The sequence below is a fragment of the Diachasma alloeum genome, unplaced genomic scaffold (assembly GCF_001412515.2).
Source record: "Diachasma alloeum isolate Michigan unplaced genomic scaffold, Dall2.0 Dall_scaffold_00180, whole genome shotgun sequence".
Lineage (NCBI taxonomy): Eukaryota > Metazoa > Arthropoda > Insecta > Hymenoptera > Braconidae > Diachasma > Diachasma alloeum.
This window is the reverse complement of record NW_021680346.1, coordinates 2,885,927-2,939,819: the sequence shown is the minus strand read 5'-3', so window position 1 is coordinate 2,939,819 and position 53,893 is coordinate 2,885,927. Positions and strand designations below refer to the sequence as shown.

The following is a 53,893-nucleotide window of genomic DNA, read 5'->3' as shown; positions in this document are numbered from 1 at the left end:
TGAAAAACACTTTTTTGCACTCGTTACGAAATATACCATTTAATTCGGTGTGGTCCTACGACAAAACAGTTATCGACGATGGAAAACAGTCCATTTTGCCGCACTCTCCTCTAATAATTCACTATAAACAAGCAATTACTGAACATTTATTACGAAACAAAAATTCCATGAATCATTCCACTGAAATTAAATCCCTTGATGTCGATGATTTCAGTGAATTCACTGATTTCCTCACAAACTGGCACCCGGATTCCAGGAGTTTGTGGCCCCTCGCAGAGAAAAGAATGATGAGGAAATGAAAAAACCCGGAGAGTGGTACAAGTAAATCAATGACGATCATAACGAGACCTGATCATCACTCGCCAACCGGTCGAGCCTCCCAGTCTCCTCTCGATATGGGTCACGAGTCACACGTACTCCAAGTCGCCTCTGTGATGATATAAATTCGTTATGTCTCATTCGCGTGGTATATCGGGGTACGTAAGTACAGTGTGCTCTCTAGCGCAAATGATTCTCTAACGACGCGTAGAGCTGGCAACAGTGCCGGTATGTCGGTGGCTCACCCGTCTTTTGATATGATGAAATGAAGCAACGATGATTCAAATACTCGTCGTCGCGACGGATACGTCATGCGGCGTCTGGGCGTCGTTGTAGTATCGTGCACAGGTATTAAGTAAATTCCTGTTCTTGTTTGGGGGGTGGGGAGGGGGTAGGTGCATGTGAGAATGCTTTTAATGCTGAGTGGATGTTGAGTTGATGATGATGAAGAATTTCTGGTGGAGCTAATTGAGGGTCATATTCTGCATTTCGGAAAAAATGGTGATTATGAGTGCAGTTGATGCACGGAGAAAGAAATTAATGAAAGTTATGGGGTAAAATACATTGTGTTTGTTTTATGAATTCACGTGTTTAAAGTTTTGATAGTTTTGACATGACGTCTCATGTCTGTGAGAGCACTCTCAAGCTGAGTTGAATTTGGAGTGAGAATTTCCGTGGTTCCCGGTAGCTTAGTTGGAAGAGTGCCCGACGCGTAACTGGGAGACCCGGGTTCGAATCCCGGCTGGGCGGATCGGAATTTTAAATAATTTTAAATTCAAAGTCAAAGCCACCACAGGAAAATATATTGCCACGTCCTCGTCGTAGATCCTGGGTAACGCCAAGAGCGTGCAATTTAATTGCCTTACCATTCTTTTTTAATTTAATTTTTTTTCACACCCCTGCACGGAAATTACTGATTACTCTCCGCCTAAGGGCGGAAAGGCAGTACTTTCCTCAGTCGGAAACAACTTTCCACCCTTAAGCCGAAAGTATTCACTTTCCTCCCGCTTATCAGAAAGCAAAATACAAACTTTTCTTTACAAGCGTGTTAAAAAACAGCGTGTGCACCTCGGGCGGGGAAAACATGACTGTCCGCCCTGGGTGGACAATATACTATTCAGCAGGTCCGAATTTGGGGTTCACAGGTTCGAATCACGGCTCCGCGGTACGGGATTTGTTCTCTCTAAATTCTAATTCTCTTTGAATTTATTTAATGCCTAGAGGTGGTTAGGTGGTGTTGTGAGGCGAATTTGGAGGGAGAATTTCCGTAGTTGCCGGTAGCTTAGTTGGGAGGTCCGGATTCGAATCCTGACTGGAATTATTTTGTAGGAAAAAATCAGTAGATTGTGATTTTTATGGGTGCTTTCCAAGCCGAATTGATTTCCAATTTTGAGAATTGTATTTCACGGTCTTGAAATCGTAATTCACGTTATTCTGACCGTAATTCACGATCTCAAAAGCGTAAGCTACTCGTTTGAGAAAACCGTAAATTACATTTTTGAAATGGGAATTACCGTTTTCAAAAACATATTTTACCTTCAGATTTTACTGTGTTCACATGTACTCCAATATTTGGATCTTCATTTATAATCCAGAATGAATTCCTGGAAAAAATTATGAGTACTGGATTTAGGTACTATTGCTACTCATATTGAATTCTGTTAGTTCTTTTGGAAAGAACCAGCCAGTTACTCAGTACAAGTACTTTTTTAATTGTCCCGAGTAACAAAAGTACTTGTGACAAGTACCGAGGTACTTCACACCAGTACCCAGGTACTTAACGCATGACAATTGCATCCGGTTTTTTTGTGACTTCGAGGAAGTACAAAATTTTCCTTTTCCCCAGAAACTCCTTGGTACTGGGTAGAAGTACTTTTTCTACTGATCAGAAGTAATTTGTTTTGATCAATGTCCGGTATCACCAATAATTGGTGATAGATTCCGAAAAAACCATGACATGTCCTCGAAACTCATTTTTTTTCCTCTGTGCTTCCGAGGGTCACGAGTAAAAATACCATGATGTCTGGACAACTCGCTAGACAGTAAGTCTCGAGCCCAGAGCAACTAAAAAGACCACCAAATACTACATATATGATGATTAAAGGTGGAGTTCGACGAACCATGCTCCGTGGATCCCGCCGTGAGTGTAACACCATAAACGACGAGCTTGGTCGGCATCAGCACACCAAGACGAACATCCTGAGAACCCCTGTAAGCAGAGTTCGAAGGCGATTACGTTGGGTTTTTAAGGTGACGTGAAACGATTCCCTTTTTTTCTTAAAAAAAAATCCCTCTCATCGTATTAACTGTCTCATACAGGCTACGGTGAGCACGTGCAGTTTATGAAGCCACTCCATTTTCGTGGAAACCGGATTTAATGATGCCAAAAACATGAGCCAGGCACGTATCACAGTCATTATGGGGGGGAAGACATCGAAAAAGTTGTAAATATGGTGCTTGATGGAGTTTAAGGGACCATCGGGTGTCAAAGGATGATTTAAAAATTCATCGCAGTCATTGCACGATTTTTTTTAGATTTTCGGGTGGTTATGCAATCGGGGATTTTAGTTTCTGTTGTGACGAGGAGTCATTTACTACATGATAGAGTGACACGATGAGTAGAATTGATATGGATTACCTAACATAGTGTCTAAAAAAAAGCATGGGCAATATCTCGCATCGAAAATGAGAACTCGAACATGACGGATATTTAGATCGAATGGAGAAAGCAAGGCGGTTTCCATGAGCACAATCGTCTTGCGTCGAATTTTCATGAAGCCCGTCTAACAAATAAAAGAGAATTGAATACCATTCTATGAAACATGAATAAACGAATCATAATTGTCCAAATCATTTAGGTCAGAGGAAAATAGAACAATTCTACTTTCTTAATATTGCGTTTACTAAGGTTTTCTTCGAAGAAAGTTGATTAGAATTAATAGCTAGAATTATGAGATTATCTCACATTTTTGACGTTAAGGATAGGAGAACCTGAATGCAATATTGTGAAAATGATGATCGATTTTTTCACTTTGAATAAATAATATTAATATTTAAATACAAAATTTCTGATGTGAATCAAAAGAAGCTGTGACTCAATGTTCCAAATGAAGTTTTAATTTTTAATTTGGTGCTGAATACACGAGATGACAATATTCTAAGTACGGAATTATATTGATGAGATGAACAACAGATAAATTGAATTACCGTGTGAACTAACTAAAAATTGATAACAGTGTGGCCACGCACTTTTACCAGAGTATCAACAACCATTGAATTCCAGAAATTCACACTCTAAAGTGTGTTTTAGAAGGAATTGAATTGTAATGATGATTAAAATCTTATTCAGTGAGCATAGGAATTAAAACATGAGGAAATTATTTATTGTAATATGGAAATTTAACAGCTGATAAATTGGGACATATGATTCTCATCGGTCGCATTGCTTTTTGCAATGAGAATGATTATAAATAAGTAATAAAACTGCAAAAAACTGCTGAAACCTCGATCACATTTTGATTCCTACAGCGAAGAAGTTTGCGATGTGTTAAAATGGGAATCAAAAGGCTATGCGAACCATAATCCAGAAGGAAAAACTCCGTAAATATTATGGATATGGGGTTTCATGTAGTTGAAGGGACAATAAAATGTCAAAGGATAATGCAAAAATTCACTCTACTCACGAAACGAATTTTCCGGATTTCACGTCGATTATGCAGTCTGCAATTTTAGTTTCTATTATGAGATCGGTTAATTTGTAACCACTTGATGAGTTTGTCTCATCGTTCCATTGCGCCGAGGGACTGTAAATCCTCAGGTTACCGCTGTGACTAGCCACAATAATTATATCACGTTTTTCCTCGCCAAAAAGAGGCACCACCAGCAGACTTTGGCCGTCGAATGTCTCTCCATTTCCACATTCTGTTCTCCACCATTCTTTTGTACGAAAGAGCGACATTATTGCGAATTTTCGGTAAAGTACTGGGTGGATACGGAGGAAAATTGTAGAGTAGTTGGTGGAGTTTCAGTGACGGTTTGTGGGGGAGTTGAGGAGGTGCGTTGTCATGACGATGAAATCAAAAACAATGAAGAATTGAAGAAAAACTTCTACTGTGAAATTACGTATAAATGAAAAACTATGATTTCATTTCACTGAACAGAATTATTATGTTCAATAAATTATTCTTTCTCATTAAGTTTTTTGTACTTTTAACTTGAAAAAATGTTCTGAATTCATTGAATGATTGCTTAAAAAATTTGTTTGGAGGCCCTTTTGACCGAGTTCGAAGATGAAGGCGATAGCAATAATCATTTTGATTTCTATAAAAAATTTTGTATTTTTTGAAAATCGGAATTCCGGGCATATCTTCAGATATCATGCTTCAAATGAATTCAATTATAGCTTAAAATGTTAGTTTCAATGCCACACAGTCGAAGTTGAACAATAATTACCATAGCTGTATCTGTTGATTTTATTTTTATGATGATTTTGGCAAATTTCGAATTTTCCATCATATATTAATAATAATCGACAATAACGGCCTAAACTGGGCTTATGTAGACGACAAACCTGTGGAATGTAAACCCGATGAAAAAGCCAATTTCAATAAGTAGCAAATCGTTGAACGAAAATATAAACGCCGAAACGTGAATAGGAAATGCAGCTCCTGAAATAATAAATGGCACGTAGTTAGGACAAGAATATTAGCGTGTGAAGCCACACAGGGGTGGCAAAAAACACAATCGGTTGTATAATTTATCAGCAAAAATGACTATACGATATGATGAGAAGGGCAATCTCACGTATTTTCTCACTTATTTTCCCGTGTATTTTTCATACATATTTTTTAAATATTTACACGGAGAGAAATGTACGAGAAAAATTACCGTGCTAGCACAGTAAAGTGGGTTCAGATGGTCTTTCCAGGAGAAATGTACCGCAAAGAGTAGGAAAAAGTACTGTTGCGCGAGTCATTTTTCGGATAAATGCGGGGAAAAATTCTTGTGCAGCACGGTAAAATCGAAGCGACAGTGAATTTTTACGAGAAATACGAGAAAAATTATGACACTGGCTGGCAAATTTTTCCGGTGCTCTACCAGAATCCTAGGACCCGATCGCGCATTGGTAAGATTTTGGTACTCTTCGTCCCCCCTCCGCAACCACGAACATCAACTCAACGTGACCAGATGATTTATTCCGTCGCCTCCTCTAGCCTCCCCTCTCACATATCTCCTTACTGAAACCCCAGGTTAATGTTTTTCATAATACCAATTCAGTGAAATATTAATTAATGTTGTGATAAAACGGTTAAGAAATAAAATAAGTGCCCTTTATTTTCTCTTCATGAGGTGCATAACGCTGTAGAGATACATTGGCCTGTCAAACGTTCCACATACGTTTGCCGCGCATTCCGCTTTTAATATGGGCGAGAGGATATGGAGGAGAGGTTAAAATAAAATTAATAGGATGATATGCTGAATGACAATGTTTACTCATTTTTAACTACTGAATGTAATTTATCATGTAATAGAAAACAGTCAGGGATCAAGCTTTTATTGTGCGGTACCGGAATTTTTACTATGCAGCACCGGAATCTTTCTGGTGCTAGACAATTGAACCCACTTTACCAGACGGCACGGTAATTTTTTCCTGGATTTCTCCTGAAAAATTCTGGAATTTTTTTCTCCGTGTACTTTTTATATTTATTTTTTCTTTAATGTTTATCATTTGAGATGATTATTATTACATTCTGGGCAAATGAATCATGATCAGCGAAGGATGACTGTAAATGTTTTGGGAGACTCTTAATGAATTCTTATTGGATAGAAAAAAATGCAAAAAGTTATGATGCCCCGTTAGTCGCATACCGGAGATTGATATTATGGAACAAGTTTAGTACTTTCTCTGTCAGGAGGTAGTGAGAAGGTCGTGTCCTGAATTATTCAGAATAATCCGTTTGAATTCGAATTTTTTAGAAGGTCGTCACGCGGGGCTCGAGGAAGATGGCAGCACAAGCTGGTGACGAGGGACAACCGGCTCTGGATTTGATTAACGTTATTTTTCAAAGACGGGAGTCATCGCGGGCACAATATTCATTCCCAAAAAATCTCCTTTCATTGCGTAAGTAGTCCTACCGCAATATTAACAGATAATTGATACGATTTGTCCTAGAAGAAAACATACAAGTCGAGAGAATTTTATCTGTAAAAGATGAAAGTTTCGTGAAGTTGTTTTATATCCACGTTTGTTTTTATTGTGTTAAAAATACATGTTATTAAATGATCATAACTTCTATGCCACCTGGGCCCTCAAAGTTTACATAACAAAGTCACAATCACAATTTTTGTCAGTCAGTAGATTATTCGCGTTCTATCTTTCCCACGATCACTACAACAAACAGCAGAAATTTAGAAACAATTGCAAAAATACTTGTCGAAATATATCGAAATTTTCTGACCATTAATTCTCAATTCTGTTAAAGTCAATTTAAAAACACACGGTATTTTTAAATTCCTCAAACTTACAAATTATTCTTTGGGCCATGATTGTCGATTTTCTCATGTTTATCATGCGTAAAATTTATTGATTCTCCCATCTATTGGAATTCCTTTCATTTTCCATTTTTCGCGGATGGCATGAATGTAATTCTCTTCCATTTTTCGACTTGGATATAGGTTCTAAATTCTAAAAAACAGAAAACTTCCAAGTTTCTTGAAAAATTCTAGGAAAATGTCCGGGTTTCTTCTCATTCGAGAAAGAAATAGAAAATTATTCAGTTTTCTAGAGAATTCTCGGATTGTTTTATTAATTCAAGAAAATTGCAACGCTTCCCTTATTGTTTTAAAAATTACTGGTATCGATCGGGTTATCTTTAATATGATTTCTGAGTGAAGAATTATTATTTCTCTAATTGTACAATGGAAATAGATGAATAATAGCGATTTTCGGTTATTTTCAATATTTGTCTCACCAAAAAAATTAATAATCCTCCAACTACGACGAAAGATAAACTCTAATTGATGCCAAAACTCTTGTCATTTTATTGTCAATTTTTGATGAACGTTTCAGATAAAAAAATAGGTCTGTGAATAATTAACGATTGAATATTAAATGAATCATTAATTCTGTGATTCAAATGCGACGTTCCCATCGAGAGCGCCAACTGGACTTCCGGTGGAAAAATGCGCAACGTCTACTGCGCCTGAAGTGGGGGAGGAAGAGATAGAGCAAGGCAGAACAGCTGATTCCATCGTACTCGGAATTACTGACAGGTGTTCGAATGTCAAATTCTCATTTTTTCCTCCCTCTCTTCTAAATCGGTTGATGGTGATTTAAATTCACTCACTGGAAGGGAAATGGAGCCCCAGGATATTTACTACAATAAAGCGGAGTACGTCGAGACGGTAATATTCTTCTCCAACGATAAAATCGTGTTTACGTGCCCCACGACATAACCTCCAATTGACTTTGTATTCTTCCTCAGGCCTCGGGAAATAAAGTCAGTAGACAAACTGTTCTCTGTGGATCTCAGAACATCGTTCTGCACGGGAAAGTCATTGTCCAGTCCGACGCGATTATCAGGGGGGATTTGGCGAACGTCAGGACTGGGCGGTACTGCATAATCAGTAAGAATGTTGTCATCAGACCTCCCTTCAAGAAATTCAGTAAAGGGTGAGTTGTTCGTTCTATTTCCTATTTAAAGATGTGCAAGTGCTTTGGCTATTTTTTCTCCAGGGAAAAGCTTTCATTTGGGACTCATTAGACTCATTTGATTATTTCAAGTTTGGAGGTCTGAATTTGAATCTCGATATTGAACCGTTTGAAAACGTTTTAAAAATCTGAGGAAAAATTAGGATGTTTACTTTTGGAGGATGATTCATGAAATAATTTCAACAAGCGGCCCATTGCGCAGGTCCAAATCAAGTAGTTATTTTGCTAAAAATTAGCAATTTGCAATGGATTAATGGAATTAAAACAAAAAAGTGCATATTCGGTTTTCTGTCATTAATTTCAGATTAGTAGGGATCCTTCCTGAAGTTTAACCTCAGGAAAATTCAATAGTTTTTTTAAAGACAATTTGAGAAAAAATTTTTTAGTGAACTGAATTTATTTTAAATTAGACAGATTGAGTGAAAACAAAATGAATGTAAAATTTGATATCACAAGAGTTCATGCTCCTGATACATCAATGTTGATGTTTACTCGGTCGTAAGTAAATTATTTAAATTTTATTTTTCTCCTGAATAGTTTTCATTAAACTGCACGTAAGACCAGTATAACTTTTTTGCTAATGAATTAGCAGTTTGCTTCGGAATGTTAAAGTGGGGAAGAAGATATTACAGCTACGAAACCTTAATATGATCCTAAATGTTCCAAATGTCTATCATGAGCTCCATATGCCCTGGTTAAACATCTACCAGACGCCGACTAATTTAAAATTAAACCGGTTTAAACTTCCACTGAACATTGATTAAACCTTGATGAAACCTGGGTTAAAACCTGATTAACCTCCAATTAAATCCTGGCTAAACCCTGACTAAACCTTGACTAAAATTCGACTAAATTCCCCGACTAAACACCCCAACTAAAACCTGACTAAATTCTGACTAAACTCCGACTAAACCCTGGCTAAACTCTGACTAAACCGTGATTAAACCCCGATTAAATGCTTTTTAAGATTCTAATTTAAAAGCAAATGATGCGATCGCCACGATCTTCGAACTCGACCGAGATAACATCCAAACGAATATTTTACGTCGTAATTGAAAAATTTTTGTCGATTATTTTTTAAATGATCGTCGAAAAACAAAATTTGAAAAAAACCTCACATACATATATACATACAGGCATGATCTAAAACAGCATATTCGAACTCCTGAGACCAAAATTCGTCATCATCACACAAACCAATGAAAATTTCACATTTGACGAATACAATGCTTCCATTCGGAAGCAAAATTCCAATTTTTGAAAATTACAAGCATTTACTACAAATAATTCATAAACAATCAATTTTTCACCCTAAAAATCATTCGTTTGAGGTGGTAACAAATTTATTAATTTTCAGAATTTTACCAGAAATGAATTTAATGCCTAAAAAAAGGTTTCCAAAAGTGAATCCATCTTATTCCTCCGAATAGCACCTTTGGCTTAAAAGTTCTTAATAATTTAAGAAGATTCATTTTCCCCCTTCCCATGAAGTATTAAATTGCAATAAATAATCACCTTATCCCACACATTTCTTGAAGAACAATAGAAATCTTAACGTTTCATGTGGAAAATACTACTGAAATTGCCAAGTTATATTGAGTTCTTGGAGAGGAGCCATGACCATGAAGTAAACTCCAGTCAGCTTCGAAGTTTGAAAAATAACACACGTTAAACATCGTTGATACATAAACTGAAGTATTTCCAGAAGTACAGACATTCTTCCAATTAGTTTCTCCACAATTTCTCTGCCAAGAGAAACATAAATATTACAGGATCGATTAAACTGAAGCGTAAAAGGAATTAATTGCAAATCCTTCGATGTCTCTTCGATTTTATCTCAAGTTCTCTTTATCACAAATAGTCTCTCATTTATTCACGTAACCAGGACGTTTTAGAAGACTTCAAATTAAGATTTCAGAGATAATTTTTTCAAATTTTTTCTCCAATAGCTTTTATTATTCACAATCAAACGCTGCAGATTAATATGTATTGATTTATTTATTATTTTGATAAATTTTGAGTTAAACTATGAGTTTATCTCCTTTTTCCCTATTTTCATCTTGAAAATAATTCCAGAGTGGCATTTTTTCCACTTCAAATGGGAGACCACGTGTTCGTCGGAGAACGAGCGGTAGTTAATGCAGCTGTTGTCGGATCATACGTCTACATCGGTAAAAATGCAGTAATTGTAAGTATTTTCACTTCAACCGAATAATTCAATGAAATATCATTGACTCATCGCAATGATTATTCATCTGAATATTGCAGGGAAGACGGTGTATTCTCAAAGACTGCTGCTACGTTGAAGACGGCGCTGTCGTCCCCCCAGAAACGATAGTCCCCTCGTTCACGAGATTCGCTGGTAATCCAGCAACGCCAGTGGACGACCTCCCTGAGTGCACGCTCGAGCTGATGGTCGACTTCACGAAGAATTATTATCAACATTTCCTACCAGCATCGAACTAGCCTTTGTTAACACCAAAGTATTATAATTTACCGTGATTTTTGTACTATGCCTAAATATTTATTTAATTGTCTTATAAATTTTAAAATTCTGAATTCCTTGTTCTCCCTTTTGATGAAGTAATGGAGCGGACAGTTTACTAATTATTAAAACTATGATACAGTGATTTCTGGATTAATCAATGAGAATAGAACGTCGACAGAGCCAGGTGATGGTCTCGTGTTTAGATAAGCGTCACAGGCATGCTTCAGACACTGCGAAAACTGTCTGAATTTCAGACACTTTTATAGACATTTTTCAAACACTTTTGGGACGATTTTGTAGACACTTTTGAGACGTTAAAATGTATCTGAATCAATGGAGGTATTTCAATTTCAGACACCAAGGTGTTTGAAATTTTCAGACATCAGTTAGATTTTCAGACACTTAAAGATTCAGACGTTTTTTGTCATCTGCCGTCTTAAATTCAGATGGTTGTCAGACTCCTAGTTTTTGCAGTGTATGAGTCAACTTTTCAGACGTGAGAAATATCTTAAAAATTAATGTTTGAATGGACTTTGCCGTCTGAATCAGGTGAGATATCTTAATAGTGAAATGTTCGAATCGCTCATAAATAACTGAATTTCAGACAGAAAATATCTGAAAATGAATACCTAAAATTTTTCAGACAAAAAATGTTTACCATCATTTTCAGACAGAAATGGTGGTTGAAATTTTCAAACACTTTTGAAAATTCAGACGTTTTTTATCATCTGACATCTTAAATTCAGATAGCTGTCAGACAATTTACAAAGGACCACAAGGATTAATACTCATATCGACTTGTTCTAGATGAAAAGACATAGGGAAAAGAAGGGTAATATGGACACTTTGTCTTATTTTGAACGAAGGAAAGTAGAACTATTGACTACAATATGGGACGAGAACGATTTTTGCCAATTTGGACGGGATGTAACCTCTGCAACACAGATCACTACTTATGGGAGGATGAACATGAAATCAAAGGAAGTAATTGAATCAGAGTAGAACAAAATTGATATTTATAAGAGAATGTTTTAATAAAATGCTATCAAAAATGAGCATTAAGAGTAAAAATAGTAGATTATGTCATCAGGCGATAAAAGTATTATCTGATTAGATCGGATTATAATCACATTCGCCAGATAATGCTTTTATCGCCGTATGACATATTGTATTTTATGTCGTTGGGCCCGAAAACCGCGATCTAACCGAACAAAGCGAGGTTAGAATCGCGGTTTATCGGGCCTAATGACATAAATGATTATTTGTAATTGAATTTTATAATTGAAATTTTTCATAATATTTTATGGAGAAAATATTATGTTTACGGACACTTTCAGAAAATTGTGTAGAGTGTGAAAAATCATATATATGCCTGTCGCAGGGACAGAAAATCGCCACGGATCCATTCGGAAGCTTACTACCAAGGGAATTGGTAGAAGAAAAAATAATAATTATAATAATAGCGTAAAAAGTAACGGTCAAATGTCTTCTGTCAAATAAGCTCGAACCCCTGCTTGTTTAAAATTTTAAGAATGAATGGAATTGTCGATGAAACGGGATTTTTTTCTTGTAAAATACAACTCTTTCTTGTTCTTATAAGGCTAGACTGGGCTCAACTGGTGAATTCATTAGTAAGTTATGAACAGTTTTAAAAAAAGTTAAAAGTGTCCATTTCCCCGCCTCAGCGTCCCTGAATTCGAGAGAATGATTCATAATTGGACAGCTCAGAACTTCAACTCAAATAGATCTAACTCAAAGTTGTGGTTCCAAAAGGGAATAACTCAATTCCTTCCTCAATAAAGAACTACCTCAGGGGAAATTTAGAAAGTCATAACTCAGGTAAATTCGTGCTAAATTCTGCTGCTCTAACATAACAGCAGCTGCCCATAATTAACTTTTCAGCTTCTTCCCTATTCATTTTGTTTTTACTTCACACTTGACATTTAATGGGCTATGAAACTTGAGTGTGTAAAATATTTCCCGATTACTCCTAAATAAATACAGGTATCAATAAATTCATTGAGCCTAGGAATTTATGCAGTACACAACAAAGTATTATTACTTCAACCATATTTAGGTATGTTATGTCAGGGGTGGCTAAACCTCAAGGAAATTTAGAAGTTAGGGCCTGGGTGTACTAACTTTCGAACGTTATCTCGATGTTTTTTTCATCTTTCGTAATCTGAAATTGTCCATTGAGTCCTGCATCATGCAGAAGTTTTGAAAAATTATGAAGGAATAGTAAAAATAAGTAGAAGAAATTCTTTATTTTTTCAAAAAACATTTTTAATTTATATTCAAAATAAGTTGAATAACAAGAAATTGAAAAATGTATCTGATTTACGGTGACAAATGGAGGCCTGTCACCCAATATCATGCAAGGGGAAGACTGATTTCGTAAATCTTTTCCCACACTGTACAGAGACATTTATTACGGAAAAGGTCCTTTGAAAAAGGTGTAATATTTTGAAGAATTTTTTAATCACACTTTTATCACATAAAAATGGCAGATGACTACATACCACTGTTTTGAAAATTGAGATACCTAGCTGTCACTTCCCATGAGGAGTTAGTGTTTTGTTCTCCACCATGGAAAATGACAGCTAATAGATCATATCACAGCGAATCAGATATTTGTAATTTCCACTTTTTTCAACTCATTCTGAATCTCAATCAAAAACGCTCTTTGAAAAAGTTCAGATTTTTTTCTATTTTTTAAAAATCATTCTATCATAATTTGTGGGAATTTCTACATGATGTACCACTCAATTGACAATTTTGGATTACGAAAGATAAAAAAAATCCAGATAACATTCGAAAGATAGTACACCCGGGCCTTAAATAAAAAAAATAATCACTTGTAATACCACAAGAGCTTCAAAATTATCGGGTTTTTTCCGATAGGTTCGTTTGTGTGCAAGGAACCTTGAGGAAAATGCCCGATTAATTTTGAAGCTCGTGTGGTATTCGGGGGATTATTTTTCCAATCCAAATGTCGGGCAATATAATTGGACCATGAGACGAAACTCACAATTGAGAAACGAAAATTGTATAATTAACACAACGACACAATTGAATTCAATCTGTCAGTTTGACGAGGGGTTATTTCGACTGCATGATGTTTTGTTTTTTATATAGCAACTACCAGAGAAAATTATCAAAAAATTATCAGTTGAAAACCCTGTAGCTTGTACCACGTGATGTCGAATGGGCCAATTATATTGCCCGATATTTGGGTTGGAAAAATAATCACTAACATAAGTTATTTCTTGTGGAATGAAATTAAGTGAATATAATTTTTAAGACTATCTCAAAATAACAATTCGTTAACTTATTTGGAATTCTCTTATTAGTTGCACAAGGAAGAATTGATGTTTGGGAGAAACAAGGTCAATAAGCGAAAAAAATAGAAAAATTGGAATTTTATTAAATTGACTCTTCGAGTCTCTATTTTAAAAAATACACCAAAAATAGAACAATACAAAAATGAATTTCTAACTTAAAAAATTTTGCTGGCTGCTTATCCTTACTGGTTGATTTCACAATATTTGGTTAATTTCACAAACTAATTCTACGTTAAAAAAATTATTTACTCTTATGAATGAACAATGTTAAAATTAATTTATGGAAAATAATTCTCAAATGACTTAATAGAAGAAAAACGGTATATTTCATTTATTTTTATTTATTTATTTCAATAAACTGCCTTTCAGGGACTGCGCCCTATGGCAGTGGAAAATATATAGATTTTGCGTTTTTTAAGTAAATTGACGTACGCATAATTACAATAGAAGTTGTGAGGATGCACTCAGTTTCAAAGCCTCGACACTTGAGGATGAATGGTGAAATTGCACTGCAGATCATGCTGTTCACCTTTTTTAAAAATAGATACTTTTTTTCCTTTTTATCCAACTAGAGATTACAAAAGTTCTTAAGTACTTAATTTTTCCCTTTATTTTCATTTTTGCTCAATTAATTATTTTACGTTATCATTACCAAAATTTACGCGTTACATAATTTTCATCCATTTCTATCACTAGCGATTGTGAGCTTCGCGATTTTCATAAAGAAATCTAGGTCTTTGAATAGTAATGGCTTTGAGCAAAATGGTTTATTTGAAATAAATGATCCATTTGATTAAAACAACATTTTCCCGCGTAACATTGAATTGAATGTATTTGAATTGGAATTCCAAGATAGAATTCTTTGGATCACTCCTCCGAATTATGCCTTCTCTTCTAGGACATGTGTATTCATCACAATTCAATGGAACAATGAACAATAAATCACATTCGAGGCATGAGTTTTTCTTCCATAAATAGACTTTTATATGCATTCTTCCAGCAATTTCATAAAATTTTCGACCTTGAAATATCAAACCACGATTCAAATATCAAAAAACCAGCCTCACTCCCCGACAGATGTTCAAGCTCCACAACAGAAGAATAATAAAACTTATAGCTCCATAATTACACAGTCTGCCTCTTAAACATTCGAGGAAGATACTCAACCAATTAGCATATTACACGAAGCTAGAGAAATTTTGCGTTCGAGACAGCGAGCACTTTGAAGAAACTTAACAAGCCACTGGCTATCAATAACTCCTTCCAGATGATCTAAACTTGGCGGAAAAAATCATCAAGGATTCGCGTAAATTCCGAGACTCACAGTTTTATGGCTCATGTTCCTCAGGTACAAGTTTTACATGATGATCCAAATTAATGCTAATTAATTAATTTTTCCGTGACTCGTTCTCTGTTCACTCGATTCTTCTCATTGGAATTTGCCAACTTTTTTTTGAGTTATTGCCATTTTCCGGGGATCGGTTGATCCCATCGTTGTGTATTGATTATCAATCATCCGATTTTAATTTTCGTCTTGAGTCTTCCTGGCTCGAGATTAAGGAACTTCCGCAGTAAATTTTGGGGCTATGGAGTGGGGGAAAAGATCAAAGGTTCCGACACTACGCTGCATCCTTTAAAAAAAAAATAATGAAATGACGAAAAGTTCACGGGTGTATTGAAAATTTGTCGTTTAGGTTTCTTTACACTTATTATTCATGATTAATCAATTCCAAATGATTTTTATTCCAAAATATTATTTATCCGAATTTTTTAACAAATGAAAATTTTCATGAGAGATTTGACAACCACGCATTTTTGTTCGCCGCAGTTGGTATTCCTGTGTCCCGATAAAATCCTATACTGTACTATAGAATTTATAGTATATGCTTTGGCTGAGTTCACACGATGGCCTCCGTCGCGCGAACTCAGACCTCCCTCAACGTTGCCATGTTCAGCCATCAGTTTACCCTAACGTAACTAAAATCCCAAACAATGCCATACATTTTCAATAAATTACAAATAATCCCTGTGGTAACGGCTAATGAAATTATCGGGATATGTTCCTAAAATATATACGGTTCTATTCGTGAAGCGTTTGGATTTTCATTCCATTGTCGATTATTTTTTTGTGATTTTTGAAAACGTGGTGCCATAGGACTCGGTGTTAATGACACATTTTTCATATTTCCTCCTCAACAATCTACGTGGTTCAGCGTTTTGGGACTTCGGGATGATATTTGCAATCATTCAAAGAATATATTCTCAAAATTTCAGCTCTGTAGTCCATTTTCTTCTACTCCCATATACTTACTGCGGAAGTTCCTTAATCAGATATAATCAGGAATCGAATTAATGATTGGACCCATCACCCCAAATTTCGTATCGGGACCCATTAACCCATTAATCCCGAATTGCCCAGAAGATCGTGATTCTCTCGTGGAGAATTCACTTCTCGATGCGACTCCTTCGACATCCGAGACTCAACTGAAGTTACAAAAAGGTGAATCGAACAGAAAAAAGGATTGTCAAAGGAGCTGATTGTCGGAGCCAATCTAGAATGCAGTCACGACATCCACGAAAGGCAGACAGACAATTTTCATAATCATAAGTTGGTATTCGGATACATCGTATGATTCAGGATAATGAGAGCTTCGTGATGTGCAAGCATCAATTTCGAGCTTTCTTTTTCGCCGTTCGTGTTTCCTACTGGGAGACTAAACAAGTGGGAAATTGTTAAATAAATTAACAATTTGGCTGCGAATGGAATTTCTATGAAGATGTATTTTAAATCGAATTCAATGATTTATTGAATTCAACATTTCCCCAATTGGCAGCCAATTTTATCCCAACATTGGTAGACAACATTGTCCCAACATTACCCCAACGTTTTTACCGTTCCCTAAATATTGATGCAACTATTATTGCAATGAATCTCATTGAACTCGGTGAAGATGACATGGGGAAGAATATTTTAAATCACAATTGGATTCACTTGAATAATTATTGTTAAATAATTATTGCTCACACACATATTCGGACATCGTCTAAATATCATCAAATTATTATCGGACGTGGTCTAATTATTATAAAATTATTGTTAAATAATTATTATTTTATTAAATAATTATTGTTCACACACACATTCGGACATAGCCTAAAAATAGCATTTTCGAACTCCTGAAGCCAAAACATTTTGTTGAAAACAAAAAGCCACTAGAATCGAAGAAACTGAACTAGTTATGAATAATTTCAGTTCGAATTCATTCAGATAAAAAAATAAAAGATCTTGCATTTCGCTGAGGAATCAATGCTTGTGGTATCGGGGATAATGTAAAATGTAAAAAGATGATAATTGTCTCTTTAATGTGACATATGTACGGAGTTTACGATCTGCGCCGCAAAAAATTGAAACGTCCAAATAAAATATTATACGAGGCCTTGAACGAGATGGAAATAGCACGGGTGTGAGATATGCGTCAAAAAATTCTGAAGTAATCATTCACGTATTCATATTTATTTACATAATTTATGTCGTTCTTACGCTATTCAATACAATTACATTAACATCTTCTCCAGTTATGAACGATAACGCAGAGTAATTTGATTAGCCATATGTACATTTGCAATATTCTCATGACCAATTAAATTGATTATCCGAAAAGTTCTTCAATTTGAAGACTTGTTGATGATTGTGTTGCGGACTTTTCGTCTCTCGTTAATGAAGATTCGGGAAGAGAAGTCTTCAATGGAGTGTTATCATGACTCCGACGTTCCCCAATACTGAGAAGAATACGCAAACATGAACAGAGAGAAAATAATATTGAAGGAAGTGAAAAAAACATCACTGACGTGTCACAGATCTTTAAGATCCACGTGAGAATATTTGATGAATTGGAAGGGATTTACTTGAGGGAAATGAACCAATTTAATCTATTGTAGGACAATCATTTGATCTGAGGGAACTCCATAGGTTTCTATCATAGAAAGAATACATTGACGAGGAAAGAATATTTTTTTCCCAAAAAAATTATCCCCTCGAAATTATTTAATTTTGCCAATAACACAGTTTTCGGCAAGAAAATAGTAGTTTCCTCTTGAAATTATCATTTGTTCCATGGAAATAATAAGTGTTTATTGGACAAAGATATACACTACTCAATAACATTCACTTGATAAAACCGGGGCCTCATATAATTCTCCGTAGAACGAATCTATTTACCCGAAAGACATATAAATGTCTCACGAGAACAATTACTACTACGGAAATTATCATGTTTTGGTGGAAACTTACTTTTTGTCCACAAGTAGATTGATTCAACACGACAAAAGATGTATTGACAGATCTTTTGTCGTGTTGAAATCTATATTTCACGGTAGTTCCTTACCATCTTCGCCACAGATTTTCCAGGAGGAGAATCCCAACGCTGATAGCACAGCCGTAGACGATGGCGAGCATGGCTACGTAGCAGTCAATGATTCCGACGCTCACGAAACTCGTGCTCCCAATGCAAGGTGGTTTCTGAGTGAAGAATTTCGAGGCGACACGAGGTTTCAGCCCTGTTTCAGCTATCCATAAGGCTCTATTGAAAGATCGATTAGTTTAATTGTAACAGAGGGCACTAATAGGGCAGTTTGCGCGCGTCGTTCCGTCGAATTATGCTAAATTGTACAATTTTATGGGGTTCCCTCCATGGATATATATACTTTCGTACCGTAAAATTTGCTACGATTTTCCAGTTAATTTTTATCCACACTTTCTCTCCGTGTAGTGTTTTCTTGCGGAAGGAACTGAATAAGAGCTTTTTAAACCATAAAATTAAGTTAGATCCATTTAAATTGGAATTCCAAGATAGACCTCTTTGAATCATTCCCTCGAGTTATGCTTTTTCGTCTAGATGTAGAGATACAGATGGAGAGTCGTTGGCGTTTGTATTCGGCTACTGCGCCACCTTGCGGTGGCGTCTCCACACTCAGGTTGTCATGACTTCCCTAATCGACATCTCATACCCAATAAATTTTCTTGAAATACAAAACTAGTGATGAGTGGATTTTAATATTATTGTAATCACGACTGAAAAATTCTCCTGACACTCTAAATAGTTGCAATTTCATCCCCTGAATCCCCCTGTCCAATGGCCTCAAACCCAGAACCTTCAGATGGAAAAAATACCCTACCGGTGTAGGAAATTTTACTGTATAGAACGATAATTTTTGCATCCATAGAGGTGTTTTTTTATCGAACAGATCGTAAAATATCCTCTATAAACAGGCATTTTTTCATTGAATTACATTGCGCTCCACGATTACCCTTCATACAGTAAATTTTCCACGATTTTCTAGATAATTTTTATTCAACTTTTCTCTCCCTGCAGACGGCACGAGTCCTTTCGCTCTTTCCGTTCGAAATTTTCTGTTCAAAGCCTGGACTAAAACCTATAAAACCTGTGTTTGGAATCAGAAACATCCCTTGAAAATCCCTGATTATTGTCGTCATTCCTCTTTACCGAAAGGCACATCTCGACACTAGCATTTCCAAAGAAACTTTTAAACATATTCCAAAAACCTACCCAACGCGTATAATTTCCCGGAAGGGCGACTGCCTCTCGATAACGAGCAACGGATCATAAACCTTCAAGTAATCAATCTCCTCGATCCCGCATTTTTCATCCTCCGCGTAGGTCTCCTGCATCATCTGATAACCGAACCCCAAATCCACGTGGAAAGCGAACAGTCCCTCTCTGACTTTCCGAATTCCTTCCTCGAGGGGCATCCAAACCGCCGGCTTATCTTTCACCAATCGCTCATAGAACTCCTTTCTCACGGGATCCTCAAACGCCTAGAATCATACTTTCATATATTCCGGTGTTACATATACTAGATGAAATCATCAGTATTGCACAGCAAAAACGAATGTCTGAATTTCACACACCTTTCGTACACGGAGAGAAATGTTCAGTAAAAACTACGGAACTCACAGTTCGCTCACCGATTATGGAATCGACTCAGAAAATTTAAGTGATGGTATCGGAATTTTTCACAGGAGATTCAGGTAAAAATGACGTGACAGTTCCGTGAAATTTCCTACACCCACATTTCGCTCCGCAATTACGGAAAAGACGTAATTTTTATTGATTATTTTTCCCAATCGGATTTCGACCAATCAGAGCGCAGTATTTGAGGCTAGCCGACAGTTTTATTTCGGATCTTTCCTCTTAGCTTTTGAATATTTCGCAGTAGTTCTTAATTTTTTTAGCTGAATATTTCACAGTGGCTCTTCATTTTTTCGGCTCATTTCAGATAGAATCTTATATTTGACAGTCTATGGAAAGCGGGTTATTCTATTAACATAATTTGTCCAAATCTTCCCCAATTCACCTCCTGATGTTGTCCACTGCAGTCTGCTTGGCCAAAATCCGATTGGGAAAACTAATCCGACAAATACCCCTCGAGATTCAAAATTAATCGGGTATTTCCCTCAAGCTCCCCTGCAAACAAAGCATCGTGCCAGGTCTTGCAGAACAATCCCTCGCTCAAGCGCTCGAAATTTTTTAACCTGCCAAACTTGACACCCTCATTTGTTTGCAACGAAGCTATCGGAAAATACCCGATAATTTTGAAGGTTTTGGGATATTACTACTAAATATTTCTCGCCGTGTAAACATATCTCAGACACTGAAAAACGTCTGAATAAAATGAAAATGTGTCTGAATTTCTGACGAACAGGTGCCCAAATATCGCAATTCATGTTTGAAATTCAGACAAATTTTCATTTTATCCAGAAATTTTCAAGTGTCCGAAAAATGTCTGCAAAAGGTGTGTGAACTTCAAACTTTCGTTTTTGCTGTGTGAGTACCCCGAAGTAGTATCTGTTGTAAACTATATCGAATATCCCGATTTTCAGAGGACTGTTCATCAGGTCGTCCAATGTTTTTATTGAGTCTGCAGTAGATTGGAGAAGTGCCACGATGTTCGCTGTGTAAGCAGCATATAAACTTAGAGCGATTAGCAGGACCATGAGAACGACGATTCGCGTCGAAATGGTTCGGGGCTCACAACTGAAACCTGCAAAATGACGGTGACATGTATGAAAAAATTCAATAGAAAAACTTAGCGAATTCGCTAGGGAATTGTATTGGTGGATGTATTGTTGAATTCATGGTGGCCCGTCGTAGAAAAATATATAAACAATTTCATTATATTAATCCGATAAAATTTTTCATTCCCGATTTTTATTCTTTGCTATTTTTTTATGTATTCTATCAAAATGTGAGGATAGAAATTGAATTGATGGGTATTCTTTCATTATTTGAAAAAATAGATCAATTTTAAAACTTTCCGGAGACATTGAAAAATCGAAATTTTTATTTTCTTGCTGATCATCTCTCCCTGCCTTTTTCTCATTTCCTCTCAATGAAATCAGATCATGAAAGCGAAATTTTTCGTTTTCATGATATGATTTTATTGAGAGCAATTATTATATTATACTGATATTATTTAACATAAATATCTCTTCATTTGAAAATGAGAAAACCTGTTCCCACAATTTGTATACTACAATGGGAATCCAATATCTAATAAATTTAATCCAATAAATTTAATTTAATCTAATTGCAAAGAAAAATTGTAAAGAAAATAAAATAAATTAATTTAAGATACTATAATCTAGCGTTCGCTAGTATACAATACAGGTCAATTTAATATATTCTTTGAATGTGTATAAGATTTATATAAAATATATGTGAACCATATATAAATTTATATTTTACTATTTTTATATTTTTACATTTTATATTTTTTCATTTCTTTCATTTTTATTTGTATTTCATATTTTATTTATATAAAATATATATGAAACATATATAAATTTATATTTATATATAAAATATATATGAAACATATATAAATTTATATTTTATATAACATTTACATGTAAATCAAGCCAATTCCATATATAAAATATATAATTTTCAGAATATCCATTTTTCCGTATGGGGTGTTGAATTTGCTGTGTGATGAATTTGTTTCGTGTTGAATATTCCTGAAACCCCCTGCCGAGAGAACATCTGTTGCACGGACAGTAAAAACTAGTGTCTTCAAGGCGTCTTAATTTAAGACATTAGACCAAAAAATGTGAATTGCTAGTTTACTGGCAAGAATGAATTTCTGTCATTGAATCGATCAATTTAAAAGTCTGTTCCTCTCGACGCGATATTTCCCCTGTTCAACGTATCTTTCTTTGGCAGAGGTATGAACCTCTGCCAACTTCAATAAACTCAAAAAAATTCAATAAAATAGGATGTTAATTGTGGTGAATGAATAGAGTTTATTGAATTTAAATTCTTCCACTAGTGTACCTTGTTGGAAAATAGCACCAAGTAAAACGAGAAGATTATCAGTGACAGTAGGTTTCCCCTCCAAATCTCCCCCCAATCGGGATTCCAAAGGTATTGCCTGCATCTTCTCCCATTCCCACTTCATGGTTATATACAAAAACCCGAAACTGATGGTTAGAAAAGCTACGATGGCGATCCAAACGGAGCGGGCGAAGGGGAGAGTGAAGATGTTGCTGACGTATGACAATGGAGGTCGTCGAAACAAGAATCTCGATCTAAACTTGTCAATTATTGTAAATAATTTAACAACCAAATTGAGCGCTTTGAAGAATTCAACAAGTGGATAATTGCATTCTTTTATAAATGAGTAGTTATTGTTGCAAATAAATTAGCAATTTGCTTTAGAATGGATTCTCTTTTTGTAATTCTTATTTCACTATTCTCTTCTTCTATTTTTTCATGCCATAGTACTATCATCAATTGAAATGTCATCAAAATTTTGCGAATTATTTCATTTCGTCAAATCATTCTACAGTCAGACTCTCTCAAGACTCGAATTCGTTTTCAGTCCGGGTTTAATCAAGGTTCAATCAAGGTTTAATCAGTGTATAGCCGGAATTTAATCAGGGTTTATCGAGGGGCTGGTCACTCCTCAATCGAGTGACTCAGTAATTTCCAGAATCAAATGATTTCCTGTGATTTCCTGTTGATTTCTGTGATTTCTCAAATGATTTTTGTGATTTCTCAATCAGCATTAGAAATCATGATTTCTTTTGATTTTTTGTGATTTCCCTGATTTCTCGCAGATTCTAATGATTTCTTGATTTCAAGAATTCACCGGAGCAATCATGATTTCGGAACCACAGAAGGGGAATCTGTCGATAATAGCAGTTTTTTACATGACGTTACAATACGTAAGGATGTCAAAAATTTCATAGCGTCACATTTTGGGATTGGATGATGTCGAACGCACCGATACCATAACAAAAATTGCAGACTTGAAACTCCAAAATCAATTTCAATTTTACACTTATGAATGATTTCTAATGATTTCGGAAATCACTTGATTTCTTTATGATTTCTGTTGATTTCCGATGATGTCCAGAAATCTTCAGAAATGACCACCGAAAATGGAAATCACTTGATTTCCAGTGATTTCCATTGATTTCTGGTGATTTCCTTGATTTCCAGTCGAGTGGTCCAGTGATTTCCTAAGTGACCAGCCCCTCGGGGTTTATTCAGGATTTAGCCAGAGTTTACCCCAGGTTCTGTCAGAAGTTAGTCGGGACCATGAATCAATATCAATAATTATTCAGCATAATTGTGGTCAATGAATAGAGTTTATTCAAGTCTATATCCCAAAAGCACTCATGCAATTTGATTGATTCCTTATGAAAAATGACGAAAAGGACCACATACATATATGCATACATGAGATATTTTCTAAAAATCGCATATTCAGACCTTTTAGACCATATTTAATTACCCTAATGCAAAAAAGTGAAACTTCAATTTAAGCGATTACAAAGCTTGCATTCGGAAGCAAAATGTTAATTGTTCACAACTTTGAGTTACATCTATTTGAATTTAAATTCTAATATCATTCTCCCGAATTATGTCACAGATGAAAAAATTCAATAGAAAAACCTAGCGAATTCGTTAGAAAATTCAATTAAAATGTTCAATAGAAAGGATTCAACAGAAAAAATCAATAGAATTTATTATAGAAGTTATTATATAATTTATGCCTTTGAGATCATTTCTATAGAATTTTCTCGACTCAAATTTTCTAAATTTTCTCATTTTCTTTACTTGATGAGAAGAAAAAAAAAATAGAATGAACAAAAATTAGAGCATTGGAGCCGAGGAAAATATCTGAAGATATTTTCTACAGCAGAACAAGTTGAATAGAAAAGTTGAATTCTATTGACTTTTCCTATTCAATATTTTCTACCGAACATTTCAATAGAATCGGCCAAACGCAAATAAAAATTTCAATAGAAATCCAATAGAATTTTCCAACGAATTCGCTAGGTTTGTCTATCAAATTTTTTCGTGCGTGGTATCTTCTTCTAGGACACGGCCCTATAATGACGTACCCTGTCGGTGTATACAACTGAACATAATCAACAACTCCGATTCTCTGCGATATCATGAAAGTCGCAGTGCCTCCGATATTAATTTCCCCGCGGTCCAATAGTCCAATCATCCCGTTCCAATTGCCATCTTCATTTTTATACCCCCATGTGCGCTCCACCGTGAAGTTGAAGCTACATCGGACATTGAAATTTCAATTCATTTACGTTAAAATCACGCGATTCAAAGCGATTTAGCTCTGAAATCTGATGGATACACCTACGTTGCATTCATCCGTTCCGAAAGATACACGATCCACATATAACTGGCTTTGGTAACAGCATCGATCAGCTTATCTTGGTAATCGGTGAGATGATTAATCGTGTTGAGATCTGTCATCTGGAATATTCACAGGTCATCAAGATGACTCACTCAATCTACGAGATCTTCGAAATTTGGTCAAGATCAATCAGCTGAAAATTGCGTATCTACTACAAAAACAAGGTGTCTGACAGCTATCTGAATTTAACATGACAGATGGTAAAAAACGTCTGAATCTTCCAGTTTCTGAAAATCTGACTAATGTTTGAAAATTTCAACCACCGTTTCTGTCTGAAAACGATGGTAGACATGTTTTGTGTTTGAAAAATTTCAGGTATTTATTTTCAGATATTTTCTGTATCAGAAATTCAGTTATTTATGAGCGATTCAAACATTTCACTATTAAGATATCTCACTTGATTCAGACAGCAAAGTCCATTGAAACGTTATTTTTTAAGATATTTCTCATGTCTGAAAAGTTGACTCATTCACTGCAAAAACTAGGTGTCTGACAACCATCTGAATTTAACCCTAGTCTGGTCACCTGACGGGAAAATGCGACTTTAGTCACCTTCGCGGGAGAGTGCCGCCATGTTATTTAGGCTCCAGCGTTGCCGAATCCACTCTACACTTCCCGGGCGCGTTTAGCGAGTTGCCAGCAACGTCGCGCAACAGGCAATTTCATTTAACACGGAAAAAAATTGTTCACCTACTGGAAATAATTTTTTTTCTCCCAGAATTAAGGATACAATATTGAAAAAAAAAGTACTAGAATTTTCCAGATACTTCAATTGACGAATTCAATTTTTCTCAAATTTTTCCGGTTAACCAGTTGATGGCAAGGTGAATGAAATGACGTGTTGCGGCAATAGACCTTTTCATTCTGGAAATCTAGGGGGAATATTTATTTCGTTCATTCAACGTAAAAATCTCCGAAAAAACCATGGAAAATTCTGATAAATATTGAACTTTACAATGATATACACTTGAGCGTTCAGAAACCATGATTTATGTGTAAATTCGATAAAGTGTCCGCAAATCCTAGGGGAATTAACATGGGAAAAAAGTGTCCGCAAATCTAGTGACTCTCAGAATGAAAAGGTCTATTCCCTCGCATGGTGACCAGTCAAGGGTTAAGCTGGCAGAATCTTTAAAAGTGTCTGACAATCTAATTGATGTCTGAAAATTCCAAACACCGCTTGTGTTTGAAACTGATGTCTGTATCTTAATTTCAGATATCTTGGTGTCTGAAATTGAAATACCTCCATTGATTCAGACATATTTTAATGTCTCAAAAGTGTCTACAAAATCGTCCCAAAAGTGTTTGAAAAGTGTCTACTAAAGTGTCTGAAATTCAGACATTAGTTTTCGCAGTGTAGACAGCTCACCACGAGACTCGTTTTCAGAACAGTCCCCTGCAGATTGACTCTCCTCCTCGAAGATTGATCGTGACTGCAAAGACACAGACCACCTTCGTCATCCCAGCTCCCTAGATTCTCGATGGTCAGGCTGTGATCAGAATTGGGACGATACAGTGACGACAGCTGTACGGTAGTTTCGTTCAATCTCTGGCCGACGATAACTTCACTATCAGGGAAGATGTCGAAGTTGCTCAACAGGCTGATCAACGTGTCCTCGTTCATTTCCACCATCGATTGCAGATAAGGTAATCCTCGCAGTTCATCCTGATTCCGCAAATCCCGAAGTATGAGCCATTTGGCAGGTGCGATGAACAGTCTTCTTGTGTTTGCCTAAAGGCATCATTTTGCGACTTTCGAACTTCTTAGATACTATCGTGAGAGGCAGATAATGACTATAAATAGGAGAATACCTTAATGAGGAAGTCAGCACCGTCCGGACAATCTAGATCAACAACGAAGTAATGATTGTGAGTGGCGATCTGAGAGATGTCAATCAGATCTGAATCGTTGAAAGATGCGATTTTGTGCAGGAGATAGTTCCGGGAGATTTGTCTTGAGAATTTTACGATGTCGTCTGCAACCACACCCAAAATGAATCTCCAATTTGTTATGACTGGAGAGAAAGGAAGAAATCTTGTGGTTTTTGCTTCCGGATCTAAGCTTTGAAATTGTTCAAATTCAACGTAAAAGAAACTCCTACTTCTGCAGCCATTAACGGGAATAGCAGTAATTTTAATAAGAATTGAAAAAAGGAGAGAATCGTAAAAGAAAAAAAAAAATTCTTCCATTATTTGCCAACGTTTTGAACACACAAAGTGTTCTTCATCAGGGCATTCATTTATTCTCTATTTATCAACCCATCAGTTCTTCAAAGATTGTTGCAAAAATATCTTAAACCAAAGAAATCTCAAAATTTGATAGAACACAACAGTCAATGGAAAAATCAAATTCAAGTATTGGATTTTTTGTGTTATATCGATCCAGTATGATCTGAAAAGTCTGAAAATGCAATTTTTAGACCTCGTCCGTATGTGTATGTGTATGTAACAAAGTTATTCTTCAATTGTTCGCTAATGAGTGGATGGAATTAAATCTTGTTTTTCAAATGTAGTTTTCTTAATTTTCGAACTTTTTCGAATATCGATTGTCCCACGATAACTAAAAAAATGTTCTGAACTGACTAAATGATAGCTTAAAAAATTGTTTGGATGTCCTTTTGACCGAGTTCAAAGATGAGGGCGATAGCAATAATCGTTATTTTGATTTATTTGAAAATTTGCAAAAATTTTGTATTTTTTGAAAATGGTAATTCCGACGATATCTTTGAATATCATGCTTCAAATAAATTCAATCATAGCTTAAAATGTTTGTTTTAATGCCACTAAGTCGAAGTTAAAAGATGATTACGATAGATATATTGGTTGATTTGATTTTTATGATTTTTGAAAATTTCGAATTTTTCATGAATTTCCCTGAAAGTGAGCTTTCTGATGGTTTCTTCAAATGTGATGTTTCAAATTCATTCAAGTATGTATAAATAAAATTTTTCTATTAACATTTTATCGAAGGGCAGAGGGGAGAGATAGAACCGTAAAAAAGACAATCGGTTGTATAGAAGAAAGGGATACTAAGAATAATGATGATGATAACATTCAACTGAGTTGAAAATCTGACAAAATTAGTTGAAAAGAAATCTTATTCAATTTAACAAAATGAAATAAACAATGAATTATACGTGATAGAAGGAAATTATGTGCAAAATAACCATTCGGAAGCATATTGCTAAGTTATTAGCAAAAATACCTATACTATATGCAATACAAGACCAATTTTTCACTTGTAAACTTATGGAGTCTTAGCATCACCTGACTCCATACAGAAGAACCCAGTGAAGCTGGACGAGACGAGAAGTGATGAGCTCACATCAGTAATGAAGTTTCCAATGATTGCATCGATCCGATCGGATCTCCCGCGGGCCAACAAATTAAGTAATATCCAGGCAATAGCTATTGCCCGAATTTCACGCATCATGTACTTCCGCGGAAACACAATAGCTACAGATTACGGGATGCGCCCAGCATTCTGGCCAGCCAAATTGCACTGGATACGATTACCTGATTATTGCAATGAACTTATGTTGATTAAAAACTGATATTTCTTGGATTACAAGTCGAGACGGTCGACCGAATGGCGAATAATCTAGGGTTGGCTGCGCAAACAAAGGAAGTGGAGGTGGTGGTTAAAGCTTTCAGGCATTCAAGCCTAATGACAAGGGGTATCGTGCAATTGCTGGATAATAGCATGGAGGCGCTCTGCGCCTGTACTTCTGAGGTAATGAAAGTGTTACAGTGTTTAAGGGTCTTTTATCAGTTTGCTATTCCCACGTTGTCTTATACTTGTTTCTTCTCCGGGTTTAAGAGCCTTTCTGTTGCTTCAGTACAAATAGTGTAGCCATCTGATGCGCATCGCAAGGCTGTGGGTTACTGTCCAAGGGTGAGTAATTACTTCGACATTTTTTAGAAGAAAAGCCATAACGCGGGGGAATGATTCGACGAGGTCCATCTGAGAATTCCAGTTTAACCCCTCAAGAACGGGGTCCATATACGTATTTGCACCCAAGCGAAAACGTATGATTCTGTACAACACTGGATAATTCCAAAACTGTGACAGATAATCCATTTCTGCCAAGGCCATTCGAAAGCTGGAGAGTGTAGCTTCAATTTTTAATGCGTTTTATAATTTTTCATGCATCAGAATTTATCGAATCTTCGTGATATTAAGTACACATCAGGGTTCGTAACAGAAAGGCCTAATAAAGAAGGGGTTAAGGCCTGGGTGGATTATCTTTCGAACGTTATCTCGATTGTTTTCCATCTTTATAATGTAAAATATATCACAATTTTCATTGGATTTTACATCAGGCAGGAGTCCCTAAAAATTATGATTGTACAATCAAAAGAGTAGAAAAAAATGAACATTTTCAAACAATGTTTTAAATAAAGATTAAGAAATAAGTGCGATAGAGAGGAAATAGTGAATGGATAATTTATCATAGTAACTAACGATCTGACAGCCATCGATTGCAGTGACGAATGACGACCTAATAGCCATTAGATACATCAAATTATTAATTTGCAATTTCCTCCCTATTGGGTTTATTTCCCAATATTATTCAAAAACGCTCTTTGAAAATCTTCAGATTTTTTTATACGTTTTTTTGATTGTGCAATGATAATTTTTGAAGATTCCTGGGCTATGTAAAACTGAATAGCAATTGGAGATCATTTCAGATTATCAAAATAAAAAATTGTCCATGGTCTTTCCTTCTTTCTCGAATTTCCTAGAAACTCCTTTCACTCCCTCGAATTTTCTGGAAACTCTTTGAATTCGCTCGAATTTTCTAGAAACATTTTGAATTTTTTCGAAATTTCAAGAAACTTCTCGAATTACCTCGAAACGTCTAGAATTTTCTAGAATTACGATAGATGGCGCTGCACATAAGGACCATTTCCCAAAATGACCCCCCATATTGAAACCATAGACGTATCCATATAAAAAAAACAACCAATATCACTTTCGAAAGCTAATCTACCCGGGCCTGAAATTTAAATTCCGATTTAAAAAAGGCTAATACGGTTCCTTCCCGAAAAAAGCCTTGCCTCCGCTGAATTTTCGAAAGGGATAACACATTATGCCAAGCTCAGCTTTTGCTTCTACGACACGTGTCTACATCGAGGTATTGTTTTAAACATTGATGAGCATGAGCATGACTTTTGTAATCAAATTTATTGTGCAAACATTATGTCCGCATGGACATTTTACAAATGCTATTCCATGCATTTCCGATTATCACATCTTCAACCATTTACTATTACTATTCCACTATAATCTTCTACATTATCTCTTCAAGTATCGTAGAGTTCAGTTCCTCTCCGAAAGTTTGATCAGATGCAGCGGCGCTTGTAATCGATGCGACGTCATGATTCTCTGGTTCGTCGTCGATTTCAGAAGATCTCTTATCAAAACTGCGGAAATATTTCGGGTTTTATAAAATGTTTGGGACTGTGATGAGGAGAAATTCAAAATTAAGGGTCTAACTTCTTGAACCATAACACTTCGCACAAGAGTATCGTAAACGTCACTACCAATCCGTAAACTATAACGAGATAAGCGGCGTAGCAATCGACAGTACCAACACTAATGAATTTCTTCTGATTGTTGCATTCTGGCTTCTTGTGGTATATTTTGTCAATGAAACGTTGAGCTAGACCCGTTTCCCCCAGCCATAGGCCACTGCAAGAAGATTTAATTGATGAAAAAATTGAATTGCGCAATATTATAAATCATACAATGTCTTCAAAGTTTCGAGCTTTGTGGAATTTGGCTCTAATATTATGAAACTTCGAGGAAGCTTCTATTTCCCCGATCCAGAATTCATCAGTAGGAAAATTGAAATCATCTCCTGAAACGAAAGGTAGTGGAGTTTTCGAACGGACATATATGGAATTCTATAACTCGGAATAAAAATACGGATAGAGGGAAAAGAAATTGAGAGAGTGAGAGTAGCCAGGACTTAGGTACATAACTACGCCTCGTAGGATCAGAATAATTCGAAGGTATCGGAGGTATCTGTTCAAAACATCTTGATCCACACGTGCCACATGGAATTAATTCTCAAACACTTACGTTTTCATGTTTTTGACAGCTGGATGAATTTGAGTTGTATGGGAGTATCGTGAAGTTTGAGGAATGGAATTAAAATAAAAGAATTGCTAAATTCTCTGGGAATTATACATATTAAATGAGTACCACTTGAACAGTATTTCATCAGAGTTATTGAGGTAATTTTTTTTTATTTCGTCTGAGTTACATGAGTTTTCCCCGGAAAATTGAGATAGATGAGTTTTATAGAGAATTCTGAGATACCCTTGTTTTAAAAATGAAAATGAAATACCCTTGTTTTATTAAGAAGTGTCGAAATCTTTTCGAGAAAGGGTCACAAGGACCGAACAAAATCCTTCGTTCAACTAAATTTTGAGCAACCTCTCGTGACAAGGCAAACAGAAGAACTACAAAAATCATTCCCAAAAGATGAGATATTTACCCANGAGAATTCTGAGATAACCTTGTTTTAAAAATGAAAATGAAATACCCTTGTTTTATTAAGAAGTGTCGAAATCTTTTCGAGAAAGGGTCACAAGGACCGAACAAAATCCTTCGTTCAACTAAATTTTGAGCAACCTCTCGTGACAAGGCAAACAGAAGAACTACAAAAATCATTCCCAAAAGATGAGATATTTACCCAACTCTGAAGATTTCTGCATAAGGCGATTGTCGCTGGATTATGAAAGTTGGATCCGACACATAAAGATAATCAATTTCCTCGAAACCACACTTCTCATCCTCTTCGTAAGTACTCTTCACGACATCATACCCCATGACTAAATCAGTATGGAAAGCAAACAATTCGGTTCTCACTTTCTCAACTCCGTCTTCAGTAGACATGTACGGATTTTTAAGATTCTTGATACGGCGTTCGTAGAATTCTGTCCTCAGTGGATCATCGAATTTCTGATGATTGAAGATATTAGGACACAGTGCATGTTTCTGTTAGTAAAAACTGATCACTTACACCCATGTAATAGTGATTGTAAACGATATCCTGCAGTGCCAATTGCAGTGGACTCTCCATCAGATCTTTGATATTCTTTATCGAATCCGAAGAGGACTGCAGGAGGGCTACAATATTAGCAGTATAAGCTGCATATAAGCTCAGACATGTGACCAGCAGCATAAAGACTACAGCACGGGCTGGGCCAGTTCTCGGTTCATATGCGGAACCTGCAAATATGAATATAAAGTATGACTAGCTACACCTGCTACAGTGTAAATATCATATTATGGTATTCAATTAAGTAATAACTCGGGATTAATTGAAGGGGCGTATTTGTTGCCAGTTCTTCAATCAATCGTGGAACAAGTATGAATCAAACATGAAGTTATTCCCAAAGATTGAATGACAATCATCTTTCTCTCATTTTACAAAAGAGGGGCAGAAGATAGACTGAACCATTCGATTCCGTAACAATATTTTACAGTAGTTCTCACCTTGTTGCGTGATAGCACCAATCACAATCAAAAAATTGTCACCAAACGCAGGTTTGATTTCCAAATCTCCCCACAATCTTTCCTCATAAGGTATTTTCTCAATCATCTTCCATTCTTGGGACAAACTGAAGTATAGAACCATGTAACCGAGACAGCAGAAGATTACAATCGCAAACCAGACATTTCTGGCGAAAGGTAAAACGAAGAGATTGCTGACGAATGACAACGGAGGTCTCCGAAATATGAATCTTACTCTGGATCGAAAGAAATTGTATATAGATCCGATGTGAAATCTTAGTTCGGACATACCTAGTCGGTGTATAAAGATTGATGTAACTGACGACTTCGAGTCGAGGTTCAGTGATGAATATGCCAGTACCGCCTAGATCGATTTCGTTGCGAAGGAGTGATCCGATCATTCCATCCCAGCTACCATTTGATGACTTATACCCCCAAGTAGGTGTAAACGTGAAGTGTACTCTAAATAATGAAAGGATATCATTTTGATGGAACCATCAATTCTTATTGAATAAGAGCGAATTTAGTAGATTTGGGCTAGTGGCCAGTTTTCAGCGAATATCTCGAAATCTAAGGGAGATAGCAAAATTGTTGTCATAACCTTTTTGGTAGACCTTAATTCGCTCTACAAAAAAGGTCATTACGATAACGTCGTTATCTCCTTTAGATTCAGAGATATTCCTCCAAAACTCAGCTAAGGGCTAAACCGACTTGAATCATTTTAACAATTCTCTACTGAATTATATTACTGTTTACGTTGCATTCATGCGAGCTACCAGCACTTTAGTGAAAGCATAGTCAACTTTAGACACCCCATCCACTCTTCTCTCCTGGAAATCTTCCCAATGATTCATTGTATTTGGGTTTGTTATCTGAAATATCACGTCATTAACCCGAAACATGAGTTCTATCGCATCGCTTATCATATTAAGTAATTTTCCTAACCACGGCGGCTGCCCTCAACTGTGTCTGCATGATATTCGTTCTTCTCCGTGACGTTTCCTCATTATTGTGAAGCTGAATATGATTCCCCTTGCTCCATACGCCTCGGTCTTCAAATATCAGGTTCGCAACAGTATTCGGACGATATATGGACACAAGTTTTACGACGGTGTCTTCGATTCTCTGAGCTATAGTAACTTCGCTGTCAGGAAAGATGTTGAGATTTTCGAATACGCCTCTTAGCTGGGTTTCATTGGTCGGAGTTGCAGAATGATCTGCCTGCGGAAACGATGATCGGGACTCTTGGAGGATCAGCCATTTTCCAGGAGCACTGAACATCTTATTTTCATTTATCTGGTATCGGTAGAATGGATCAATTAATGACATCATTACATGAAAATGTCACGTCCCCCAACAAAATTTAAAGTGAATATTGATTCCCCGTAATTATCGATAACTCGTTTGACTTTCCTTCAAGTCTCTGTTATATTTTAGCAAGAAAGTTTCATAAGAGTACCTCAACAATCAAATCGTGAGATCCTGGACAGTTCAAATCAAGTACGTAAAAATTTTCATGACTCAACTTGAAGTCAACCAAGCTCAGCTGATACTCCTCTGAGAACATGACAATTGTGTGCAGCTTATGGTTCTGCGACAAGAATTGGGAAATCTCTTTGGCGTTATCTGGAACAATAACAGACATGTCAATTATGCCCTTGATAATTCATCCTATAGCTTCAATCAGACAACCGTCACCTGTATTTTTACAAAGGAACACAGTGACACTAAAACTGGGATGATATAGAGAGTTTGTTACATCAATGATCAAATTCATAACAACTTCATCAAATTCGTGGGTGACGCTGTACTCAACATTGCAGATGAGAATGTACAAGACAGCTATTCCTATCATTTTTATGGCGATATTCCTTCCTTTGTTGGTATGCATTTCTGACGTATACTCGCCGCAGACTGATAATCAAATCTCGTCAATTCCAGCACGACATCGAAGTAGAGAAGAAAACATGGGATTAGAGGTAATGAGTACTTCTGAGTTTTGTAATATTGATTTCCAGTCCCTCGATTCTCGCATACATTGGAAAGTAATCAATTCTTCCAAGATAGAACCGAGTATTTCACGTGGTTGTCATTCAAGAGACTCAATTTTCTATCTACTAAATGTTTGCATCTTCATCATTATGTAAGCTAGCCCCGAGTCTCGATTTTCAGAAAGAGACTGCGCACTGCTACCATTCTGGTGAGATTTCACGGTCAATTCGGACAGTTCATCTTGCGATAAACCTTAAATTGACTCAGGAAAATGGAATTGGAGGAGAAATAACAAGATTCAAGTGTTGCTTTATTACAAGAAGATTTATTTCTCTCAATATCTCATCAACATTGCATTCAATCAATAACAAAATTCGCCTGATCTTCATGATCCACGTCAGTAGAAGAGGTATGTTCATTGAGTTCTGGTTCTTGGGTGTTGACTTGTGTGTTATCAGCTACGATAGGATTGAAGCTACTGCGCCAAATTGATCAAATTCAATTTTTGCAATTGTTATGAATGATAATGAGGGCGATTTCTCACCTTTTTGACCAGATTATTTCGAATAACAGGATCCCAAACGTGAGGAGCATTCCATAACCAATAGTAAGATAAGCAGCATAACATTCGATGGTACCAACACCGACAAATTTCTTTTGATTGTTGCACGGGGGCTTCTTATTGTACATAATCCTGATGTAACGTTCTTTTATACCCGTTTCCTGTAGCCAGATACCCCTGAAATGAAAAGAAAGATTCAGAATGAATTGAATTGAACCCATTTCTAAAATTATCATGTTTATTCAGTCTTCAACCTGCATCTTTTCAAATTGCGTTTGGTTCAAATTGTTGGGACGCATTGGCGGGTCATTGAGTCTATGTTTTTTATCAGTCGCCAAGAGATAATGTTATCACTTCAATTCAATTACAACCTCTATGGGACTTCTAAATTTCTTGTACAGAAAGGTAAGTTGGTAAATCGAAATTACCGGCTGTGATCAGCCTACAGATGACATCTAGAGTGCTCCCCACTCTTCGACTTTCCCCCACTACACCGCGGTGGAGTATAAAAGGTGCAACGGTGTAGGGAAGAGCATCAGTCATTGAGCTCAGGGGCTAGTGAGTAGGACGTAAGCAAAGCTGAAAAACCTGCTGACAAAAATAACATGTAGCGGATACGGTGGAGTTGTTTTGACAGCAGCTTTTTAGACGTGCTACCACATATGAACCCTAAAGACGACTGGTGGTCTGAATGGTAACTCAAATGGTCGGGAATTTGTATTCCGTCATTGTTTGATTGCAAAAACTTGATGACAAATATATTAAAAACGGAGTATATAAGAGAAATCTGTTCACCCCACTCTGAAGATCTCTCGATACGGTGACCTACGCTTAATAGCGAACGCCGGATCAGAGACATACAGATAATCAATTTCCTCGAAGCCGCATTTCTCGTCTTCCTCGTAGGTGCTTTGAACAACATCATATCCTGAAGTAAGCTCCGTGTGAAAAGCGAACAATTCATTTCTCATTCTACCGATACCCTCTGTCAGAGAAAGCCAAATGTCTTTCTGTTTCTTGATGCGGCGCTCGTAGAACTCTTTCCTTAAAGGATCTTCGAAGGACTATTTTTAAAATATGATCATCAATTGTGAGATAGTCGTGATGATTCTTGCGACTCACCCCAAAATAATGACGATTATAAACTATATCTTGGATGCCGAGTTTCAAAGGGCTGTTCATCAGATCTTCAACATTCTTTATGGAATCCGATGTGGACTGAAGAAGCGCTACAATATTCGCAGCATAAGCTGCGTACAGACTCAGACAAAAAACCAGAAGCATGAATATGACTATCCGCGCTGGAACACTCCGCGGTTCATATGCTGATCCTGAAGATGCAAAGCATGTTACAAGAACTCAGATCATCGAGTTTAAATAAAACCCCCAGAAACCATCACCTTGTTGGGTGACAGCTCCAATCAGGATCAAGAAGTTGTCGCCAAAAGCAGGCTTTATCTCCAGATCTCCCGTCAATTTTTCATCGTGCGACAGATCCTTCACTATTCTCCATTCCCAAGCCATGCTCAAATACAATACCACGAAGCCGATGCAACTAAGAACGGAAATTCCGATCCAAACACTCTCAGTGAATGGCAGAGTGAAAAGGTTGCTGACGTGGGACAGCGGAGGACGTCGAAAGACGAATCGTATTCTAAAATTAGTAACATTGAATGCCATCAGTTAGAACAGAAAACATATACTAAAGCCAAATTCTGAAAAACTTCCAAAGCACTTTGCATATTTCCCAAAGTATTTGGGAAATCTCCAGCAAGCGTTTGGCAATATATCTAGTACTGAAAGACGAATCAACAGTCATGTGCCTATTCGGTGTGTATAGTTGAATGAAGTCAACAGCGTCTATTCGCGATGCGATTATAAATGTCGCAGTAGCACCAAAATCAACTTCATTGCGATCAATTTCTCCTATCATTCCGCTCCAGCTTCCATTCTTCTCCTTGTAGCCCCAACTTGCAGCGAAAGTGAAAGTGACTCTAAATTATCAGCTGGGGTTACTCTATTCGTTTATTGAGTGACATTTGACCAAAATAGACAGGTATTTACGTTGCATTGATCCGGGCCGCCAGCAGCTTCGAGAAGGCATATCCAACTTTTGTGATTACGTCGACTTGCTTGTCCTTTAGGTCTTCCAAATGATTCATTGTATCCGGATGCGTCACCTGAAATGAAAGCGTAGCTTCTGAAATACCTTCTGCTCAATGTGGGAACCGTGATACAACGCCTGCATGATTATTATTGATCGGGAATGTTAGAATTTCACCACAGAACACGCCTTCAACGGGGTTTGCTGAAGATCCGTTCTTCTTCTCGACGAGACGTCATGATCCCGGAGCTGAATACCATCAATACTATTCCACGTGCCCCTGTCTTCGATGATGAGACTGCGAACGGGACTAGGGCGATAAACTGATAAGATTTTTATAGAATTATCGCTTATTTTTTGGCCTACGATGACTTCGCTGTCTGGAAAGACATGAAAATCTTCGAATACGCTTCTCAATTCGGCTTGATCGGTTGCACCTGAATGAAAATTTTCATTGGCGGTGGCATTCGAATCTGTTTGTAAATCTTGGAGAATTAACCACTTCGTTGGACCGACGAAACTTCCGGTATTGTTCGCCTACAAATGATGAAGCTAACTATGTTGTTGATAATTTATTGGAATTTGGTTATGGACAATTTCGAGTGCTATACTTGAATGAGTAGTTCATGAACTCCCGCGCAGCCCAGGTCAACGACGTAGAAGTTCTGATGAGACAATGGAGATTCAATAAAGCGGAATTTGTAGGCTTCAGAGATAGTGGCGACCTCATGCAACTGATAATGCCTTGACATGAATCTAGAAAATTCAGTGATGTCGTCTGAAAGAAAAGCGATCATATGAGCAAGGGCTCTCACAGCCATCTGAGACTCTCTCGGTTTTCAAATTATTATCCATCACCTGGTTTTGCACAATGAAATACTGTGAAACTTGAGCTTGCATATAGAGAGGTAATCACGTCAACGATGAAACTCTGCAGGATTTTATCCATTTCTTGGTCACCACTCACTCCAACACTGAAGATGAGAACGGCAATAACGCTTACTATGAGCATTTTAATTGAGCAATTTGTGAGTGATGATCTAGCATCAATTGGGGTTGACAACTCCAGGTTTTGCATTTTCTGGAGAACAAACTGGGCCATTTTTTCAATACTACATTTGATGCAAAGTCGAAAAGTGTTCAACACTTCACAGAAAAGAGAGATGTGATAAATTTGTCTAAATTTCTAGCGAAGATTTTTAGATTTCTAACACATGGTGAAGTCTTCCAAAAATTTGTGAAGTTCCCAATGAATGTGGAGATGCAATTCTTGTCTGGGAAGCTTTGCAATGATTCAAGACAACTTGTCAATTGCCTAGGAAATTTTTTTAATTTCCTTCGGTGTTGTTCCGATATAATGGATCTACTCTCTGTTTAGCAATTGACGACAAGCAAAGCTTACAGTCGCAGAAAAGGAGAACTGAAAACAGTTAACAATCAAATCCCTCTGAAATTCAGACACGACATCCTAGTCTCAGAAAATGCATGAAATAATGCATCTCTAACGATAATGAAAGCTTTGGACTATGGAGTTATTGATTACTGAGTTCCTATAGCTGATTCGTGGCTTGCAGAGATTCGTTCTGTAGTCATGAACAGTTCGGTGTCCACATAGGCGAGTTTCCCTATCAACTTCGGAGTTCAATTTAAGGGATTCGAGATTTGAAATCCGTTAGATCTGGAGGAATAATCCCAAGAGAAAAATTAAGTATCATTAGTGAACAAAGGAGAATTCCATCAATCGTCTCCTCGAAAATGTCTAGCTTAAGCTTATCTACTTGTTCACTGGGAATGAGAAGGTCAATAGCCCTCACTATGACTATTTTGATAAGAATTTGTGACTGGTGATCCAACTATCAATTGGAGTTAACCAACTTCTAACTTTTCTAAACTTCTAGCGAAGATTTCTAGAAACATGTGGTGAAGTCTTCAAAGAATGTGGAGATCCAATTCTCATATGGGAAGCTTTGCAATGATTCAAGAAAACTTCTCAATGGTCCAGGAAGTTTTTTTTTAAATTTCCTTCGGTGTTGTTCCAATATAATCGATCTACTCCCTCTTTAGCAATTCGCGACAAGCAAAGGTTACAGTCGCAGAAAAGTAGAACTGAAAGTAGCCAACAATCAAATTCCTCTGAAATTCAGATACATCCTAGTCTCAGAACATGCGTGAAATAATGCATCTCTATCGATAATGATAGCTTTAGAATAGAGAGTTATTGATTACTTGTTCCTATAGTTGATTTGTTCTCTAGTCATGAACCGTTCCTTCAGCTTCGGAGTCTTATTCAAGGGATTTGAGCCTTGAAATCAGCTAGTGAGATCTAGAAGAGTAATTCCAAGAGGGAAATTAACTATCATTACTGAACAAAGGAGAATCCCATCGGCCGTCTCTTGGAAAATCTCCGGCTTAAGCTTATCTACCTGTTCTAGAACCATCATATTTACCGAATGAGGGAGTCACCAAATCATCACAATCACGCAAATTGCGGCGGCAATTGAAAAGTCTTCATTCCACTGTCAACAAATACTCAGCGTTGGCATCTAATAATAATTCCATAATCGCAGAATATTACGAAGGCGTTGGAAAATTTATGCAGCATAAGAAATCTAAGAATACGAGGCATGCAAAACAGGGGAAATTAAGTGAGAATTTTATAGATGTTGAAAGTGTTCATAAACCATTATATAACAAGTATTAATGAATTTCCGCTGTTTTGTTTGCAATTTCAAAAAACAGGCTCATCAACACTGGGTGATGTATTTAGTGATGTATTTTGCCGATGTTTCCGTTGAGGTGTCGGAGGAATGGAGCACGATATGAGTTTAAGCGGAGATATGACGACATGAGTCAACATAATTGAGTAATCACTTCTCCATGTTGAATATTTGCCTAAATCCGAGTAATACTAACTGCATTATCAGAGACAATCGTACTCGTATTCAAATGGAACTGCAACAATCTCCGCTGTTTCATCAAGCTCTCATTATCCATTGACCTTGAAATTAAACTTGTTCTGCACTGGATTAAAAGGAGGCCAACTTCAATTGATTCTTTATTTTATCATTACAACAAACTCGTTCTCGGTCTTGAACAGACCATGAGACGTTGTGTGAAATGTAGAACTGGATTGTGGATGGGTTAGAGATAGCGAGCGGTTGGAAATTGTTATTAGAATGTTGCGGGTCATATCACGGGATTTTTTAACGTGACCGAAAACCGGTGGGTTTCATGTATGAATGAATAAATTTTCCGATGATATTACGGAGTGGAGTAGAGGCAAGTCCAGCGTGCGGAAGGGTTGCGAGTTTGATTCCAGGTGGAACCGAATTTTAATACATGAGGCTCTGGCGAGCGGGAAGTTAGGGAATATAGTGGGTTTCTTAGAAAATTCTACGCTGATAGAATGATTCATTTATTCCAAACGAGATTCGTTAACTATTAACGAATGGTTCACTTGAATGGCGAAAGTCAAGTCAAACAAGGCTCCTTAAATATATATTCGTTAACTATTAACGAATGAACATTTGGTGGAACCGAATAGACCCTAATCTCCAACCAAAATCCATTCGTTAACAATAACTAATCCGTTCTATCAGTGTAGAGAAATATCCGTTTTTTTTTCGTTTGAGAAAAATTCCGAAGATGATTGAGTATTCTAGAAAATTCTCGGATTTTCTGAATAATTCAAGAAGATAGTTAATCTTTCTAGAAAATCAATTGATAACCTTATTGCTCAACAGCTACAGGTATTAATCAAGTCAGTTTGAAGAAGAAAAGGAAATTGATCAAACTTTCAAAAATAATAATTAATTTTCCATTTATCATTCAATATTTAATAAATTATTTTTTGCGTCATAATTGTCAATTTTCTCATGGGTATCATGCCCGCAATTGATTAATTTTTCCTTCTTAGATTTTAGATAGTAGATGATGAATGAAAATTCATCATGTGCTTTCACGCATCTTATTAATTTCAATTTCTTCCATTTTTCTTTTTTTGCAAAAGGCGCAAATTTGATTCTCTCTTCCATTTTTTGATTTATATATAAGTGGATATAGCGGGTTTCTTAGAAAATTATAGGAATATATCTGTTTTTTTTTGTTTGAGAAAAATGCCGAAAATTATTCAGTTTTCTAGAGAATTTTTGTATTTTTTGAGTAATTCAAGAAAATTGTTTGAACACTTCCCTTATTTCTCAACAACTGCCGGTATTGATCAGCTCACTTTGAAAAGTAAAATGAAATTGATCAAGTATTAAAAAATATCAATTAATTTTCTATTTATCAGTCATCAATATCATTGACGGTTTTTTTTCTGTGTATCATCCATTTTCACAATACATTTATGAGTGCATGAAATTTGAATGGAGTCAATTTGTGAAAGGAATTGAGTTATTCCTTTTTACCCAACATCTTCGAGTTAAATATATTTGAACTGGCATTCTGAAATATACCTTTCTGAATCATTTCGCGGAGTAATGTCTTATCTTCAAAACCGCGTCGAAGTACATTCCTTTTGTTTCCACTCGAATTAAACTCCCAATAAAGACCGTGGCGTACGCCTCTTCCATGATTGAGGCTCGTCTACTCTGTACACACGTTAACATATGCAAAATCATCGTTGTGTATTACTTAAAAGGCGTATCACATCGTGCATCCATGCGTCAATCATTGATTGTTCACGGGAGAGATGCGCAACTCATGGCAACAAGCTCTAACGCTACTTCACCATCGCAACATTGGGGAGATTCCACCAATGCACAATATAGGATATAGGATATTTCTCTCAGCGAAACGTACCTCATGTTTGCTACGCTGATAGCAAAAATTATTTTTATTGAGATGTTTCTTTCTCGAAACAAGTATTATATACTTGAACCAATTTCAAACGAGTAAGATCTTACGATGAATATCAATTATTTCTTCTTGAGGTACATTTACTTGAATCAAATAAAACAGTCCTTGGCGTGAAGTCAAGTCAAAAACAAAAAAAATCAAAATCAAGATCAAAAATAAAAAAATATATTTATCAACCGATTTTTCGGAGATCAAAGTATTCCTCACTTCTTGTCCTGATTTCGAAATTTCTGGTGGAAGATTTTCATCATTCCAGTTGTTATTTTCATCATTTTCATCATCCAGACACAGCTTTTTATTTGGCGGACAACCGACGGTTGCTTCGGTGAGGAATGTCGAATCTCCATCAAATAAATCTCCCGAGAGATCAATCTCCTCGTCACTGTCGGGTATAATATGGTTGTCCATTTAATTTCACTGCTTTTATATTGAATAAATGAATAAATTTAACGACAGAATATTGAGAGGGTTATGTGGATACCAACAAGTGAGGCAGTGGGCGATGTTATGAGTCGATGCGCAATGCATGTGTGGAATCCAACGATGATATTGCAACGACCATTTGCGCATCGATCTGCGCATCGACCCGTGCATTTGCGCATGCCCATGGGTTACGCACAGATGATTATACAGATGTGTAGGGTTCCACACTACAGTGTGAAACCCGGCACTTTCTGTGCGTCGACACTCAACTGAAACCGGCCGGATTTCACACACGTATGGTATAAAATTATCAAAAAATTATCAGTTGAAAACCCTGTAGGTTGTACCACGTGATGTCGAATGGGCCAATTATATTGCCCAATATTTGAGTTGGAAAAATAATCAATAAAAATTACGTATCTTTTCCGTAATCCCGGAGCGCAATGTGGTTGTAGGAAATTTTACGGAACTGTCACGTATTTTTTACCTAAAATCACGGAATTTTTCCAGAGCTTTCCGTAATTTTTAATGAACATTTCTCTCCGTGAAGAAGTTCGATTTCTTCCAATCGAATGTATCTTAAGAAAATATCACTGGTATTCACTATAAAATCATGTTTATTTGAAAATTAACAACCAAATAATAGTTGGTTCAAATAAAATTCTCTTGATAGAATTAATTTTTTCTGTCAGTGTAAATTTACAGACAATTCGGTTGTTAAGAGATTCTTTTGTTGCTCTCCACCAGATTATTCATTTCTTATCATAAAGAAACCGTTCTTTAATCATATCATTTGATCAATTCCCCACATTTTGTCGTCATTTTGGCTGACTGATTACAAATGTCTATTTCAATTTCCAGAGAACATTAACAGTTACATGAAAACCAAAATTAATCTAATCTCTCCCCGATCCACCGATAATTCCAGATTACGATAGAATTTGAAATCACGGGATTTAATTAACACACGTACTTTTCGGTTATCAATCTCCCGAGATAATTCGCATGCGTCACGAACGGGTGTACATGAGCGTGACTGTCGTAAGAAATAGGCAGGATTTTAAAGGCTTAAAGTCGTAAAGATAATCTCCGTACAACGAGGCTCCGACCTGTGGTCCCAAAATTTTCACAAGTGATATCATGAAAATGTAAAGTCATGCAGTGGATAAATTGAGTAATCGGAGGCACGTGAATTACAGGAAATCAGGTGGATTTGTCTGTTGGATAATTGTCTTCATCACGTGCATTAGTGTGTCATTATCGCTGGTATTATCGAGCACTATTCCTTCATGTTTAAATTGCGATTAAGCGATTGTTCGGGGGAAAAATTAATGGATACATCCCAGAGAAATGGTTTTTTTGAGTCAAATAATCTCAATCTTTATTTGAAATGTTTTACTTATTTCAAATAAATGGGTTTTTTGAATCGAATAAACAGTTTATTTAGTTCAAAGCAACAGCTCGTGCAGCGACTTGAATATTGGAGACATTTCATTTTTCATGAGTGCAGTTGACTTCCGATGATTTCAATAATTCGGAATCAATGATTTTAAAGAAATAGAAGTCATCAATTGAAGTTTAATAAATAAGAAGGGGGAGGGGGGGCTGAAATCACTTAATTTCAGTGACTTCGTTGAATTAAATTATTTCAGAAGTGTTCCTCTATCGAAAAACCAAGTACGTAATATATGTTTTCTTTATTATACTGCCTCATATGCGTGCGACTGTAGGATTCTATAGTGTACGGCATTTGTACTCCTATACTAGAACATAGGAATAGTAATTTTCAAAAAATTTCATTGGTTTGAGTTATTGAAGGCTACAGTTGGGTCGAGAGGCAGACTCTATTCGATAGTGAACTCTTGGTCCTACCTGCATCCGAAAACTCCACTCGAGCGTCATAAAACAGTAAACGACTGCAATAAACGATAGAAAGTATTCAACCACTGATGCTGAATTGTGACAAAACGTTTCCAAAGATGAAAACGTGTAGTATTCAAAGAAATGCGATGGACTAAGCGAATATTTCCAGTATTGAGAGCCGTCATAAACCAATAAATCACCGTGATGAACGACAGAAAGTATTGAACTATTGTTTCCGAATTTTCAGGAGAGCTGCACAAAGATGAAAGGTCTAAGATCGAAGAGAATACGAACGATTGTCATAAATTCACCGTACGAATGTGAAAGAACAAATAATTCGAACAGAATATTCTTTAGGATCGTTATTTTACGACTGCGAGAGCACAATATTTCAGAATGAATGGAATGAAAGGATTAAAAATCTAATTTTCTGCTTGACAGTGAGAATTTTTCCACACTGGAATGATTCTAGAAAAGATTTTTCAATTCTTATTACAACAGTGAATTTTCTCAATCTTCATATTCCCTACCAAAAAAAATACTTTTGAAATTATTTGTCAACTGAATAAGTCATATTTTTTATGTCACCAAATGTTTCACTGGTGAAAATTATGGATTTTTTTTATAGGAATGGAAGAAAAGAAATCTGAAACGTTCAGTGAATTTTCAGGTTCATCACCGAACAAAGTACGAAATTGTCACGTAATTTTTCCTGAAGAAGTAAAATCTTACAAAAAGTTGCCGACTTATGTCTCCCAAATCAAAAATTCTTGAACGTTCAACAATTTTTATGAAGTTGGTGAGTTATTTGTACGTTCCTTTCCGTAAAATTTCCCAATCATTGGGGAAAAATTACGGAACGACTTGTTGTCCCCACAACGGTCAGTCATCAGATGGGTGGTAAATTTTTATGGAACAAATCGTAGAATTTAGGTGGCGATTCGTACAATTTCAGTTCCGACTAACACTTTTTATTGAATTTTACTTCGCTAACGGATTACATTTCGAAACGTAATTTGTAGGTTTTTTTTGAAAATTTTTATTGAATTTTTTCTTTCATTTTTTTCTTTTATTTATTTTTCTTTATTTATTTATTTATTTTCTTCATTTATTATCTTTCTTTTAATTATTTATTTTTCTTTTATTGAAATTTTTTGAATTTTTTATTGAATTTTTTTTATTGATATTTTTATTGAATTTTTGCTAGAATTTTCTCTCCGTGTGGTACACAGGAAAGCACAGGAAACCCATGCCGGTACAAGCGGTTACCCTATTAGCAATCTATACCCAAGACAAAAAATGGAAGAGAATCAAATTTATGCCGTTCGCGAAATAGAAAGATGGAAGGAAAATGGAAATTAATGAGATGCATGAAAGTACATGATGAATGAAAATCCAAGAAGGAAAAATTAATCAATTGCGCACATGATAAACATGTGAAAATTACCAATTATGACGATATGAAATGATATATTGCCTTATGAAATAATATATTGAATATTGAAAGATAAGTGGCAAATTAATAAATATTTTTGAAACTTTAATGAAATTTATGCCATTTACGAGAAAGAAAAATGGAAAAAATTGAAATTAATGAGGTGTATGGATTATGTGATGGATGAAAATCCAAGGGGAAGAATTAATCAATTGCGACATGAAAACTATTTTGGCGATGCTTGACAAAAAATTCAAAAACTATCGTAGAATTGTCTCCCCGGAAGAACACAATGTCCCGTGGAATGTGTGAATCAGTCAATCAAAAGAAATTCTCAAAGTCACACGCAAGGTCACACGCACAATACGAATAAGGTCAGTACAACTCTGACAAAGCACTCAAGTATCTTTCTTCCCTCTTATCTTCCTCTTTAACTTGCTGACTAAAGCGGCTAATTGAGTAATTGAACAAACTATTGCGTTAGGAGTCTGACGATACTTGACATTGACCGATGATTCCGGTGATCTTACATCGGGAGAATGACAAAATCCGCTTTCTTCGAAGTTGAGGAAGAGGTACTGGTTTCCAAGGAGATATGCTAAATAAGACGTGCACGAGGTTTCCCAGGAAAATGGAGAAGTTCATAACGTCAGTATCACCTGATTAGGATTTCAAGATTGCTGTTGCAGATAGAGAATAATTCGCAGGGGTTCCCCTTGATAACTTCAATTATCTATCGCGAAACCCAAGATTTTTTCCACTCTTTACAAGTAGTGTGAAACAATTATCAAAAAATTCAATAGAAAAACCTAGCGCTTTCTCTGAGAAATTCTATTGAATTTCCATTGGAAGTCTATTCTGAATTCTATTGGAGTTCTATTAGAATTCTTTTGGAAAAGTTGAATATTTATTTTTTACGCCAATTCTATAACAAAAATGATGCGATTTCCTTCTGCGTTTTTAAATAGATATTTATCTACAAAAAAACCTATAGATATTTACTTTTTTATGTAAGTTACTTGAGGGCTCTGCCCCCTGCCCGCCCCGCTCGCCAAACCGGGGGGGCTTCGCCCCCCCGCTCGCTTCGCTCGCTCCCCCCCGCCTTCCCACACCGTTTGACCGAGGGGGTGTGACCGTAGGGGTCTTTCTTCAACTCCATTTTTACTTTTACTACTTTTACTTTTTTATGTAATTTATTTTTTGGGGGCTTCGCCCCCCCGCTCGCTTCGCTCGCNAGCCCCTCTCTCCCTGTTCGACCGAGCGGGTGTGACCGTAGGGGTCTTTCTTCAACTCTAGTTTTACTATTTTATGTCATTCATGTTTGGGGGCTCTGCCCCTTGCCCGCTCCGCTCCGCTCAAATCCGGAGTGCTAATTTTATAACAAAAATGAAGAAATTTCCTCCTTCGTTTTTAAAGAGATATTTATTTACAGAAAAAAACGTACAGATGTTTCCTTTTTTATGTAATTTATTCTGTCGAGACTTCTGCTTCCGAATGGAAACGTAATCGTTCAAATTTGAGTTTTGAATTTTTTATTTTACATTGACTCAGTATATGATCCAAAAGCCCGAAAATGCTATTTTTAAACCGTGTGACGAAAGTTTTCTTCAATTGTTCGCTAATGAAAGGACAAAATAAAATCACTTCGTTTTCTCAAATGTAGGTATTGTTGAGCCCTATGCACCAACATTAATTAAAATTCAATTAATTCAATAATTCTTTTTTATTTTTGAATTTTTCAAAAAATGTTCTGAATTCATTGAATGCTGGCTTAAAAAATTAGTTAGGATGCCCTTTTGATCGAGTTCAAAGATGAAGATGATAGCAATAATCGTTGTTTTGATTTACATAAAAATTTGTAAAATTTTTGGATTTTTCGAAAATCGAAATTCCGAGGATATCTTGAGATATCATGCTTCAAATGAATTCAATTATAGCTTAAAATGTCAATTTGAATGCCATACTGTCGAAGTTGAACGCTAATTACAACAGCTATATCTGTTAATTTTATTTTCATGGTAATTTTTGCAAATTTTGAATTTCCCATCATAAATTAATAATAATCGACAACAACGGCCTAAACGTGGCTTATGTAGACGACCAACCTGTGGAATGCAGAGCCGATAAAAAAACCAATTTCAATAACTGGGAAACCGCTGAACGAAAATGTAAACACCGAAACGTGAATAGGAAATATAGCTCCTGAAGTAAATGCCACGTAGTTAGGACGAGAATGTCAGCTCGTGAAGCAACAAAGGGCTGAGGGGAGTGATAGGACTGCAAAAAAGACAATCGGTTGTATGAAAGAAAGGGATAATAAGAATAATGATAATGATAACATTCAGCTAAGTTGAAAATCTGACACAATTGTTTAAAAATAAATCACATTCAATTTAATAACATAAAATGAACAATTATATACCACAGAAGAAAATGATGTGCAAAATGGCCATTCGGAAGCATATTGCTAATTTATTAGCAAAAATAACTATACCATATGGAGGCAGGAGCAATTTCCGACTTGTTTCTATAAAAAATCTTGGGCTAATGCTAAAAAAAAATGAGCGCAAAATTGCAAATTAGTTCCCTAATTTTTTAAAGTCCATTTTGAACAGAATTTTCCATCTAATTCGCTGCGTTTTTTTGTAAAATTTTTTTGGCCGTAATTGGCTTTAGAATAACCCAAGAAGTATAAACATAACTCGGACATAAGGAATTGACGTCACAACCATTCGAAGAAAGTCATGAATGCAGATCAATTACCGCCGAAACGCCTGGAAAGTGCCAGTATATTGCGATGGAATTCTACCGATATTCGAGTCCTAACGAGCACTTTCCCGTGGCGAAGGCCGAGGCACCACGAAGGATACCGGCAATGCACGATGAGGTCGTCGGCCGCGACCGTGATCCAAGTAGACAGACCATTGCCATTGAAAATGCGTCGTTACAACAATGTCATTGATTGATTTTCCCTCTTTGTTCATTCCTGCGTAAACAATATCGTATTCGTAGCCCACTTGGATGACTGATTATTGGTCATCGCGCTGCATAGCTCTGTTATCACATATCACGGTATTTACTCAATGGATAAGAGAGGAAGTAAACACGTGTGCACGAGACACTAGAACTGAAATAGAGTAGTTCGAGGGAAAAGAATCAGGTTGGTCGTTCCAGGTGACAAGACCATTTTTTTGCGTTTTTTAGGCGCGGGGCGGCAATTTGCAGAATCATTTCCTGGTTTGAGAATTTTAATGTGGCCCATAGGCGTTATTACGATGACATTCTCCTCCGAGTTCCATTTTCGTGGGGGTTTAACAGGAAAATATCAGCTCATATCAGTTTTCCTTAGGTTTCCCATTCACCCATTTTACGGAATCTGTAGATAACCAAACCGAAAGAATTATGGGGGAATATTGTCTAGATATTTTATGATAGTTGATTGAAAATCAGATGTTTTTGAAACTTATTTTTGCTTCTGAATGGAATTAATGGATTTACAATGGATTTTATGTTACCAATTTTTTGTGTTAGGGTAAATAAATGTGGTCCAAAAAGTCTGAATACGCGATTTTTAGATAGTCTCTGTATATATGTATGTAGTCGTTTTTTAAAAAAAATTTTCTCCAAAAATTTCTTATAAGGGATGCAAGAATTTCATGAATTTTTCCATGAATATAGACTTTAATAATCTCTATTCATTGACGCCAATTAAAATTCAATTTTTCATACAAATTCAAAAAAATTGATATTTTTCCAAAAATCGATTTTTCAACAATCACTCAAAAAATAGTCATCAAAGTGGAATTAGTCATGGCTCAAAAAATTGATAACAATACCCTCTTGATTCTATCAGAATATAGTGTCACACAATTGGTTGTTGAGTTACAGCACATTGTTTATGCGATTTGAAAGAGAAAATCGGTTTTTTAATAATAGTACAGTATAACAATTAAATCAGGGCTTGAAAAGTATATTTCAATGGCTTCTTAATCAAGTTGAAAAATTGTGAGAACAGCATCATTACTTATCAAGTTCCACAATACCGTCATGAGCTTTTTATATCAAAATCTTTATCTCTATTAAACTCCGGTACTAGTCTANAGTGTCACACAATTGGTTGTTGAGTTACAGCACATTGTTTATGCGATTTGAAAGAGAAAATCGGTTTTTTAATAATAGTACAGTATAACAATTAAATCAGGGCTTGAAAAGTATATTTCAATGGCTTCTTAATCAAGTTGAAAAATTGTGAGAACAGCATCATTACTTATCAAGTTCCACAATACCGTCATGAGCTTTTTATATCAAAATCTTTATCTCTATTAAACTCCGGTACTAGTCTATTATGTTGAATACTTATTCATATTGATTCATTGTCCCGACTAACTTCTGACAGAACCTGGGTTAAACTCCGGCTAAATTCTGAATAAACCCTGATTAAATCCTGGCTATACACTGATTAAACCTTGATTGAACCTTGATCAAACCCGGACTGAAAACGAATTCGAGTTTTGAGAGGGTCTGAATGTAGAATTATTTGACAGAACGAAATAATATCCAAAATTTTGATGACATTTCAATTGATGATAGTACTATGACATGAAAAAATAGAAAAAGAGAATAGTGAAATAAGAATTTTAAAAAAGAGAACTCATTCGGAAGCAAATTGCTAATTTATTGGCTACAATTACCATACTCATTTATTTAAAAAATACCATCATCCATTTGTTTAAAATTACGGATGTTTTTTATAAATAATTTATGATCAATCAATTGTCCACGATACAAATCATTTTTTCAGAATCGTAACCAATTAAACAAAACAAAATGCTCATATTCAAAATTTTACCAGAAATTGATTTCACGCCTAAAAAAATGAGGCTTCCGCAAGTGTAAACAATTTCAATTATTTATTTATGAACAACGGATGTTAAAAAAATAATAATTGTGTGCAAAGTGTAATTTTAATAACGCTGAATATTCTTGATGTTTTTTTCAAATTTTCATGACAATTTAATTGACAAATTTCATTCGAAATGATGAAATAATAATGATTAAATCTATCGTGTGGCCTATACCAAATTGTAAAAGATACTTGGATACCATTAACGACTGACAGTTTAAAAATGTACTTGGAAATCCTGACACTAACAATAAGAAGAATGTACCTAATTCCATGGCTAATGACTCCTGCATAGGGACGCGCCAGACGGGAACATGCTGGCGGCAACAGGAAGCCGAAAGAAGTCGCCAGAGACACGAGACTAGAAGCGATGAACCGAGTGGGGAAATTCGTTTACCCGAAGTGCGGTGTCGGGGGTAGGGGAAGCCGAGCATTGGCTCGTGTGCGCAAGGTGTCGAGCGTCTAAAGTGTCGCGACTAGGCTCGGTCTCCTACCAGTGACTGAGTGACCACTGAACGAGACTCGTGGCAATAACCGAGTGCCCGACATTCGGAATCCAAGCATTTGTTTACTCTGTGTATTTTCAACGTTCTTTGACGATCTTTGGACATTCAGTGGAGGAACAATGGGCGCCGAAAACGGTCTCGCTAAGCATAACGAGATGAAGAAGCATATCGAAGTGTTCGAGACAGAAGTGCCGAAGCCGAAGGGTAAGTTTTTATTCAATTTATTATAAACATTTCGTGAATTTTAGGGAAAAATTCTCGGAAAAACCGATGCGCATGTCAAAAAATGTTGAGACAATTTTTGAAAAGTAATCTTCGTTCAAAACGTGTCGTTAAAATCAAAATGAATAGTAGAATATATTTCAGAATTTTCATTAAGTGATGAAACTTGAGTAATAAATAATTTTTTTTGATCAGCAATATCTCGGTAGAAAAGGCCGATCTACCCCACTACAAATATCGATAATTTGAAAGTTGTCGAAACTTCCGTCAACCCTGCGGCACGTCCTGCCAACATGACTGCTGACGTCATGCAAAAGCCTTTCTCCGTGATCCAGAGAGGAAAATTTTTAATTGAGACACGTTCCCTTTTTTAAGATACTGAACGGACACGCGCGCTGATCTATCAGATTCCTTTTTTTCATTCAATTTTCATGTGTTTTAAATTTCATACACTCGTATAAGCATTATAAAAATGACTGATACATAAGAAAAAAATTAATGAATAAGTTGAATAATCGGTGAGAAATTAATGAATATTTTTAAATCGTTTTCCTAGAAGAGTTGTCTTGCACAACATGTCGTTAAAACCAATTTCTTGATTCCAAATTGAATAGTAGAATGTATTTCAGGACTTTCGTTATTAGATGGAACTTCAGTGAAATAATTTTTTTTAATCAGCGGTATCTAGTTAGAAAAGGTCCAGAGAGGAAAATTTTTAATTGCGACATGTTCCCTTTTTTAAGATACTGAACGGACACGCGTGCTGATCTTTCAAATTCCTTTTTTCCATTAAAATTTTAAGTGTATTAACTTTCATACACTCATGAAAGCATTATAAAAATGACTGATACATAAGAAAAAAATTAATGATTAAGTTGAATAATTGGTGAGAAATTAACGGATAATTTTAAATCGATTTTCCAGAGGGTAAACAATTTTCTTTATCTACTCAGAAAATGAAGAAAACTGAATAATTGTCTAAATTTTTCTCCAAAAAACGAAAATTTCCTAGAATTTTTGAAGAAACTGCGGTATTTTCTTGCTTTTCTAGATTTTAGAACCTGTTTCAGCCAAAAAAATTGAAGGAATCGAAATTAATGAGATTGATGAAAGTGCAAAATGAATGAACATCCAAGAAAGGAAAATTAATCCATTTCGCGCAGGATAAACATGAGAAACTTGACAATTATGACGCAAACAATAGTTTGTGATATTACGAAATTTGAATATACCGCGTATTGTTTTAGCGGATAACTTCACGCGAGTCATTGACCAATCAGTTTCGATATATTTCGATATGAAACAACTTCACGAAACTTTTATCTTTTATAAATTGGTACTAGCATAAGAAGTTGCGCTTCCCGCGCCAAGTGCCTTGAAGGTTAGACCGGATATGACGTGCATAGACATCGATTAATTTCATGAATCGATAAAAAATGATCGATCTCTCGCAGTTTGATTATTTCGAGAATACTGCATCAGCTCCTTCAGTAATAAGGATATTTCGACACTAGGCCGTGAAGGACTTTTCTGGCGAATATGAGGTTAAAAGACAAGCCGAAAGCGAATTCTGTATAATCATATGAGGCAGAAAAGTACTTCACAGTAGTGTGTCGAAGAATATTTTTCATCACGTTGTGCGAAAAAGTAACTTTTTAGACACGCTTCGCGTGCCTAAAACGTCCCTTTTTCATACATTGTCATGAAAAATATCGTTCGATACTCGTGGAATAGTATATTTCGTAACGAGTGCAAAAAACATTTTTTCACGAGTTACGAACAATATTTTTCATCACAATGTGGCGGAAATTTGACTTTTAGGCACGCGGAGCGTGCCGAAAAGTTCACTTTTCGTCACAGCGTGATGAAAAAAGTGTTTCGTGTCGCAGTCGTAACGAAATATACTATTTTGTCATTGGACCTGAAAATCGCGGTTTCTCGAGCCTAGTGATGAAGACGAATAAATAGGATTCGATCAAAAAGTGTCTTGATCAACGTCTTTACGTCTGAATTTAACCCATTATTATTTTTCCGTCACAATGAACTGTCGCACTCAACTGGATTTTTGCAGATTCCCAGTCCCCCGCAAGACCATTGACATTATCATAATAAAAGAAAGAGTTGTCAATCCGTTTTTTACTGCGGTATCTTTATTTACGCACAAAATCGATGCAATTGTGTTTATTTTTTCAACGAATAAATTGACATCAAGACCTACGCGCTTGTGAACATTGCTGGCGCACGTGAGACGCACGTGGGGGGGGGGCGAATTACACCTGTTGGTGCAAAACACGTGACTGAGATAATTCCGCAATTGATAAAAACTATATCTCCGGTGGGGCTTACTCTATTATTGGAGTGATTAACTGATTAAACAGTCGAGAGATCACAAATAGGAAGATATTTCCTCATTCGATGACCATTCATTGATTCTTGGTTACTAACTTGGGTTAAAGTATACTAGGCAATCATGCGCGCAGTCGCACGCGACGACCTTCAAGTCAGCGCTGTAACACACAATAACTACCGACGTCGGTGGCCGAGTGGATTAGACGCCAGTCTAGTGTGCGAAAGGTTGTGAGTTCGATTCCCCGTCCCGGGTAGAAATTCAACCGGGGATTCAGCCGCAACTCGGGTGAGCGCGAGCTCAGCCTCGGCTTGCCGCTTGACCCGAGTTCACGCCGCGACACGCCGCTCCATACCGGCTCACAGTCAAACGCTCATCAGACGGCATAACCCGGCACTTGAGTTTGAGCTGTGGCTCAACGCTTAGAACTCAGCTCCGATTGAGTCGTGTCATTTCGAGTGGAGGGTGAAATAGAATGATATTATGCATTTTTAGTATATCGATTTAAAATTTGAATACTTTGGAAAATCCTTGTCTT

General features: G+C 36.3%; 6 protein-coding genes across 6 annotated transcripts in view; 2 read left to right on the top strand and 4 right to left on the bottom strand.

Annotated features, from left to right (window-relative positions):
- LOC107044163 (protein PTHB1) overlaps nt 1-4,276 on the bottom strand; it is a 30,325-nt gene extending 26,049 nt beyond the window's left edge. The window contains exons 1-2 of the mRNA XM_015265954.1: nt 4,002-4,276; nt 2,439-2,527 (exon numbers count right to left, since the gene is read on the bottom strand). Coding sequence (XP_015121440.1) covers nt 2,439-2,527; nt 4,002-4,276 — 364 coding nt within the window. The remainder of the gene's footprint in view (nt 1-2,438; nt 2,528-4,001) is intronic.
- Nucleotides 4,277-7,399: 3,123 nt separating this feature from the next.
- Nucleotides 7,400-10,588, top strand: LOC107044155 (dynactin subunit 5). Its single transcript, XM_015265943.1, has 4 exons — nt 7,400-7,722; nt 7,803-7,990; nt 10,106-10,217; nt 10,298-10,588. Exons 1-4 carry the CDS (start codon nt 7,675-7,677, stop codon nt 10,493-10,495), a joined length of 546 nt encoding a protein of 181 aa, XP_015121429.1. The 5' UTR covers nt 7,400-7,674; the 3' UTR covers nt 10,496-10,588.
- Nucleotides 10,589-17,397: 6,809 nt separating this feature from the next.
- LOC107044180 (ionotropic receptor 75a) lies at nt 17,398-28,083 on the bottom strand. Its single transcript, XM_015265975.1, has 10 exons — nt 27,878-28,083; nt 26,423-26,586; nt 25,980-26,342; nt 24,554-24,669; nt 24,294-24,464; nt 22,216-22,469; nt 20,715-20,923; nt 19,429-19,697; nt 18,247-18,441; nt 17,398-17,641 (listed from the first exon to the last, which is right to left on the bottom strand). The coding sequence occupies exons 1-10, from the start codon at nt 28,041-28,043 to the stop codon at nt 17,512-17,514; spliced, it is 2,037 nt and encodes a 678-aa protein (XP_015121461.1). The 5' UTR covers nt 28,044-28,083; the 3' UTR covers nt 17,398-17,511.
- Nucleotides 28,084-29,880: 1,797 nt separating this feature from the next.
- LOC107043763 (glutamate receptor U1) lies at nt 29,881-33,467 on the bottom strand. The gene is made up of 8 exons (XM_015265379.1): nt 33,084-33,467; nt 32,895-33,010; nt 32,430-32,600; nt 32,121-32,374; nt 31,645-31,853; nt 31,315-31,583; nt 30,111-30,305; nt 29,881-30,037 (listed from the first exon to the last, which is right to left on the bottom strand). The coding sequence occupies exons 1-8, from the start codon at nt 33,465-33,467 to the stop codon at nt 29,905-29,907; spliced, it is 1,731 nt and encodes a 576-aa protein (XP_015120865.1). The 3' UTR covers nt 29,881-29,904.
- A 1,067-nt stretch (nt 33,468-34,534) lies between these two features.
- On the bottom strand, nt 34,535-37,808 carry LOC107045198 (glutamate receptor ionotropic, kainate 4). The gene is made up of 9 exons (XM_029126582.1): nt 37,655-37,808; nt 37,408-37,574; nt 36,974-37,333; nt 36,757-36,872; nt 36,516-36,686; nt 36,093-36,346; nt 35,815-36,023; nt 35,488-35,756; nt 34,535-34,869 (listed from the first exon to the last, which is right to left on the bottom strand). Exons 1-9 carry the CDS (start codon nt 37,806-37,808, stop codon nt 34,671-34,673), a joined length of 1,899 nt encoding a protein of 632 aa, XP_028982415.1. The 3' UTR covers nt 34,535-34,670.
- A 12,954-nt stretch (nt 37,809-50,762) lies between these two features.
- The window catches only part of LOC107045185 (putative inorganic phosphate cotransporter), a 55,597-nt gene continuing 52,466 nt past the window's right edge, over nt 50,763-53,893 (top strand). The window contains exon 1 of the mRNA XM_015267358.1: nt 50,763-50,990. Within this exon, the coding sequence (XP_015122844.1) occupies nt 50,906-50,990 (85 nt within the window). The 5' untranslated portion in view covers nt 50,763-50,905. The remainder of the gene's footprint in view (nt 50,991-53,893) is intronic.

What these genes read in the sequence shown, in the direction of transcription:
- LOC107044155 (XM_015265943.1), top strand. Translation starts at nt 7,675, where the DNA reads ATGGAGCCCCAGGATATTTACTACAATAAAGCGGAGTACGTCGAGACG. An exon ending in AAGCGGAGTACGTCGAGACG is followed by an intron (nt 7,723 to 7,802) that starts GTAATATTCTTC and finishes ATTCTTCCTCAG; the next exon opens with GCCTCGGGAAATAAAGTCAG. An exon ending in TTCAAGAAATTCAGTAAAGG is followed by an intron (nt 7,991 to 10,105) that starts GTGAGTTGTTCG and finishes AAATAATTCCAG; the next exon opens with AGTGGCATTTTTTCCACTTC.
- LOC107044180 (XM_015265975.1), bottom strand. Translation starts at nt 28,043, where the DNA reads ATGATGCGTGAAATTCGGGCAATAGCTATTGCCTGGATATTACTTAAT. An exon ending in TTCTGAAAACGAGTCTCGTG is followed by an intron (nt 24,670 to 25,979) that starts GTGAGCTGTCTA and finishes TGAATATTCCAG; the next exon opens with ATGACAGATCTCAACACGAT. An exon ending in GAAAATCTGTGGCGAAGATG is followed by an intron (nt 17,642 to 18,246) that starts GTAAGGAACTAC and finishes TATTCTTCTCAG; the next exon opens with TATTGGGGAACGTCGGAGTC.
- LOC107043763 (XM_015265379.1), bottom strand. Translation starts at nt 33,467, where the DNA reads ATGTCATTAATTGATCCATTCTACCGATACCAGATAAATGAAAATAAG. An exon ending in AGTTGAGGGCAGCCGCCGTG is followed by an intron (nt 33,011 to 33,083) that starts GTTAGGAAAATT and finishes GTGATATTTCAG; the next exon opens with ATAACAAACCCAAATACAAT. An exon ending in ACAATCACTATTACATGGGT is followed by an intron (nt 31,584 to 31,644) that starts GTAAGTGATCAG and finishes TTCAATCATCAG; the next exon opens with AAATTCGATGATCCACTGAG.
- LOC107045198 (XM_029126582.1), bottom strand. Translation starts at nt 37,808, where the DNA reads ATGCTCATAGTAAGCGTTATTGCCGTTCTCATCTTCAGTGTTGGAGTG. An exon ending in GCGGCCCGGATCAATGCAAC is followed by an intron (nt 36,687 to 36,756) that starts GTAAATACCTGT and finishes CTGATAATTTAG; the next exon opens with AGTCACTTTCACTTTCGCTG. An exon ending in CAACTATACACACCGAATAG is followed by an intron (nt 36,347 to 36,515) that starts GCACATGACTGT and finishes TACTAATTTTAG; the next exon opens with AATACGATTCGTCTTTCGAC.